The following is a 72,089-nucleotide window of genomic DNA, read 5'->3' as shown; positions in this document are numbered from 1 at the left end:
CGTAGAAGTCGTCAAGTGACTTCATCAAGTCCTCCGTGGTCTTCATCTCCGAAACATTGAAGGCCACCGTTGACGCCAAGCTTAACCGGATTGTTCCCAGTGCCTTTAGATCAAGGACAATCCATGCTTCATCTGCCATTGTTGCGGGCTTCTTCGCAAGACCACCTAGTGGCAAATAGAGGTCCTTCTGGTAGAGATAGTCTTCAATCTGCATCTTCCAATGTTGGTAGTTTTTGCCGTTGAACTTCTCAATCTTGAGCTTCCCTTCCTCCGCCATAACTCCCACTCAATTCAAGGAATCCTTTCCTTGAGATAATTTAGCTACGAGCAAACCTTGCTCTGATACCAGTTGTTAGGAAATAAGACGTAGCTAAATAGATAATTGAGTAGATTACTTAATGGAGAGAGACAGATTTATATACACGAGATTATAGAGTAGAGAGAGAGAGAGAGAGTACACACGATATATGTGGTTCACCCAATGTGGGCTATGTCCACGGGAAAGCAGCCACTCAATGGCTTTAGTGCTTCAAAACAAGAAGTAGTTTACAAAGGGATTGTACCCTTAATGGAGCTCCCGCCTTGCTTCACTCTCACCAGCTCACACTCACCTTGTTGCATCAACTTCACACTATGAAATGTGTGTAGAAATGGCCTCCTTTTATAGGCCAAAAGGGCTGCCCTCTCTTATGAGAGACAGCCATGTGTAGCCGCCCTTGTGCGAATAAGTCCAAATCGGACCCTCCAATCCGCCCATGTGTGGCCGCCCTTGAGAAGACAAGTCCGCTTTTGAATTCGGCCACCGGCCATTGAATTCGGCCATTGGCCACCGGCCATTGACTTCCGACCACCGGCCATCGGCCATTGACTACCGGCCACCGGCCAACCGACCGGTTGTTTTCCGACCACTTTCCGGCCGTCGTCCGGCCATAATATTCTGGCAAAAAAGAATATTCCGGCCCCGAGGCCTTTAAAGTTGCCCCTGATTCTTGTCCGTGAAAATTTTGGTTTCTGGTGAGTGATTTTCCTTCACGCACGATGGCTTCTCCTCATAATGGGGGCCTTACAAATGTGCGCTTTTACCACAGAAAATTACAAGGGTAAATCAGGCTCCATACTTAACAGAAGGATCCACCTTGTTGTGGTTGAATGTGAGGCCCATTACCTCAATGGAGCTATCACTTCCTTCACTCCTTGTTGACTCCTCCTCTGAAGTGGTTGAAGAGTCACCACTAGAAAACTCATCCATAGAGGTTTCTAGATCCATGTCGCATTGCCGACCTGTCTTCATGTCGTAAAGTATTGGCCTCCCTTTTGCATCCTTCATCTAGATTATGCCGGTTTCCCAGTCCTGCTTAGCTCTCATAGCCATAAGCCAAGGCCTCCCTAGAATAATAGGATAGCCCTTTCCTTTGTGTGGCATGACAAAGATGTCCACATCTACCTCGGTGTTGAGTGCCTTTATCCTAACTGCATTTATGACACCAACACATTGAACTTTTAAATTATTTGCCATTTTGGCTCGGCATGGTGCCGGCCGACTCACTTCTAAACCCAAACGGTGCATCATTTTTTCACTCATGACGCATATTTATGTGCCACCATCGATGTAGCTATTGGAGATGTGTTTCCCTTTGCTGTAAGCATCCATCACCAGTAGTATGTCATCCAGATTCCTCCCAGAGATAGCCCCAGCTATCTTTGGCTTTGGTCGTCTCGTGCTAACCATCTTTGTCCATTGTCTCCTCACCCTAGGTGCTAGGTGGAGTAATTGGGGCCAGGTGATTTTTGGGCACTGCACAGAAACATCTTGAACCAAATCATATGGTTTAGAACATTCACCCAAAGAAAAATCTACAATGTCAATGTTACGTCGTGACTTGGACGGCTTTTTGCTAGATTCCCCTTTAGTCTTCATCTTTTCTTCCTTTTGGGAAGATTCACCATGCCTAGCGCGTTTTACCCCTATGGCATCTACTCCTTTAACCTTGGTCTTATCCTCCTCCACTTTCTCCTTTCCTTTACCTTCAAGACTGATGACACTTACTCTTTGATTGCCAACTGGTGGTGGGGGTAAGGGTGGAATGAGAGGTTGTGGTGGTGGTGGTGGTGGTGGTTGTGGTTGAATGGGTGGTTGTAGGATTTGCATGGGTGGTGCTTGTTGTGGTGCCCTCGGTGGTGGTGGTCTTGCTCTCGGTGGTGAAACCTAGTTTTGCTTGGCTCCTCTGTTGAAATTCTACCTCCTTGGGTGTGGACAATAGTACATGCCATGACCATCCTCCCCACAATTGTAGTAGTGGTATTCTTGGTTTTGCCTTCGTTGTCCTCTTCCTTGCTCTTGGTTGCGATTGTGTGCATGCCCTTGTTGTATCAAATGGACTGAGAGATTCTCAAGTTGATTGGTGATTCGATTGAGCAGGTCTTGCTGATCTTCAATTGGTTCTTGTGGTTGAATCCTCTGGGCGGCTATTGTAGGTGGTGCTAGAGGTGGTCGGGTCCTAACGGCTTCCTCTTCATCAATATTCCTGGTTTGTAGGCGCAACTTCTTGTCTTTAAGGCGGGCCACTTCAACTGCTAGCTCATACGTAGCAGGAAACCTTCCCTTCACCTTCTCTTTAAGAGTTGGCCATAACCTAGCCACAAACCGATCCTTCTTTAGGAAATCAGGTGCCCCCTCATCCTCTCTTAGCGATGCAACCCATCGCCCCCATAAATCTACAAACTTTGACTCATATGATGCGTATTCCAGCATACTACCCTGCTTCAACTCTGTCAACAATTGCCATAGCTTCTCTGATGTTGTGCCCTCTCCAAAACGATTGACAAAGGCTACTCTTAATAAGTCCCACCTTTCCTTGGTTGCTTGTGCAAAGGCATTGTACCATGATCTTGCCTCCACCTTCATTAGAAGTGGGAAGGCGCGAAGCATCATCATCTCTCGCAGAGATGACACATGCTATTTCCAAGTTGTCTAGAAAGTCTGCAGCATCCTCACCCACTTTACCAGTAAATGTTGGAAATGCTACACTTAACATTGTGAGAGTGAGAAAATTAACTTGACTTAGATTTTTTTTATTTTATTTTTTTTAGAGATTCAATACATGGGTGCTCGGTGGATGGAAAACATACTATACAAGGATGAAAATAACTACATCAAAAGACACTTCATGATTAATCATAGGGAGGATAAAGGGTAGAGAAGAGGTGTTTATATCTTGCAGTCATTCTCTACCAAACATGGTTGTAATGATCTGCTGATAAAACATCTTGTGGTCCAAGATTACTTTGATTGATTGAATTCGTTGTGGTGCATAAGTTTGGTTCCTTGCAAAAGGTTGATGTGTTGGGTCCATCACATGATAATTCGGAAAGGCTCTCTCCTTTGTGGTGGAAGGTTATAGTCGGAGGTGTAGAGCTCTTGGTAGTCGAGGTCAAATTTATAGTACCACAGGACAAGGTTGTCTTCGTCTTCTAGCTCTAGGACTGCCCCTCTAGCAAGCTCTTGGAAAAGCTTGAACTCTCTCTCTTTGAGCAACTTCACTTTCCTGCAAGATAGAGTGCCATCTTGTGTATACAAAGGTGTGATGAGGTAGGTGGTGAGTCTTACCACTTGTATTAATCCAAGTTGGATGGATACATAGCAAGCTGTAAAGTCGTCATCATAGCCTTGATTCACAAGCAACACCCCTTGAAGGTGGAGGGTCTTGTCTTCCCACCAAGCAAAACCTATGTCAAAGACCTTGTCGATGACAAGCTCCGCCACTTCACTCGGTAGACGACGTAGAATCCATGCTGCTGTTTCTAGTTCCTGGCTCATGAGATGAGAGTGAGGTATAGAAAGACTTTGGAGGATTTACCCTTTTGTTTTGGAGACGGGGTGATTTTCGGCGATGGAAAACCCTTGAATCTTTTGGTGCAAGGGAGAGGGAGGGACCACGCGTTCGTAGTAGCTTCCTCAAGTTGTGAAGGCTTGTTGTGGATGTAGGTGGAATAGGTGCCAAAGATGGGGACGTAGATGTAGAGAAGCCTGGTGCTACTTGATAGCCTATTGATGTGAGAACGCCTGTGCGGATGTCGAGGGAAAAAATGATGGCCTTTTCTTCACTTTGGGTTGCACTCATGTCGAAAGTGCGGTTTTTGGCTACAATGTGATCATGATGCAGCTTGTGCCTTGCTTTTATGCTTGCGGGGATGATGAGAAATGTAAACAATCTGAGTAGGGAAAGAGTGGCTTACCACTTCTTCTATGCTAACAATACAACACCCTGGCAAGAGTGTCTTGATGACTTGTGTCAAACCTGCTTGAAGCTCCTCCTCTTCAGTGGTCCAATTAGAGAATTCAAGAAGCCACTCGTCCATGAAGAGAAGTAAACATGCCAACCCTGTAAACTGAAGGTTTCAAGAGCTCTCCTCCGTGGGGGCACCAAATGAGAGGCGGAAGTGAAAAAATAGACCCGGTGGCCTCTACACCAAGACTATGCACAATGGCCTCATCATGGGGGATACACAATAGGGGCACCACCTAGCAAGATATGCGGCTAGGACGCATACATATACACAATGAAGCATGCCATGGAAAACAATTTCAAAATCCACACCCAAATGTGGAATGGGGTGGTCAGAGAAAAAGGTGAGAGGAGTGGTGAATGAGTGAGAATGGGCTTGCTACTCGTGCATGTTAGTAAGGAAGATAATGAGGTAAGGGAAACTTGCGAGTATGCCCACTTATCATACAAGAGGTGGCGAATCCGCACACCTCAAGATGGAAGTAGCAAGAAGATAGGAATATGAGAGGGAGAGAGAGAGTGTGTGTGTGTGTATGGTGGCGAATCCGCACACCTTTACATAAGCAGAAAAAAAAAGGCAAGGAACAAGCATATACCATACTCACAATGAGATGTATCCAAAGCGACACAAAGTATGGCACCAAGATGGAGTGTGTTGATTGCTTGCAAAAGATGAATACAATAGGTAGCATATGGCAGGAAAATGAGAAGGAGACAAGATCGTAGGAGGCATAATGGAGAGATGGGAGTTGATGGCAAGGAATATTATGAGTGTGTCCACCCTTATTCTTCTTGAAATTGTGCCTTCAACCCTTAATTACAAGTGGTGTGGAGGTGTGGTGCTCATCTTTTGTGCATGGTGATGGTGATGATGATGGTGTTGTGATTATGTGATTAGGGTTCATGCTACAAGCATGTAGCACAAGAGTGTGTATGGATAGGTGTGTGTGTGTGTGTGTGTGTCCTCCCCCCCAAAGTGAGCTCTCATGGCCTCCTTATATAGGGAAGGAGAGGGAGGATTTAGCAATATTTCTATTTGAGGTGAGTGTCCCACTTTGGCGACTAGGAAAATGGGGTGCATGTGACTGTGGCTCCCATCTTGTCTCCTCATTATTTAAAATACCAGAGTCAATAGAGAGAGAAGATGAGAGAATGTGGGTAGGATATAGAGGATAGAAGATATTTACAATAGTCTAGCTTTGGCTAGACATAAGCTTATTAGGGAGAGAAGAGAGAGGTAAGAAAATTATAAGAGAGGTTGTCGAAGGTGGATAATTGTTGATAAGGATGGATCCTCCAAAAATGGTGATAGAATCACTCTAGACTAGCCAAGACCTCATTAAAAGATCCTTGTCTCTTGTAATCATGCTTGAAGACTTGTAGAACCATAGCCATTCTAAAGGGAAGAAAATTGGAGATGGCTTGTGTCACCATTACACAAGAAAACTGGGGTCCACTACAAAAATCATATCTCCGTGTTTATAACTCCTAAAATTCTGAAAAAAAAATTGAGCTAAAAGTTGAGATCACGAGCTACATCTTTCATGTTGAACGCTCCTTCAGATTCGGGGTTCTTCTTTACTTAAAAAATTCAGCCAAATAATGTATTATTTGTGGCTGCAAAAGTCTTTTGGTGGTCCCCTTTGAGTGGACTTCTCTCTTGACTTCAAGTGTAACCTCCTTCATGTGTATGAAAACATGACCTACAGTTTTGAAAAAATTGGCAATCATCTAGATGGAGGTATTATTGAAATTTGAAAGTGGGGTTGAGGTTTGAAAATGAAAACTAGTGAATAAAATATTTGGTAGGGTGGAATAATATACATACATGAAAAATATATTAGAAAATACTAAAATATATAATATAATTTAGAATATATATATTTAATATTTAAGGTCAAAAGAGAGATCAACAAAGAAAGCTTACTTATTTATGCTACATCGTGATTGATTAGCATAAGTCTTATTTATTTAATAAAGGCCAAAACGTTTGTGAAAAAGGAAGAAAAAAATCAAAAGTAACTTATATAATAGGAAATATTTTGGTAAAAGGGCAAAAATATATGGGGGGTTCCCATGCATGGAAAAGCTTGCCTCACTATGTACACTATACACATGTCCCTAGGGGCTCATATATGGATTTTGTCCCCATACTCCTCTGTAACAATATTATGAGGGCATATACTCTAAATTTCGTCAAAAAATTATCACAATAAAACGCAAAAATTCAATGCATCTCACAAAACATTGCCCTCTAATAGTCATAATGTTAGGTCCGCATTCAGAATGCCTCCCCCCTTCCTATTTGGAGTCATCCTTTACGACAGGGTATCGCAAAGGGTATGTGTTGTGCTTGGGCAATTAAAAGTTGTGCCTATGCAAGCCTTGTAATGTAGCCCTATTATGCATACACAGTCAATGCATGGAAAAGATTTATGTCGTGCAAGATGTGGGTATAAGCAATTTGCTTATTGGCATTTGTTGGCGAGGCTTCCTATTCTAAGCAATGTAATGGTCTTTGAAGCTCTTGTATCGTTGCTTGATTGAAGCGACTTGCTCTCTTCTAATTGTATTGTAATCGTAGGAAGAATTGTAAGAATTCAAGCGGAGATGCACTGACAGCAGTTTTGTTGTTCTTCTTTGGGACCCATTTCTTTGTGATTATTGGCTGTTTTGTTGCTGACGCTCGTTTGGGAACCCATACTTGCCCGTGCTTCGTTTGTGTTTGAAGAGACTTCTTTGGGATCCACCTTTTTGTTGTGTGAGTCAACAGTGGTCTTTGCTTCAGCCCTTGTATGCTTGGTTGGGGACGGGATGCAAGCTTTGAAAGTTGATACTGTGGTTGTTTGGGAATCCAAATGAATTCCTGACTTTTTTGTGCTTGAATCAACTTCTTTGGAGCCCAAACCTGAGTTGTGAAAGCTTGGGACTTTGTGATATTCGTACCCGTTCGTGCACGCTTTTCTTGTTTTTGTTTTAGTGTTGGATCTTGTGATTTGTCATTAGAGATCTTTGTCGTCTTGATCGATATCTGTTTTTGGCCCATCTGGCTTTTTGGTATCCAGATTTGTCGAGCTTTTTGGCTTTGACTTGTTGTCCTGTTCTTTTGACCTGTCATGGTTATTGCTGAAGGGGTTGGTGATAGTGATGGCCTGAGTTGATGATAGGGGATGTCGTAAGATTCATCACTATCGCTACTATCCTCAGCAAGGTTGACTTCTTGTACTTTCCCTTGATTTTTTGGCTGGTAGTGGAAAGTTACTGTCTATTTGCTCGTGGGTGGTAGTTTCTTGGAGTACTTTTCTAGCCCATTGATTAGAGCATTGTTAGCTCGTTGCTCTGGTCGTATTCCTCTTAGAGCTGAGTCTTTGCATCCTTATTAGGAGCCATGTATGAGGATGCTTGTGGTGGCTGTGTCTTCACCGAGGACTTTGGAATCAACTTTTGATGCACTTTACTCATGTAGCGATGACATTAATTCCCGGGTCGTTGATCTTTTTGAAGCTCGAAGTGTTCTACAGAGTCATAGAACTCGTCGTCTTCTTCATCTTTTGATTCTCCATATTTCTTTGTTTGCTCCTTATTTCAAGAGCTTGTTGATGTCTGGATCTCTTCGTTTTCCTAGATTACACTCACTGCAAAATAAGGAACAATATCATAGCCATTTTCATCACAAAACTTTGTTGTGGGAGCATCCTCCACGGCGCACACGTCCAGAGTAGCCAAGATGTGTTCCCATCCAAAAGGCTCTAACTCTTCTTCAGGAAATGGTTCTGGGATATAGTCCTTATCCTCTATAACCCGCTCTAGGATACATTCCTCACGTTTCAAGCTACCACATTGTGAAGCTCCACACATCCACAGTTCTTTAGGCTTACCTAACCAAGCTGGAAGTTTTGATCCTGCCTACTGTGGCAGAATCAAACTCCTCTACCGGTGTTCTCGTCACATCCCTATAGCTATGGTCCCTCAAGTTTACCTTTGTTATGGTTTCCATATGTCTCGGGCATATATGGTCATAACCCCAATCTTGGACCATTTTCAATTGTCACATGAATGGTCTTCCCAGAATGATGTCATAGTTGTTCTTCTTGCCAAAGTCAACAACAGCAAAAGTGTGTTCATGTTCAATGCCACAAGAAGTAACAAGTACTTTTTCTAGCAGTCCTAGGGGCTTTTCCTTGTGTTCGTTTGCAAGCTGCAGGGTCATTCATGTGGATATCAAGGCATATTTTCCCCATTTTTTCCAAACCTCTTTGGTTTCAATGGCCACACCAGCTCCACTGTCAAGGATTGCCATGGTTTTTACATTATTGAATTCCATAGGAAGGGTGGTGTTTCCATCTTCTCCCTCGTAATACTCACCTACCTTGTTTAATGGCACTGGCCTAGTATTTAGTTGAGGCATTTCAAGCTCTTTGATGCCTTCCTCGATTTGAGTCATTGGGGTTTTTACACCAAATTTCTCTAGACATTTACCCACATTAGCCCACATGTTTGGTCTTATTCTGAGCAACTTGGCTAACATTATTGTGCAAGTGGCTGGGGTAGATAGAATATCTACTAGCCCCTTTGAATCGATGACCTTGTTGGGAGACAGTCTCTTTGATGGGACTGCAACCACATCTTACTTGGTCTCGTACTCTCCCATGTAGGACGGTAGTGTTCTGAGCGAATGGGGTTGACTATCCATAGATTGTACAGATCCTTTGTCGCCCCAACACGATTGCACGTCTAGATTCATTTGAGATCCAGTCTCAAATTCCTCTATTGGTGGTAGAAACACTTCTCGTTCATCACCAGTCTTGTCTACTAGTCTTCTTAGGTCATCGGCTTCATTGGCCTCTCTGACTTGTTTTCACAATTCGTCAAGACCATCTATCTCTTTACAATCCTCAGGTATAGCTTGGTGAAATCCCTCGGAAGAGTTATCCGTGGTATTCAGTACTATCCTTGGTTCTAATGCTAGATCTTTGAGGTTTGGTCTGTGTTCATGACTAGAATCTGGCTCTTTTAGTTCCTGGTTTGGTGGGATTACTTGTGTAGGCATGACACGGATCACATCCTCAGGTTTTGCAACTGGTGGTTCTAGTAAAGCGTGGGCTGTTTGAATCATTTTCTGGCACATTTAAAATTTTTGCTTTTCTAGTTCCGCATAGGGATATGTCATCCACCTGTGTTCTTGGGTTTGGTTGTTTTTGAGCCTCACATCATAGCCTTTCAAGAGGGCATCTAATGTCTCATTAACCTTCTCTGCCAACACAGATTCTCCTGAACTAGCACTTCTCGGTTTCTCATCCGTGGATGGTTCTTCTAGAGGTTTAACCATCTGTGTAAGAGAAGGTGCGTCCTTTTCCTCATGTTGTTTTATCGTCTCCTCAGCTTCCGTAAGCTTCTCAGCTAGGGGATTTTGCTCTCGTTCCCTGCGTGCTTTCATCCTAGTGTTTCTAGCTTTCCAACTATTTCGTTTGCTCTTGGTTTTTTGACTAGGTGCATATGTCTTTGGTCCATCATCTGTCTTTGGACTCGTGTCACTTTTCGTGTTCTTTGTCTTTGGATTCTTATCAGCTTTCTTTTGAGCTTGTGCTCTCGTAACCACTTGAACTAGTACGACATTTTCATTTTCTGATCTATTAGGTAGCTGAACAATCCCTAATACATTTGTCGTGATTTTCCTGATTTGATTTGGTTTTTTCGGGCAATCGGGGATCAAGTGAGTGATGCCACACTCAAGACAATAGGCATTTGCTTCAGTGATCTCCGAATGAGGACATTGTTTGACCAAGTGGTTGTCACGACTTTTGTGACAATCTGTCTCTGGTTGAGGAGATTCTTTTAGCATTTCCTCTTGGCTATAAGCAAGCTTTGACCTAGCTAAGCCGCTATTTGCAATGAATCGCAATGTCCTTTCATCCATTTCATACCTTCTTTATATCGACTGAAACCCAAGAGGTGGAGGTTGTACCGGCCTCACCACTCCATGTGTTTCTCTCACATTTTGTTGCTCCGAAGGGTAGTACTCACTTTGTTTTCTATACCACATTGTAGCTGGTACTGGCGTTGGTTTATTTGATGCTTCCATCATTGGCATGTATCTCTTGTCTACTGGCATTCTAGCACCTGGCAGCGGAGGTTGTTGTCCTAAGACAAGCTGTGGCCTTAAAACTCCTACTGGTCCTGGCGCATTCCCCGTAATGTATCTAGGTGGAGTAGGTGCTTCTGGAACAGGTTGTACATACCTCTCCCTAGCATTTTCCATGCTATAATAGCACTCTTCCCCCGTATGGTTCGTCCATTTTCTCTCAATTTCACACCACTTCGGCTCTCCCGAATCAGACCTTACAAGAGGAATCAACCCCTTGACCAAGTCGTCGATAAGCTTTTCTTGATCAATAGGTGCCGTTGGCTTGGCAATGGACTCACTTATCTGTGAAACACTGTGCTGAGAGGATGTGTCATCTCCTTGACTCTTTAAGTCCTTTTCTTTGTATGCCTCATAGTTATCCACTAGATAAAGAGCTTCTTTGATCAACTCGTTTAGCGTCATCCTCCTTATCATATGCAGATCCTTCTGAAGGCCCGCATGTCTCATTCCCTGGATAAAGATCAGCATCAGTCGTGCTTGTGTAGGTAATTCCGCTCTCGGACAAAGCTTAACATATCTCTTGAGCCGTAATGATGTTTTGCGTACTGATTCATTCTCTTTCTGTTTGAATCTATGGATTTGCGAGACCGGGTTGTGAGCAATGCCTTTTGGCAAGAATTCTTCAATAAACTCCTCAAACAGCTCATCTAGGGTCTCAAAATCCCATTTTTCCACCGAGTCGAACCATGTAGCTGCATCATCTTCTAGAGTCAATCCAAATCCCGCAAACTGTGTCGCAAAATCTGAAACTTCCTCTGCTCTAATCACTCTTCTAAAAGCCGCTACGTGATCTCTCGGATCTGTATCTCCGGAGTATTTTCTGTTTACCCATTTCTGGACTTGGGATGGTCTAACTCGTCGATTGTCTACAAGTCTAACCAGAGACTCTCCCAATCCTTCTCTCGTTATCGCTCTTGAAGGGAATCCTGGTGGCTCTCTTCTTGGAATTCCTATAGGAATTCTCGTGTTTGGTGGAGGCATTTGTGGTCCTTCATTGACCAAATATCCACCTCTTTCTAGTACAGTCTGTGGATTTGTGCTTTCTACAACTCTGTATTCTCGTCCATACTTGTCGACAACTATAGATCTCCATTGACAGTCGACTCCGTATGTGTAGACATATAAGAGCTTGTAATCCGTTATCTCTTCTAGGTATGGATCTGAGCACCTGTAAAGATTGACCTCATTGTCGTCAATGTATCTATATAGTCCTTCACTCTCATGACCAATCTTCCAAACTCTCTCAACAAGATGGGTCTTTATCAATTGCAAGTTTGGAAGATCCATTGTGGGAGGATATTCCTCTATCGTCGGGATCTCCAAGCTTGTGTAAGCTGCGTTTGAATCTAGGGTAGACATGATTTCTGGGCTTAAGAGCTTTTTCTTGGTTCAAGTAGACTTAGTCCACTGTGTTCCAGTGCTTTGGTTAGCGAAAAGTCGAAACTTTGTCCAAAACCGCAACCATTTCGTCACAATTCTCGCAAATTGTCGCTTTTAGACACCCCTGACTTCCGGATGCATTTTGAGGCCTTAAACGATGTTTTTTTTTCAAAGTTGAACTAAATGGTTGTTGTGGGCATACATTTAGTTCAAGTTTTGCTCTAAGATCTGTAGAGCTGCTCTCAGGCTACGTTTTGATATAAAAACTTTTCCAATCCGATACCGTTTGTGAAAGTTATGGCCAAAACAGTGAAATGCAGTTTAGAATGGTCAAAATGAGTCCAAATTCAATTTTGAAAAAAGATTTGGAATCTCTGTGAGACTGTGAACACTCCTGTATGGTCAAAAGTGCAGTTGGACCCTAAAACTGGCCTAGAGACATCCTACGCGTAGGATGTCTATATGCTCAGAATTTAACAAAATTTGGTGCAGAGACTCCTCTTAAGTCCAGCAACACAATGGTATGCTCAGAATTTCATTTGGACCTAAAAATGGCCTTGAGACATCCTACGCGTAGGATGTATTTTTGCTCAGAATGACTTGAAATTTTCACCGCAACTTCTCCTTGATGTGCTGATCACAGTAGTGTGCTCATAAGTTGGTTTGGAGTCCTAAATCAAGATGGAGACATCCTACGCGTAGGATGTCTAACTGCTCAGATTTTGTCCAAACTTGATCCCAAGATTCTCCTAGTGCTCAGTAACCCAATGATATGCTCAAAATTGAATTTGGATGTCAATAGGTCAAGATTTGGGCTGCCTAAGCTTCTAGTGCACTCCTAGAGTAGGATGTCTGACAATTTTTGTCTTTGCTTGGTGAATAGGCCAAACAAGGTCCAAATTCACTTTTGAAAAAAGTTCTGGAATCCTTGAGACACTTAGAACCTCCCTATATGGCCAAAGTAGAATTTTGACCACTTTATGACCCTGGAGACATCCTACGCGTAGGATGTCTTTTTGCTCTGTAGCTTCCCCTTGATGTGCTAAACTCACAGCTATTTTTACTTTTTGCTTCTGACACCTATAGGTTGGTCAAATGATCAAGAATCTGTTCCAAAAGCCTGATGTCTGTTCTGATGAATTCCTAAGTCAAATCAACTCCAAATTGGACCAAAATTGACTAGGAGGCTTGCCTAAGGCTATACAACACCCTGCTATGTCCACAGTTTGAATTTGGCCTCTAAATCATGTCTTAGACATCCTACGCGTAGGATGTCTAACTGCTCAGAATTGCCCCAAATTTGAACCACAGACTCTCCTTAAGGTGCTGATCACTATGGTAAGCTCAGAATTTTGTTTAGAGTCCAAAATCACACAGAAGACATCCTACGCGTAGGATGTGGTTTTGGCATGTTTGACCCTAGACTTGTCCCACAGCTTCCCCTTGATGTCAGAAACCCAGTGGTATGCTTAGATTTTAATTTGGATGTCAAAAGATCCCAAAACTAGCTGTTCTTGCCTTTTTAGTCAAAATGCTAAAGTCCGCTCAATCTTCCCTTTCACTAACCCAAATGAGATGAAATTTATCACATGCACTCAATACAACATTTAGAACATGCCTTTGAAGTCACCCTATGGTTTGGTCTCAAAAATTATGCCTTGGGCACAATTTGGGTAGGATGTCTGGCACTTCTCGTCTTTTGGCTTTGATCTGTCAAAATTTGGCCAAATTTCCACTTTCTAGGTGAAAATAGGGTAAAACCTACCTTCTAAACACAGTGGTAGCCTCGGATTTTCAAAATTTTCACCAGATCACCCTGTAGACATCCTACGCGTAGGATGTCTACTGCTGATTTTTTGAGACTGAAGCGTCCCTCATGCTTCCTTATGCTCTCAGCAAGTGCAAGTATGCTTCACAATTGCAAAAACATGCAAAAATCACTCAATTAAGCCTTTTCTAAAATTTTACGTTTTCTGACTCCGCCTTTTGGCTTTTGGTCAACAAAAATAGGGAAAAACACCCAAGTCAATATGTTACTAGGGTAAACCCTACCCTCTGAACACACTGGTGCAGTCAGAATTTTCAAATTTGGTCTCCAGAACCCCCTTAAGACATCCTACGCGTAGGATGTCTATGTTTACAGAAATGCAGGTTTTCTTCATAGAACCCTTGCAAATGCTCTTTTTTATGCACAGCATCAGTCAGTCATACAAAAATATCCACAAAAGCTTGTTTAATGCATTTTTACCCTCAAAAGCACACTTTTCCGTGATTTCAAATGCAATCAAGCACTTTAGCAAATAATTCAGTGATGAATAGCTCTAGATCAGAATCGGATCACTTACCTAAAGCTACTCCTACAAATCATATGGGGTTTTGCATCTATGAGTAGAAAAACGCTTCACTGCCACACACGGACTACTAAACGTTTTTATCACCTCACAAATCACTCGACCACCAACAACTACTCTAATCCACATATCCTAACTAAACCTATCTAGTCGCAGACCCTCGGCAAGGCACACGCTTCCTAGCTATCCACTTGATCGTGGAATATCCTCTTCCGGATCCACTTAAGAAAAACGCTTTCTTTAGCCGAAACTAAATCAAGCAACCATCACACGAGTGTTAGTAGGAAAACTACTTAGGTCCTTGTGTCCCCGGCAGCGGCGCCAATGTTGGATGGAGCGACTCACACACCCATGAAGTGCATGCAAACACTACCTAGATCAACATAATGTCAATCGAGGACACAGATGACACGATAGGCACACGGAGTAAATCTCTTTAGCTTGTCAGGCTGAGACCATCCTACACATACAACACTCTGGAAGGCCAACTAAACCACAATCAAGAACCTCACTGCTCTCAACTACACCACCTAGCCATATTCACACATACGGAAGGTAACTCACCTAATCATGCCAGATTCGTACGAAACTTAAGGAACACCATCCCCTCACTAGGATACACCTGTCCCTAAGCTTCTACACTCAAAACCCTCACTCTAAACCCATCTGTGGAAAACGCGTAGGATGACAGAGCAGAATTTTGAAAGTGCCCAAAATTGAAATTTATAAGTACATATGCGTAGCTTATGTCACCACGATTCTATAGACTACTAGCACGCAGAAAACAGACATCGTTTGATACACTTACGGCCACAAATAGCTCGTAGATGCATCGGTGTGTGTGCTTCGTCTCGCGTGGAATGCTTGGCATTGTCGCGTAGCTCTCCTCGAGCCTACAGCAATGGTGCAGTCGGATCTCCAATGTGTTGAGCGAGCCGGGCGTAGCGAGAGGATTGTTAGAAAATAAGACGTAGTTAAATAGATTTTTGAGTAGATTACTTAATGGAGAGAGATAGATTTCACACACAAGAGATTATAGAGTAGAGAGAGAGAGAGAGAGAGAGAGAGAGTACACACGATATACGTGGTTCACCCAACGTGGGCTACGTCTACGGGAAAGCATCCACTCAATGGCTTTAGCACTTCAAAAGAACAAGTAGTTTACAAAGGGATTAAACCCTTGATAGAGCTCCCGCCTTGCTTCACTCTCACCACCTCACACTCACGTTGTTGCATCAACTTCACACTATGAAATGTGTGTAGAAATGGCCTCCTTTTATAGGCCAAAAGGGTTGCCCTCTCTTATGAGAGACAGCCATGTGTAGCCGCCCTTGTGCGAATAAGTCCAAATCGGACCCTCCAATCCGCCCATGTGTGGCCGCCCTTGAGAAGACAAGTCCGCTTTTGAATTCAGCCACCGGCCATTGAATTCAGCCACCGGCCAACCGACCGGTTGTTTTCCGACCACTTTCCGGCCGCCATCCGGCCATAATATTCCGGCGAAAAGGAATATTCTGGTAAAGAAAAAAGTCTCGGGGGCCTCCGCCCCCGAGGCCTCTAAAGTTGCCCCTGATTCTTGTCCGTGAAAATTTTGGTTTCCGGTGAGGGATTTTCCTTCACGCACGATGGCTTCTCCTCATAATGGGGGCCTCACAAATGTGCGTTTTTACCACAGAAAATTACAAGGGTAACTCAAGCTCCATACTTAACAAGGATAAAGCTCACGCTCACTCTCTTTCTCTCTCACACACAGTAGACGACAGCGCTCAGTTTTGATTATGATAAAAGTCTTTTTTACAAAAATGACCTAGGTACCTTATATACTAAGGCTACCTTAGGTTTAACCAAAAATGGGGTTGAAAGGGTCAAATGGCTTTGTATTTACAATCTGGAAGTGCCATTGCACCCCGGCTTCCGAAACTAGAATAACTACTCATTACAAATGACGTTTATAGCCATAATTCGCAGCTTTTCATAACTCGCAAAAGATGAGACTTTGGTACGAAACTTGAGTTATGTTGTGTTGTTGACCCAGCGTTCAACACCCTATGTCCCTAGGGCCTTAGGATCTCTCATTAGAATAGAGGCAACCTATGGCTCTAGAGCTTCTACATTCGCATCCTATGACCATAGAGCCATAGAATGTTTCATTAGAGTAGAGGGAAATGTGTGGCTTTGTAGACTTTACATTGGCATCCTATGGCCCTAGGGCCATGGGGTGAACTAGGTGCCCATGTAGAACCATTTTGTTGGCACCCTATGGACCTAGGGCCATAGGGTTTCTCAATAGCATAGAGGGCCCTCTTTGGAATTAGGTCCATAGAGTGCCAACATAAAGGTTCTATAAGGGCACCTAAGCCACACTATGGATCTAGGGCCATAGAATCTCTCATAAGATTACAGGAAACACTATGGCCCTAGACCATAGGGTGCCAATATAGAAAATCTGAAGGCCATAGGGTGCCAATATAGAAGCTCTGAAGGCCACTTAAGGGCACCTACGTCGGGACCATGCTAATAAAAACTCTCATTATATTAGAGGAACTCTATGGCCCTAGGGCCATAGGGTGCCAATGTGCATTTAGGCCACTACTGTGGGCACTCACATGGGCAGCATGGCCATAGGACCTCTCATTAGATTGGAGGGTACCCTATGGCCCTAGGTCCATAGTGTGCCAAAATAGAAAATCAATTCCAAAAAATACCAATAAATCAAAGTAAATATTAAATATCATAATAACCCAATATCACATTTTTTGCATGCCAGATTGCTCCATTTTATCAACTTTCTAGCTTAAAAATTTGTTATTTATACATATGTACACACATCTAGAGGTTCATTTTTGGTGTTTGTCCTCATATATCTCTAGAATTGTGTTAGATAAAGGCATGAGTACTTGGGTTCACCCAAAAAATTTGCAATCAAACACAAGAAAACCCAAAAACATAGAAAACAATGCCCTTTTTAGCACTCTTTATACTTGTTGCGGGTTCGCATTGACAATGCCTCCCCCCCTCCGAGTTGGAGTCCTTCTGAACAAGGGAATGTATTGTGCATGGGTATCAAGAGTGTGCTAATGCAGGCCATGTAGTGTAGCCCTATATTCATACTTAGTCAATGCATTGAAAAAATTATTGTTGTGCAAGAGGAGGGTATAAGCAACATGCCTATTGTCATTTGATGTTGAGGTTTCCTGGTTTGGAATCACTTGTATTAGAGCGGTGAAACGATAAGCATTCTAATTGTGCCTCTCTTTGTTTAATTGACAATGGATGCTTTTGAATCATTGGTTTGTCTTGCATTGTGTGGTTGCACACTTGTTTGAATCCAAAGACCAAATATGTCGTATGCTTGGTCTTTTGTTTAGGAATCCAAATCTGAGGCCGACTCTTTTGAGCTTTCCATAAGCTCTTGAATACCCAAATATGCTTAAAGTTTTGTTTTGGTTGTCTTGGATTTGGTTCTGGTTGGATCTTAGGTGTTTGTACTGAAGGGAGTGCCTTGCCCTGTCTCTTTGAAATGTAGAGTTTTTCTTGATTACCTTAGACTGCAATCAACTTCTTTGGCACCCATACTTTTGTGATATAATGTGGAGTTGGTCTCCTGGGTTTACCATCTTTCAATTGAGAGGTAGCTTTGAGCATGGTCTACCTAAATTTTGCGACTTCATCCTTCTTGATCCAGACCTACTTATGTGTTGTTACGAGCCTTGACAGCTTCTTTTCTTTGTGGGTTTCCCTGTTATTTTCTTTGGCATCTTCTCTTTGATGGCCGCTACCTTGGGTAGGATATATCCAAGAGTGTTCTATTTTGAATTGCTCTTTGGTATCCATTGTTGGACTGTTGTAATGAAGGGTTGTTTGCCCTTATCTCTTGACTTCACTACCGATTGTTTGTCTGCTTTATGTGCAGCAAATGGAAATAATTGACTTTCCTTAGCATGTTAAATGTTGACTTTATCATAGCTCCAATCAATTTTTACATTGTACGTTCTCTGCCATGGTTGATCGAGCAATAACGGATGATGTTCTAGCTTATCTTCTACCATATAAAACTTATGCGGATAGACACAGTGGTTAATTTGCACAAGTATCAATTGCCATCACATTGCCTTGATTGAACACATAGCTTTGAATGTCCTATTGTGTGGGTTGAAGCTTGTCCTCAAGTGCAAACTGCTTGTATAAGCTGTAGGAAATAAGATTTCCTTGAGCTCTTGAAATCTAGAAACTTATTTTCTTCCACTTGATTACTTTCAACCTTGACTTTGATTTTGGGATCCACCGTATCCTCTTCATCAAATTCTGTTACTTTGATTGCATTCATCCGTAGTGGTGGTCCATGTTTTTACCATTGTCATAGAATCTCTCTCTTTTCCATTTGTTCCTTTGCTTTCGCTTGAGCTTCTTCAATTTTTTAATATTTTTTTGAGTTATTTTCTTCTTCTCATCTATAATATGAATCATGTCCTGGGTTATTGGCAAATGATACTTTTTAAGCCTACATCGACTAATCCGATTGATCATTTCTTCACCATCTAATGTAACAATCTTGACAGCCCCACTTGGTGATAAAAATTTAATCACATAGGGTCCCATCCCTCGCTTTTTGAGTTTCTTGGAATATTGTTTTGATGTATAAATCAGGACATAGTTTCCTATTTTAAATTCTTTCAAGTGTACAAGCTTATCAGAAAACTCATTTTGCCTTCTTTTCTAAGCGTAGATAGAAGCTACGGCTTTCAAGCATAGCTCATCTGGATTTTCAAGGTCATCAAGTCTCAAAGACATTTCATGGCCTGTCCATTCTAGTTTCTTATCTCCCTTAGAGTTGGGATTAAAAACTCCATGGGAAAAATAGCATTAAGACCAAAAACCATGCTATATGATGTTGTTCCAATAGATGTCTTATAAGCTATCATATAAGCCCACAATGTAGGGTGCAACTTTTGATCCCAATCTCTAATTGAATTAAATATTATTTTAGTCAATACATGGCATAAGGTTTTATTTGTAGCTTCAAGGGATTATTTAAATACTTCTTGTTCGCACATGATATATGCAATTTTTCCACAGTGGACTCCCCGACAACGTTGCATGTTCTACTGGTGGTTTAGATTCGTATGTAGCATAGTTAGTAACATACTCATGAACATCAGCTTGCATATTTGGCCAATAAAATCCTAATTGTTTCAAGTGCTAATATGTTTTTATTTGCGAGCAATGAAATTCCAAGTCCTGAACATGTGATTCTAAAAGATAGTAGTCGTACTCTTCCGGACTTATGCATAAATGTAAAATGTTTTTTATGCCTAAATGATACAAACGTCCACCAATTAATTGAAAATTCTTTGATTGCCAAATCATTTGTCATTTAAATTTTTGCTCAGCCTTATCAAATGCTCCTCCATAGGATAGTAAATTGACTATCTCCTAAGACCACTTAGGTACCATTTCAATATTGAAAAGATATGCATCAGGGATATCATCGTCTACCCTTTCTAGAGCTTCTCCATTTGGAAATCTAGAAAGATGATCTGCTCAAAGATGTGTCTTCCCCTTTTTAACCAATACTATAAAATCAAACTCCGGTAATATAATAAACCATCGTACAATTATTCCGGTATTGCATGGTTTGTTTACAAGGTATAAGAGAGCTTGATGATCATTGAAGAACACAAACTTTTTTGCAAGGAGATAATGCCAAAATTTCTTAATAGCCTATATCATCCCTAGCCCTTCTCTCTCAGTGGTAATGTAGTTCTTTTCAACATTTTTAAGCTGTCTACTTGCATAACAGACTGGGAAATCCATATTTCCTTCTCCTTCCTAAGCCATGATGCACTCTATAACAAATGTTGAAGCGTCAATATGAACATGAAAGATCTTTTCCCAATCTAGTGCTTTTATTACTTGAGCAGATATGAGTGCTCTCTTAAAATTTTTAAAAGAATCCTCACCCTCATCTATCCATACAAAGACTACTATAAGTCTTTACAGGGGTTGAGGAATGATTGCATGCATGTGTATAAACCTCCTATAATAACCACAGTGTCCCATAAAGCATTGTACCTGCTTGCATTGTTTGGTCTAGGCATTTCTACAATCACTTTTATCTTATCTAAATCCATAGATATGTTCTCTGAGACTATATATGTCCCAGGATTCTCTCTTATCTAGCCATGAATACACACTTTTCTAGGTTAAGGAAGATCCTATACATCTTGCACTTCTCGAATACTTTTTTGAGGTGTTTCCTATGTTCATCTCTAAAGAGAGAGTGTAACATAGATCATCCATATAAATCTCCAAGAATATTATCAAGTATTCTATTAAATCATGTGTCATTTATCTTTGGAATGTTGTCGAGGCATTAGTCAATCCAAACGTCATAAATCTATATGCATATATACCCTGCTCTGTGGCAAATGTTGTCTTATATTGATCTTCAAGCACGATCTAATTGTAGCCAGAGAATCCATCTAAGAAGGAATATGCCCACTTGCCTGCCACTTGTTCTAGAACATGGTCAGTGATAGGTAGGGGATAATTGTCCATTATTGTGGCTAAATTAACCTTCTTTAAATTGACACACACTTGGAGCTTCTCATTCTTCTTAGGCACTACCACAATTGGAAATACCCAATCGGTGTGTTCTATCTCGTAGATGAACTCGTCTTCTTTCAATTTATCAATTTCTTCCTTGATGCACTTAGCAAAAGTATCATTATACGTGTATGGTCTCTATTGGCTAGGCTTTGCATTAGATTTTACTGGGATTGTGTGCTAGCATATTATCGGATTTTAAGTCTTTATATGACCAAGCAAACATGTCCTTGTACTCCATGAGAAGACTTATGATCTTCTCTTCTTCTTTCGGACTCAATCAGTTGCTATATAGGCCGGCTAAGGCTCTTCTCTTGGTTTTGCCAAGTCTATCTTCTTTGCATCCTTTGGCCAGTCATATGACTCCTTGTCCTTTTGCTCTCATATGGGTTGCTTCATCACTAGATTTATGTCTCGAATAGTGAATTTTTTGTAGTGGGAAGGCACACTCACCTTGTCGTCATTTTTCTTATCCTCTCCTTCACCACTCTTTATTTCCGTTTTCCACACTTCACTCATAGTTTTCTTAAGCTCTCTGTATTTCTTCTTTCTCTCAACTCTAATCCACTTAATGTTCTCCAAACTTGTCCAGTCCTAGTTCATTTGTTTTCTTGGGTTTTGTTTCAATTTTAGATTTTCAAGTTTGTTTTCTCAGGTTTCTTATGTTGTCTTGTGTCTTTGGATCTCAAGATCTAGAGAATCTTGTAGAAATCTTGTCTCTAACACAATCTTTAGCTTTTACAAACATCAGCAATTGTGATTTACCTCTTATTCTAGGTATCCAATTCTCTCTAGCTGTGTGCTCAGCTCTCTTTTCCTTAGAGAGTTGTTGACGTCTATGTTTCTTATTTGAAAAGTCATAGAACCTAACATCTGCTATTGTTTCCTCTTGCTCACTTGGGTTGTTAGATAATTCATTATCTGCATCATCATCTTGCTTAAGATGCTTTGGGGAGTCATAAAACAACTCTTCTTCGTCTACTTCCACCGGTTTATCTTTTTTGGGTTCTTTTGAGACTGGCTCCTAATCTTCCTCATTCACTACATTAATCATATAGTATAGAACCACGTCATAACCATCTTTGTCACAAAACTTTATTGTGGGATCATCCAAAATAGCACACACATCTAGGGTTTCTAGAATATGTGTCCATTCTAAAGGCTCTAGAGTTTCTTCAGGGAAGGGTTCAGGAATGTATTCCTTATCTTCAATTGCCCTTTCTAGAATACACTCTTCTCATTTTAAGCTTCCACAATGAGATGCTCCACACATTCATAGCTCCTTTGGCTTACCTAATTAAGCTAGAATCTCATATCCTGCTAATGTAGCTGAATCAAACTCCTCAACTGGGGTTTGGTTCACATCTTTATAACTATGGTATTTAAGGTTTATGCACATTTGTGCTTGAGGTATATATGATCATAATCCCAATCTCGGACCATCTTCAATCGTTGCATGAATGGTCGTCCAAGTATTATGTTGTAGTTGTTCTTCTTGGCAAAATCTATTGTAGCAAAGGTATGCTCATACTTAATGCCACAAGAAGTAACAACTCCCTTCTCTAGAAGCCCTAGGGGTTTCTCCATATAACCATTTTCTAATTTCAATTTCATCCTTATGGCTCTCAAGATAGGTTTTCACTTCCATACTTCTTTGGCTGCAATGGCCACACCCGCTCCGCTCTCAAGGATTTCAATGGTTGTAACACCTTGAAACTCAACAAGAAGCGTAGTATTTTCATCATCCCCTTCACAATACTGTCATACCTTGTTTAAGGGTATTGGTCACGTGTTTAACTGAGCCTTTACACCATCTCTCTGATCCCTTCTTGTATCTGTGAAGTAGGATCTTTTACACCAAACTTTTCTAAGAATTTTTTGTATGTTTCCCACGCGTTTGGTCGTATTCAAAGAAGCTCAACTAGCATAATGGTGCAAGTCACAGGTGTAGACAATATGTCTATCAATCCTTTAGAGTCCATCACCTTTTTTGAGGAGAGTCTTTGTGACGGGATTGCTTATACATCAAACTTTGCTTCATACTCTCCCATGTAAGAGGGTAGGGTTCTCAGAGATCAGGGTTGGCTATCTAAAGATCTTACAAATCCTCTATCCCCCCAATATGAGTGAACATCCAGATCTACTTGAGATCCTACCCCAAATTCCTCAATAGGAGAAATAAATACATCCCTCCCTTTACTAGTCTAGTTTACACATTTGCTTAGCTCACTGGCTTCATTGGCTTCTCTGACTTGTTTCCATAGTTCATCAAGACCCTAGTATTTCCTTGCAACCCTCTAGTATAGCTAAGTGAAATCCCTCGGAAGAGTTATCCGTGGTATTCAGTACTATTCTTGGTTCTAATCTTGGGTCTTTGAGCTCGGATCCGTGCTCATGACTAGGATCTGGATTTATTTGCTCCTAATTTGATGGGATTATTGGTGTTGGTGGAACGAGGACAACATCGTCAGGTTTTCCAACTGGTGGTTCCAACAAATCTTGGACTGTTTGAATCATTTTTGGATACATTTCAAGCCTTTGCTTTTCAAGTTCCTCGTAGGGATATGTCATCCACCTTTGCTCTTGGGTTTGATTGTTTTTTATCCATGTTTCATAAGCTCTAAGGAGGGCGTCTATTGGCTTGTTGACTTTTTCTACCAGTATCGATCCTCTCAAACTAGCACTCTTGGTTTTTTCAACTATATCTGGCACTGGTGCTACCTCAAGGGTCTCCTTTTCCTTGTTGGCTTCTCCTTCTAGTTCTACCAGTATCGATCCTCTCCTTCTGGAACTGGTGCTACCTTAGGGGTCTCCTTTTCCTTGTTGGCTTGTTGACTTTTCCTACCAATATCGATCCTCTCAAACTAGCACTCTTGGTTTTTTCAACTACATCTGGCACTGGTGCTACCTCAGGGGTCTCCTTTTCCTTGTTGGCTTCTCCTTCTAGTTTTCTCAATTTTTCCTTGGTTTATTTCAGCTTGTCTGCTAAGGAAGTTTGTTCTTGTTCTTCTTCCTAGATTTCATGCATGCTTTCCTAGCCTTCTAAGTGTTTCATTGACTTTTTTGTTCAAGACTAGACGCATCTGTTCTAGATTCCTCAATTATTGATTCTTCCATTTCTTTTTGAACTTGCGCTCTTGTGACAACCTGTATAGGTATCGCCATTTCATTTTCAAAACCACTACTTGACAAGATTGCCCTCAATATGTTCAATGTTGTTTTCATCGTTTTATTTGGGTTTTCCAATCATTAATCAAATGAGTGATTCCACAATCTGGACAGTATACATTCACTCTAATGATCTCCGTATGATGATAGTCTTTCATAAGGTGGCCATCATCACACTTGTAGCACGGTCCTAATAGTTGTCAAGGCGCTCCTGAAGCCGCTCCTGTTGATAAGCAGGCCTTTGTCCTGTTAAGCCACCATTGGCTATGAACAATAGTTTTCTCTCATCTAAGTTGTATCTTCCTTCTCCTGCCATGAGCTGCTATTGGTAGTCCAACATTCCTAATCATGCTTCAAGGTTCTGACGCTTTCGGCTCTTCCGGTGGATAATATGATGAACTAGCCATATTATCCACTATACTCTTTGTAATATGTAGGCATAGGCACTAAGGCTTGTTCCTCCAGTTCTTCTACAGTGGGAGCATACGTAATGTCTACTGGTCTTGCTCCCGGGAGAGGTGGTTGTTGCCCCAAAACTGGTAGTGGTCGTTCAACCCCTACTAGATCTGGCAAATTTCATGTTGTATATCTAGGCATTGGTGGCACTTGAGGAGGTGCTACTTGGTCTGGTGGGGCATATTGTCACTCTCTCACATATCCCTTGTTGTAGTAACACTCTTCCGTTGCATGATTCATCCATTTTTGTTTGATGGCACACCACCAGGTTTCTTAGCCTGTGGCTTAGCAAATGGGCTTATCATTTTGAGGATTTCTTCAATAAGTTTCTCTTGACTTATAGCTGCCTCGCTATTTTGTGTTGATTTTGTGGACTTCGTTCCACTATGTTCCAAATGATGAATCATCATCTATGTCTTTATAGTCACCTTCTTTGTAGCACAATTGTCTACTAGGTATAGGGCTTCTTTGGTCATCTCATTTAAAGTTGAGCTCTTTTTCATATGCATATCCTTTCGAAGGCCCATATTCCTCAGTCCTTGGATAAAAATGAGCATTAGCCTTGATTGGGTTGGAAATTATTTTATTGGATAAAACTTCAAGTAACCTTTCAACCTTAAAGCCATTTTTCTAACCAATTCTCCCTCTTTTTTCTTGGACTTCTGGATTTTCAAGACCGTATTGTGAGCTATACCTCTTTGAGAGAATTCCATAAATTCATCGAATACCTCTTGTATGGTCTCAAAATTTCTTCTCTCGGCTAAATCAAACCATGTGGCGGCATCCTCCTCTAAGATGAGTCCAAATCCTGCGAACTACATGGGAAAGTCTAGGATTTTCTCAGCTCTAATGATGCGCACAAATGCTGCCACATGATCCCTTGGATCCCTATTTCCAAAATATTTCTTGTAAACCCATTTTTGGACTTGAGATGGTCTGATCCTACGGTGATCCATCAAACTAAGCATAGGATTCCCCATTCCTCCTCTATGATCTCTTTCTGGTCTAGGATATGGTACGTGTTCTTCACCTAGGGGTGCTCATAATCCATAAGTCCTGGTTGGTCTAGCAAGTGATCGTTCCTCTACTCGTTCTTATTCTCGTTCTCAATATGGTGCTTTTGTCCTGGTCAAATTTGACGTTCTTGTTCTACTCTCATCTTGGTATTGTTGATGGAGTGGTGGTATTGGTGGTGCTTCTAGCCCTAACATGACTTGATATCCACCCCCTTTTGTGTTCAATTTTGGTGTTGCAAATTGCTCAAGCCATGCTTGAAATGATAGTGGAGAGGTTTGTGAGTTCTGTGGGTTGGGCATTGGCTATCTATTTGATTGCAATGTGGTGTCGTAATCATCTGCGACGGGATTTGTAGATTTTCTAGGGGTTTCTATGGGCTTTTTCTTCTCTTCAGAAGCCTATGCCAACAACTCTGGCGTTATCATTCTCCCTATATCCTCTAGGTGAATTGGCTCATATTCTCATCCGTACTTATTGAACAAAATGATATGGGTTCCAATTGCAGAATCATACGAAAACAAGTACAGGATTTTGTCTTTACTTAATTCATTCACATGGGGTTCTATGCAACAGTAGTAAGAGATGACTCTCCCATCCCCATCCTTGTAAATCTAAATTGTAGCCACTCTCACTACTCTCTTATCATGAATGTAGGAGGCTCCAGGAAGATTAAGTTTAGGAGGCAATTCTTGGATCTCCATAGCCATCTTCCCTTTTGCTACGTTGTCTCCGCATTTCTAGTTCTTTCTCTTGGCCATAGCGCTCTCTCTCTCTCTCTCTTCTTTGTAGATCGCTTGAGCTTCAATGTGATTAAGTTCTGTTAGTCGAGCTGAGGTAGTGTACAGCTCTTGGCTATGGACAGCAAAGGTGATGACGCGGTTGGGCGGTGGTGCTTTTGCTGACGGCGTCAGGAGGCATTGCCTTGTTGTTGTTGTGGCTCGGAGTATTGTCGTATGGGCATGCCACCTCTTATCAGCCATGGCTCTGTCCGCCGTGCTGCTTGCGATGCTATCCCTCTATCGCACAACTGCTCGCGATGCTAGGAGTTCCTTGTATATTCATGCTGACATATTAAAAATGCCTTCATTAATAAATTTCCAAGCTAACTTGGGGCTCGTTCCCCTCATGATCACGAGAGACACAATGAGAATGAGAAAATGCCAATTTTTGCATCTCCTTCTTCTGCTGTCATAAAACCCTAACATAACTTGATTGGGGTTAGGGACATACTGGTGTTCCTAACTTAGGGCTCATTCCCCTCATGATCGCGAGAGACACAATGAGAATGAGAAAATGCCAATTTTTCCATCTCCTTCTGCCGTCATAAAACCCTAACATAACTTGATTGGGGTTAGGGACATACAGGTATTCCTAATGGCTTCAAAAAAATTAAAAGGTACACTTATGCACTTAATATGTTTTGAAAGAATTTTTATTTTGAGATTGGGGAGACCTAATGGTAGGTTTCACAATTTATTCATTCATTAGGAAAATTCCATCACACCATATCGTTTGTGACCCTCAATTTAATGGAAGGTATCCCTTGCCCCAAAAAGTGAGCTTGGATGCAAGATACAAACTCACGCTCACGAGACTTTCATTTTGACGGAGTTGTTGTAAGCCATCCCGACAAGTACCCTTTGTGATTCAAACTGCCCTGGATAATTTATTTTAAAAAACTACATGATGTAGCCTGTCCTGCTCCTTTTGCTAGCATATGTAAGGCTGTCACTCTTTTCGCGCTTGTGTTTTCTTGGCTGTCCTCGTCACCTGCAACCATTTCCCGAATCCCTTCCAATGAAAGCGTCTCATGCGATTCCACTTATTAAGCCTTTTTTTTAAATGTGTAATTGCTTGCTTGCTACTACTACTGGCTCATACGTTAGTTTATTCATTAGTTTCTGAGATGCTTCAACAAGAGCCTCACCTCCTAGGTAGGATCCTGACTCGAGATGCCTACCCTTCAAAAGGGAACTTGCGATTCGATCACACAATCGCCCGCACTTAGGCTCTCTTGCAGACACCGTAACCAGGCGAGACAACCTGCGCAGCTGTAAACAGCAGCGCTCGTCTTTATTTAAAAAACCCCAATTGTTCGTCTGATGATGGCCCTCGCCCTCTTGGACGTCGCCCACGCCCTTCTACAGTCTGCACCCTCGCCCTCCTACAATCTACCTTGCCTCACATCCCCTATTGAGACTTCTTGTTTGTCACCGTTGCAGTTCTCCATGGTCATCGGCTTCTGTAAGCTCGTTTTCTTTTCACCAAGGGTATCTTTCGATTATTTGATGATTTTCCCATTTTCTGCAATGGGGTACCCCCTACTTCTAGGTCATTATGATTCTCCTTCTTAAGTTATTAAACTACACTAAGGCTTCTTCTTCTATTATTCAGTGAAAATGGTCTTTGAAATTGACCCTGCTAAGCTTTCTTAAACACAAAGAGTACTACTTCTTTTACTATACATACCCTCAATGTAATTAAGTATTCTTCATCGTACACAATCTATTTGCCTCCTACTACTATGTTAACAAGTTATATGGATATTTTTTGAGTGCTAATTAAGATATTAGTAATATTTAAGCTTTGGTCTCTACATCATATTCAAACTTGTTTCACTAATTAAAAGTTTCTGAAGGATTAACATTAAGATATCCAAAGACTTGCAAGAAATGGTTAACTTTGAGGAATAAAATTGGAAAAAAAATAAAATCAAATAATCCAAACAAAAGAATTATTTAAGTGCACTTAGCCTAATGCATAATCGCACAACTCTTCGCTCAGATTTCTATTTATTTATTTTTATCTCTTTCATTGATTGTCACCCATAGTGTAGCCTTATGCTCTGATATTATTGCTACAGACAGAGACGTGGAGTGGCTGCAAAGTATACAAAATAGTATCGTACAAGCAATAAAATCAATTGATCAACATACATGGTGAGTCACACAAGCACAAAATCCACTAGAAGACCGATTTGAGAGAGAGAGAGAGAGAGAGAGAGAGAGAGAGAGAGAGAGAGAGAGCACAACAGTATGTACAGGTGCACCTCCAAGAGCAGAGTGCTACACTGACACAGTGAGAGAGGAGAGGAAAGAAGAATAACACAAAAATTGGGTGAAATCTCCTTTCGTACAAGAATGAGCATTTTCCTCTTGCACGTATTTATTTATAAATTTCTTGAATGCTCAAAATGAATACTGACAGTCCCCCTAAACATAATAATAACCATAGGTCATAAAGAGCATTTAAATTATGAAATGTCCATACATGTGATATCCTTTCGCATAGTACCTAGTTCTCTTATGCTTTTGCCATGTGTAGGTGCAATAAATAAATACTTATCAATTTCCATTACAGTTACACATACAGATTGAGCTAGTAGCACATATGATCGCAAGTCTACCAACAAATTCATGTTTTCACTTGGGAGTATTGTTGTCGCATGGAGCAGCAAGAAGTGGCAGCATATGAAGTAGCATAGTTGGGATTGCTACTTCAAGACTTTAAGAAAAACGTTGATGATGCCTCTAGGATACCGAATGCCTACATGTTGTTGGCTCAAAGTAAAAGTCTTAGTGAGAAGTTTGGTATACCCTTTGTGAGGACTCTATGTGCAAGAAGGATGATGGCTGAAAATGAGCACTTGCCATTGTGCATTTATGGCAAAGATTGTACAAGATGTAGAGAGCCTACTTATTTTGAGGATACATTGGAGATCCCAAGTAGGATCAAGCTATGGATGAGAAGATGGTTTCCCTTGATGCTAAAGATTCATGGGAGTTAGTGCCATTGCCAAAGGGAAAGCATGTGATTGGATGTAAATGGTTCTAAAAGCTAAAACAATGCAGATGGCACAATGAGCAAGTACAAAGCTAGATTGATAGCCAAAAGTTATGTACAGACTTATGGCATTGATTATGAGGAGACTTTCAGCCTCGTAACTAAGATGGCTATTGTTTGTCCCATTATTACAATGACTACAGCAAAAAGTTTGATGTTGCATCAAATGGATATAAGAATACATTTTTGCACGGTGACTTGCAAAAAGAGATGTATATAAAGTAGCAACAGAGATACAAGGATGTGAAACATCCGAAGTATATATGCAAGCTGAGAAAAAAATTATGTTATGAAGTAGGTACCAAGACCTTGGCATGTGACGCTTGCAACCTATTTGCTCACTATTGGTTTTCATAAGATTGATGTGAATCACTCCTTGTATGTACGAGAGAATGAGGCAAGTATTGTGATCATATACATCTAAGTGAATGATTTGATTATCGGTGGCAATCATGAGGTTGAAGTTAGGCATGTAAAGAGCCTCTTGAAATAAGAGTTTGACATGAAGTATTTGAGACAACTGCACTACTTGGACATTGAAATGATATGCACAGAAAAGAGCATATGGTTGTCACAAAGATAATATGCATTAGATATGATGTCAAAGTAAAATATGGCTTATTGTAAGCCTATTGTTGTGCCCTTAGATCAAAATTTGAAGGTGCAAGCTAATGTGGGTGACGTGTTTGAGAATACCAGCTTTATCTACTTGAAAATCTTACGATCATATTTGAGTTACATGGTTGGGCTTGAAGTTGGTGTATACCACACGATGCAATGAGGTACAAATTGCACTATGTGAGTGTTACTTGAATTATGCGTTCTTTTATAAGGTTAGCATAGAGGTGCAACTCTATGGCTACATGGATGCAAATTGGGCTAGTAGTCTATTCGATCCACAATCTACTAACGGGTTTATGTTCTCACTTGGAAGTGTTGATATCACATATAACAACAAGAAGTTGATTCAAAGGCCAATTGTCATTTACTTCGAGAACTTTAGCATCAAATAATTAGCATGAAACCAATGTTTCATACGAAGACGAAACTCCTTAGAGCACAGAAGCTAAGGTGATTTTGAACCATGCTTGGAGTTCAAGAGATGGTGTTTTGCTTGAGGAGTCAAGCTCAACACATGATACATTCGAATGACTTCACTTACATTAGCAGACACGAGAATAATTGCCATAGTACAACTAGAATTCATCAATATGATTTACCAACTGAAAATAAGTGCCACTTACCTTGCCAACTCCCTTACTAGCAATCACACATTGACTATTGTACATAGTACTTATTTTGTTCTATTTCCCACTTATGTTCTCAAAGCTTATCATCATTTTGAGTTGTGAAGGAGAAGCACCTTTGTGCTTGTGTGCTATCATGGTGATGTCTTTCTGTGCTTGCAAGAGCTCTAGCTCTCCCTTCTTTATCTCTTTATATTTTTTTCGCTGTCTTATTCGTTTCCTTGTTCTTACTCTTTTCTTTATCTATTTGTTAAATGCATTTTCTTCTTTTTTTTTTGTATGCAAAGAACAAACACCCACTCCCACAAACCAAACTTCTTCCCAAGCTTTGCCGCAATTGAGATAGACTAAGCGGTACTTAAACCTTACCAACAATTTGAACTACCACCACCTCAATGCATGTAATACTTTGTTGTTGTGAGCATTGTTCCTACTCTACAGTCTTGTGACCTCAACCGATCGCCATGCAAGGGACCATTCCCTACACCTCATTAATTTCAAATCCCCAAGGACTCCATCCCACTGCACAATTTTTCAATGTTTGACTTGATTGACTAAGGACTAGCAATTGAGCTCACTATGAGGCAACTTGGCTTCTTCAATAACTTGAAAGCAACCCTCATGCCTCCAGCCTAGCCGTCCCTTATACTCCTTTCCAGAAACATCAAGCACCAGGAGCCCGTATATTAAAACATTTAGTATGGGGTTCTTTTCGACTCAATCTTTTCTTTCTTTTTTTTGCAATCTAATGCCCTGAACCATAGGGGGCACCCCTCACCTTTGACCACTAGGCCGATTCCCCTCGACTCTCATTTCAAATCTTGTATTATATCTAGAGTGCCCGCTTTTCCTGGTAACCAAACATCTGTCCGTTGTGTACATAGTCTTCTCCTGCTCAAGTGAAACAATTTTTTTTTTTTTTTTACATGAAATACACTCGATTTTAACAAAAATGGAAAGCTACAATCGATGGCTCACTTAGTATTCATATGTTAAAAGGTGCAAAGTAATATTTCTTACATCCCACCAGGAAATGATACATGCATGCAAAATTCTTGCTCACCTGCTTCTCATTTGTCAAATGCATCTAGACCGGGGAAAGGCAAGGTAAAAATCGACCACCGATCACTGATGGTTGCCTTTGAAGAAGACACAAATACAAAAGCTCTTTGTGAGCCTAAAAAGCTCTTCAAGCCTGTTCCCATAAAAACATACTAAAGCTCTTTCCCTGCCCACATGACAAAGAAGAGAAAGCAATCTGGCCCAAGTCTATTGTTCAAACCCGGGACAACTCTTGCTTTCCTGCTCTTCACCACTCACTGTGGTAAAGCTCCAATACAAATCACCATACAGTCACCAAAATTCAAACCTTATAAACCAGCAATTCTTACTAATACCACACTTCCGCAGCTTGGAGTCCTTTGACTAGAAAAGTCTGGGTACCTACCAAAATCAAAGCTCAAATGTTATCCATATTCAGAACAAGTTTTAAGGTGCCTCTTCTGGAATTTGTACAATACCTCAATCCTATCACGTCTCGATTGTTGAGCAGTTCTATCCTCATCACTTTTCCAATCACACATGTGAGCAGAATTAGATGAGGGGTTGTATTTGAAATCATCGCCAAGAAGTTCTTGCACTATTTGTGAAGTTTCTGAGATATCATCCAAAGTCTCTTGAGAGTACTGCATAGATACCTGTGGCATTAAACTTTTGCAGCATGATTACAAAAGTATGCACTCTTGCCCTGATTAGAGTCAAAAATCTGAGGACAATCAAGGCAAGGAAGCAAAAAGGATGATGCCAAGAAGGGGGAATGTGGTGCAGAGCCCATAAGAATGGCAAACCCGCAGTCACCGATGAAGCATATAATTTGATTCTCTTTGCATGATCAGAAATTATTCAATAAACAAGGCAAAGGCTCACATTCGCATTTTACAACATAAAGTTGGAAAGGAAATATGATACCCTTAAATGAAGTGACCCATTTGCAAACGAAAAATGCTCTCTTTCTGTTTTAGTTGAAAGAAATCATGAGGCCTTGAAGGGACCCATTCTAAAACCAGGAAAAAATGCATTTCAAAAATTTGTACGCCTTTCTTCGTTCTCTCCATGACATGTTTGGACATCCCAAAATGTAGCTGCTATGCGATAGTGGACACCTCACCAAAAGCCTGCAGCCAAACTCCTTGCATTTCACATGCATCAAACATCCAATGTGAGTCCCCCTCCGTCCCTCCCTCCCTCCCCCCCACCTGGAAGGGCTCCATCCACTTGCCATTTGCCCTTTACCTTACCGTCCTGCTGACCTCCACGCTCATTCTCCTGCTACGCTCAATCAACCATGCAATGCACCCCTAGCAGTCAGCCATCTCCTACTACCCTGCACTAAATGGCTAGCTGGGCACAAACCCATGCTAGCAGCGTTTCCTTGCCCCCCATGAAACCAATTGGCAATTCAAGAGACAAGCAGTAGATGACTAAAAAGATTTGAACACAACTGTAACTGAGAAACGTTGCAAACAAGAACGCCTGCAAGAGACAAGAGAGAGGCAGAGTTCCCCTTTGAGATGCATTGATCCCCAACATAGGGCCCCCTTGCGGTGTTTCTTTATAACATTGATGTCAAGCAAACACAGTACAACTACTCTCTGCCCGGAGAGACCACTCTCAACTGGCAGCTGGCCTCACTTATATGATATATGAAGTGAAGAGAAGAGAGATCAATAGTGCTCCATAGTGTCGCGTGAGAAGAGCTCTATTTTCTTCAAGTCACTCCTTTTCGGGAATGGCCCTGCTTTCTTGTGAAATCCGGAACGATAACAGAGGACTCGCAAGGAGAGAAACAAGGTGGAGGGTCAAGTTGGCATTCTGAAACAATTGAATGAAAAACCCATATGAGGCTCTTCAATGAAAGGACCCTTTACAATTGTAAACTAAAAATCAAAGCGGATCTCAATCATTGAATGCTTCACATGCAAAAGCCTAGTGTATGACTAAGGCCAGGCTCAGATGAGCCAAATGCCCAACTTACGTTATGCTTGGCTGCATCCGCCCATATGTTCACACAAGGCGGGAACTCATCTCAGCCAGCAATGATACCTCAGCATGAACGTGGTCGCCTGTGGGCTCGCTGGCACTGCCCGCGTTTTGCGCTGAAAAGTGGCCCAGTAGGTCGAGAGAAACACGAATTTTTTTTGCCCAATCCACATGTTCCATGGAGAACAGACGCACCTTCCCCTGTCTCATCCACCAGCCCGTCGCAACCAGCCTAATTCCCTTCTTCACTTCACTATGGCTTGTTCTAGAAAACCAAAAAGGAGCATGAGCGAGAGAGACTTTAGTCAAGCCTTTTTCGTTGGTGTTTTCTTTGCCTTTTAAGGTCACAGTGGTGGCAGCACTGGCAGGGGTTGTGTGTGGGCTCTTCGATGCTCCATCCCAAAGAAAAAGATGAATGATTTAGCGTGAACGCAAACGAGGTAGGCTTGGTTGATGTTGACTGTTGAAATGAAAGGCTATTAAATGAAGAGATCACGAGTGATCACGAGTGTGCATGACACGGTAGCTTGGAAGATTCAAAGTGTAACAGGGAAGATTCAAAGTGTAACAGGCAAACACCATCTGCCAACGGAAAAGAACAGACAGAACATACTTTAAGCACTTCAAAACAACTAAACTAAGAGAGAGAGAGAGAGAGAGAGAGAGACACAAGATGCGGAGTGGCAAAGTTCCACCCCAAGAGAGCACTGGGACCCAACGATGGCACCTCTTTCGGTGTTTCTTTATATTGCTTCAACAGGTTACAACACCGATGGCTCTGCCCTGTATCTGCTCGTGCAAGAAAAATGCCAGAGAGAGAGCCCACCGCATGAATTTAAAGGCCCACGGCCATTCTTAAAGCAGTTTACATGAAAAGCAACAAATCCCAAAATCATATGGTCCAAAAGCATTTCACTGAAAGCAGCCAACGTATTTCACGGAAATCCGTACACTGCCACGTCAGCAGCCTGTCAGCACAAAATCCAGAAGTCCGTACAATGCCATGTCACATTGTCAGTGCAAAATCCACATTGTCCATACAACAACCACGTCATGAGTTTTTACACCATAGTCTTCTGTGTGTGTGTGTGTGTGTGTGTGTGTGTGTGTGTGTGGGTCTTGCTTTATTTTTAATATTTGGGCCCCATCAGACAGGATCCCATAAGTTGGAAGGATTTTTAATAATTGGGAACTCTTTTAATGTTTGGCCCACTTGGCGAGGAACTGTAAATTGGTGAGAACTTCTTCTTTTGCTGCTTCTTCTAGGGTTTAGGCCCCTCAGCTGAGATCTGCAAGTCAGCTAGGGTTAGGTTCGGGGAGCCCTAACCTGGTTGAATCTCCAATGGCCTGACACGTCAACAATTTGTGACATTCCTCCTCCTTGAAAGAAGAGTAATCGTCCGCAATTACAGTATATCTACAAAACAACTCTAGTTAGCTCAAAAATATACAAGGGTCGTTCCGAGGGACAATCAATTTTCTCATTCCATATCGGAGCTCTTGATATTGTGGTGTAGCAAAATTAGCCATCACACCTAGACCACAATGATCTATAACAGGTGCCTTGATGCACTAAAATTACATACCCAAGCAATCTCACCCAAATCACATTGGGTCTCCAAGGTTATCAGCTCAAGGAGAGACGCCTGATGATAGTTGTCTAGGAATTTCAAGTTGTAATCTACTAGGGTTTCTATAGCAAGCATTTGAAGATACCCCACTCTGCTAGAGGCTGCACTCCGAAGGAGAATGTCAAATGTCATGTAACTTCGGCCGAAAATTTCCTTGAAAGCTTGCCAAGTCCTTGGAGTGCACAGCTTGGTAGCTATAGACATCCACCACCGCATGGCACTGCCTCTGAGAAAAGCGGTGGCTCGAAAGATCTTTGATTCTTTTGAGTAATTCCCCATGGCATAGATGTTGTCAAATTGTTGCAAAAACAGTAAAGCTTTCCTTGGATCTCTCTCCCTCAAAAAGCAAAAAAAAAAATCTTGTGAAATCTGGAAGCGCCATCTTGCTCTTTCTGTTCTTTGGAAGGACAAGTATGCTTTAAGAAGATCACACAATCCAATACGGACAGAACAAACTTTAAGCACTTCAAAACTAGTGGGGAGAGAGAGAGAGAGAGAGAGAGAGAGAGAGAGAGAGAGAGAGAGCGATGCACGAGACACGGAGTGGTGCCAAGAGAGCATTGGCCTCAGATGGCGCCCCTTTCGGAATTTCTTTATATTGCTTCAACAAGTTACAACACCGGTAGCTCTGCTCTGAATTTGCTCCCGCAAGAAAAATGCCAGAAAGAGAGCCCACCCCACAACCATTCGAAAGTAGTTAAAATGAAAAGCTACAAATCCCAAAAGCATTTGGTCCAAAAGCATTGCATTGAAAGCAACCAGCATATTTCGCGGAAATCTGTACACTGCCACGTCAACAGCCTGTCAGTATGAAATCCGGAAGTCCGTACAGTGCCACAACAGCATGTCAAAGCAAAATCCATACTGTCCATACAGCTGCCTTGTCATCACTTTTTACGCCGTAGTCTTTTTTTCTTTTTTTTGAGTGTGTGTGTGTGTGGGTCCTACTTTATTTTTAATAATGTTTGGCCCACTCGGCGAGGAACTGTAAGTTGGTGAGAACTTCATCTTCTTCTTCTTCTTCTTCTTCTAGGGTTTAGGCCCCTTGGTTGGGATAAGCAAGCCGGCTAGGGTTAGGCTCGTGGAGCCCTAACCCGGTCAAATCTTCAGTGCTTGACACATCAGCAGTTTGTGACTAGTCAATGTTTTGTTTTGAAAAGATTCGTTGAAAAGATTTGATTTGCCTTTTTTTCTTCACTCGAACTTGCTTCAAATGCCATGCTTGGCGAAACAACACTCCTCCAAAGGTGTAAACCAACATGCCTATGGTATCCTTCATAGGGATAGCGGTTTTGTGAGAATGGCTTCTGTTAATGAGCTTGCCTTCCCTTTTCCTCGAGCCAAGAGCACAGATTTTCTTGCTTTGTTCATGGTTAAGATATTTGTCAACTAAGAGGAAACGGCTTTGTCAATCATGGAAAAGGAGTGCAAAGACGTATAAAATCCTCGAAATGCTCAAAGAAAGCTGAAAGTTTACCAAGAGCTTATGGACTAGATTGCTAAAATGTGGAGCCATACTTTACCTTTATGCAAGTGAATTCTCCATCCTTCTCCAAAATGTTGGACCACATGAATTTACTGAACTAAGTAGTAGAGAGGGTCCCAAAATATCAAACATAATCAGAAGATCCTCCCACACTTCTCGAGCTTTGTTTGTAAGAGCGGAATTGAGCAACCACCAAAGTTGACAATCCATGAACCATGATAGGTAAAGCACCAGATTTTAGAGAGGATCAATATGGCATAGTTACAAGGTGAAGGTGGCGATGCATGATGACACACCACACATTGGCACTCTCCAAGAGAAGTTCATGAGGAGGAGCCAAGTACTTTTTTCTTTTAAGTAAGATTTTGGGATTGAAGGCGCAGGTACTTGTAAGGATTAAGAGATAGAAGTTGGAGAAATTAAAAAGGGTTATTGTCAATGAGGAATTAAAGTTGAAGGTGCTAGGAAGAGGCTTTTGAGATAAGAGACTTGTAGGGATTGAGGGAACAGATCAAAATTGGACTAGTGAATACAGTAGATACCGTTGTTGAAGCCATTGAGTAGACAATGTGAAAGATATCGGCTTGATGAAATTCCGAAGAAAGTTGTTCATACATGGAAGAGATTCTCCGAGTTGGCCAGAAAATGATAGCAGTAGCCGATTCAATAGGGGTGATGAAAAAGGGAGGATAGTTAGCCTCTGGAGGGTGGATTGGCAATCAAATACCTCTAGAAAAAGGTTGTGGGGGACAGATGAAAACCGATTGTTTTCAAGACCAGAATTCACAGCACAAATTTATAAGAAAGAGTTTTTGGCAGTGATCCATGCTCTTCCTCAGTGGCGACATTACCTACTTGGAGCCGATTTCATGGTCTTCACTGATCATCAAAGTTTACGCTACTTCTTGTCACAAAAGCAACTTTCAGAAAAGCAAATGCGGTGGGCTAACATTTGTCAAAGTTTTACTTCCAGATTGTCCATGTTCAGGGACAGAAGAACTTGGTGGCAGATGCTTTGTCTCGGAAGGCGCTCGTTTTGGCTATTTCCGCGATTCACATAGAAGCTTCGAGGACATGGTTGATCACTACGCCACAGATCCGAATTTTTTGGATGTATTCACTCGAATATAGAATGGGGAGGTAGTAGCGGGATATTCCATAGGCGATGGCTACTTGATGAAGAAAATGATGTTGTGCGTTACACAGCGTTGAGGGAAAAGGTTCTAACTGAATGCCATTGTCCATCTTTTACGGGTCACCGCCACATCAACACCACCTTGAAGGTGTGGAGCGTTACTTCTTTTGGCCGAGACTCAAGAACGATGTGGACAACTTTGTATGCAGTTGCTTGGTATGCCAAAAGGTCAAGTTTGACAAGAATAAAGCACAAGGATTGTTATAGCCTTTACCCATTCCCACGCGCCCCTGGAAAAGTATTGCTATGGATTTCATTTTTGATCTCCCGAAGACACAGAGTGGGCATGATGGCATTTGGATAGATTTAGCAAGCAAGCTCACTTCATTCCAGTGAATAAAACAATCAAGCCGGATCATTTAGCGAGATTGTTTATTGCACAGATTTTCAGACTACATGGCATGCCTGAGACAATAGTCTCCGACAGAGATCCCCGTTTCACGAGTTTGTTTTGGAGAACTATTTGGGAGAATATTGGCACACGGTTGCAATTCTCATCATCATTCTAGATGGGCAATCTGAGATTGCAAATTCAATTGTACTGGATCTATTGAAGTCTTACATTTCTGATCAGAAGACTCAATGGGAAAAAAAAATGCCCTTGGTGGAATTTGCCTACAATAACACGATCCACTCTTCGACGAGGAAGGTGCCATTTGAGATCATAGAAGATGCTCCACCCTTCCTTAGCACGAAAGATAAGATTTTTGCAGCTGACCAATACACGAGGGACTTGGACACTGCATTTGCCAAGGTCCATGAGGCTTTAGCGAAATCTCAGGAACGACACAAGAAGGCAACAAATCGACATTGTCGCGATCTGAAATTAAAGGAAGACGATTGGGTGCTCTTATGTTTTGAGAAGGCACACCTAAGAAAGAAAAAAGGGAAGGAGCAGCTTTTTCCAAAACTTAGCATGAGGTACTATGGCCCTTTCTAGATAAAAGATAAGATAAATGATGTCTCCTTTAGATTGAAGTTGCCCGATACTTGGAAGATTCACAATGCATTTCATGTGAGTCTATTGAAGCCTTTTAAAGGCGATGTGCCCGATGATGGGGAATATTGGCACACAAAGACAGAAAGATAAAAGGTAAGGTGATTAGGCGGTTCTTGGTTACGTTCAAGAACTATCCCAGATTGGATGCAAAGTGGATGGAGGAGAAGCACCTAGCGGATACTCCTCAAATTTTGGAACTTTACCTTGAAGCATTCGGTTTAGCAGAGTCTACTCCGATAGAACCCCGATTTCAACATGGGTGAATCTAGTGCAGCGGGTTTGCACAAGAGGGGAGTCACTCCGCTCCTTTGTCAACGGATTACCTCGATTTTGAATAGAGTCACTGATGTCCCCATTTGGGTTTCAGGGATACTGATGGGCTGACAGTGTTTTGTTGTATGACTTTATGAACTGGAATTCCCGAAAATAAAAATGATTGATTTGTACGTGACTTGTTTGAGTGCAGGAACTAAAAGACGAAAGACTGCATCATTTCGGTCTCATAAATCTCTATAGAAATGATTGCAATAAGGATTAGTTAATCAGACATCCATGAGGTCCCAAATGGATCTAGATGCGATTACTAAATATGTTGCCGATTAATCATCTCGGGTTGTGTCTTCTTTTGTGAATTGTTTTAAAGTGGATCTCTGCTGTGTCGAGGTAGAATCTAGACATTGGGTGTCCAAGTTAGTTACACAACTAGTTCACAAAAGCTCTAACACAACATGAGTATTATGTACACCTTCGGGTACATGGATAACAAATGAAGATGCAGACCGTGTTGTCAAGGTGAGTCAACAACCAATTGAAGTTTTTTTCTACCATACAGAATGACATGAGCCAACTTCCTTTTCAAGAAGTGGAGTGGCATTTGAGATACCTCTCTTGAGCACCTTTTTGCGCGCTATGATATTCCAACACGAGAATCTCTGTGAAATGTGTTCGATCACTCTGAGTTTCTCTACTAGGAAGGGGTTTTCTAAAGGTCATTGATCATCGAGTACGCTACGAGGATTGACCACTAAAGTAGCAAGTTATGGTTATAGCATTCGCTTCTCCATAAGCAGGTCAAGTATCATTGGCATATTGTTAGTATGCGCATGAACTCTTATGTTCATGAGTTCCAAGACGGAAAGAACTGCCTTAACCACATACGGGAGAACATCCCTGAGATCCAAAGTGGATTCACTCTATTGTGAACCGAGTTTGAACATATGTTCACAGAATGCTATAGCTAGAGCCTTATCTACCTAAGATTTTGCAAGCCGTCATTGATGCTTTTAAGGTGAAGAGTTTTGATAACCTTCACAAGAAAGAGACGTTGATGGACGTCAAGAAGACACTGCCGGTGTTAACAAAAAGCAAAAGGAAAACGCGGAAAGAGGTGCCGCAGTGCACAAAGGATCTTCGGATCGGAACAGTCGGCCTACCCTGAGCAAGGGCCCCAATAAGAACTTTCTCTAGTGAGATGGCAGACTGATCTAGACATTTCCTATGCAGAGGATACGAGAGGTTTAATATCTTCACGACTAACAAAGCACGATTACGCACAAGCACAGATACCTAGATGGAGTTCTAAGAAGATTATCCTTCTCGAGATTGAGAAGGCAGATTTTTTTTTTCGACACACCAGAGGACCCACGGGGGAAGATGCTTATTCTTGTCGAGGCTGATAAGGCAAACTTACATTAACAAAAGGAAACTTCCAATCTGTTGGAAAAACGTGAATGACGAGTTGCCACGTGACTCATAAGATTGATGATTGGTGAAAGATATCCTTGAGGTATTAGAGGAAGGACATGAATTTCTCCCGATGAAGTTGAGTACCCCATCTACTTTTGGACCAGTAAGTTAAGTATTGAATTATTGAAATTTTTTTAATTGAATTTTTAAGTTCTCTTTTGAGAAAGGACCGGTTCAACTCACCATTGAGCAAGATTAAAGAAAAAAATCCCAGTTTCTCCTCAGGCAATTTAACTGGACCTCTACAATTGAGGACAACTATTTATAAGCGAGAGGGATGTTGCTAAATTAGCTTTATCTGACAGAAACATAATTCTAAATGAATTATTAGATTTGATAATTGGGAGAATTTTCTCGCTTGAGACTCCAGGTTTTTCTGACTAGAGACATTTGTATACTAGTGCGTCATTCTGAGTAATGACAAGAGCATAGTGAACGGGAATATCTCTAGGGCCACCAAGTACGGGTACTTTTGATCCGTCACATCGGATGGGTGACAGGGAGCATCGGGAAGAAATATTCCACCATCCAAGAATGGACATCCCTGATGCACCATAGGATGGGTGACATATAGCATCGCGAAGGAGATTGTATCGTAAGTTCGGTGGAAAAGGACTAGGTGATTAGTTATATGTAATGCATAATTGTTGTCTCTCTCCTTGTGGGTTGTCAAAAATCCACTAGCACAAAGGGTCCTCAAAACCAAGAAAAATGTAATCAGTCTCTGAATATTGTTATTCTATCACAAAAATCTCGAAGTGCACTAGTATACATCTACAATTTACAGCTTTAAATTTGAAGCCAATCAAAAACTGGTATCATACTGCTACTAGCTGTGCAAAGTTCTGAGACTGCTCTTCTTTGTCTATATTGTTCCTCTCATTTGAGTAGCTTGGTGTCTTCTTCAATCGCAAATCATTCATTTCTGCAAAGAAGCACTATGGAATCACATTTTTCTTGCAAACATATAATCATGAACAAACTCAAGTAAAAACTGAAGGCCATTAACTCAAATTGTTTCCTTATATGGAAGCAGGATATAGAGGTAAGAGACCTTTGCGCAAAAAAGTGTATCTCTCATGTGCCTCTGCAAGAGCCTGCTCCAACTTCTTCATTTTTTTAATACTCCAAACATCAGAGCTAAATTGTAAAGAACATGCATTGTGAGTTCTCTCTTTCTCTAGATCTGCCTCAAGGGCTGTGTTCATTTGCTTAAGCTTCTTTATGGTTTTGGCATCCTCTTGCAATTGATATTTTGCAGCCTCGAGCTTAGCAGCCGCATACTCAGAACTAGAACTTCCCTCTTTCTTTACAACTAAACCCGGTCTGGCTTTGATCTCCACATCTATGTCAGGGGAGAGCTGAGTCAAAGTTTTTCCGTTAGTATTAATTGCTGACTTGCTACCTCTCATATCCCTCTCTTTTTGCAAGTCGCCTTCTAGAGCATAGATTTTCAGCTTGAGGACAGAGATTGCAGCTTCTCTCAACTGCGCTCCTGCCTCTGCCTCAATCTTCTCCGTTACATATTCTATATTTTTCTCCTTCAATTCTTGTACCTCATGCTGCAGTCGGGACACATCTTCTCGCAATTCAGTGACGGTAGTATCAGCTTCATTCAGTCTTGAGTCAGCTAATTCTGCCCTTCGACATGCAAAGTCAAGGTCCTTTTCAAGCTTCTGCAGTCTTTCGTTCAGCGCATGGTTGATCTGGCTTTCAGAGTGGTGATTTTCTCTTACATCTGCTTGTTTTTTAACTGACCTACAGCAAGTAGCTATCTGAGCCTACACTAGTAGATGTCGCTGACTTTCTTATAACTCATTAAATCTACCATGGCTTTTCAAGATGCCCAACCATAGCTTTTCAAGATGCACAATTCTAGAAAATTTAATTCCTAAAAGCAATCAAGCAAATACATACCATATCATACGCCAGATGTGCATAACTTGATTAAATGCCCCTACCACTTTTCGGGCCTTCTAGTTGCTTCAGTCCTTGCAGCTCCTGCATCAGGTGTTCTTTTTCTGATGAAAGCTGGAAAAAAACATTGAAAGATGTTCAATTTGTCCAAACCCCAAACCTTCTGAAATGGCAGAAACTTCTTGCTTGCAATACCTTGATCATCCTATGATAAAGTTGATGTCATGCAGAAGAGATTTTAGACATTACACACCATCAAACAGACACCTGATTGTTTGAGTTACGAAATTCAAGGAGATTCTTTTCAAAATTCATCATGTTCTGCTTGACCCATTCCAGCTCGCTCACAGCACGACTTCGTGTCTCAACAATCTCTTCGGTCTTCCTGTGAAGGTCTTGATGGTACTCATGGAGCTTTGCAACCAGAACACATATCTTCTCTTCCAAGTAATGAGTATACCCTTTACAGAAGTCATATTCACCAGCAAGGTGCCCAGCTTGAGCCTTGCAATCGTCTCTCTCTTTTTGAAGTCGCTCCATTTCTTGGTGCTTGCCTTCAAGTAACACAGCAGCCTCATTTTGGGTTTCTCGAAGGCGAGATTGGGCCTGTTGAAGATCCTTCTCTGCCTTCACAAGCTTACGACGGCAAAGGACCTGTGTAGCCTTCACTTGGCATTCCAAGAGCTCACGCTCCTTCTCCATGGAAGAGAAGAAGTCTCGCAACTGTTCAATTTCTCTGCGCAGTGACTCCTTCTTGGACTCATAAAGGCGTTGCCGCTTCTGATCCAGGTCCTCCAGGCCCTCCTCGATTGCACCCAATGCCATCTCATGAGGCCTGTTGGGTGGTCTGATGCTGCTTCCCTTGACTACTTCGACAAAAAGACCAGTGTATCTACAGCTGGGAAGTCACTTCCTGCAGCATGAAAATACCTTTATGAGTTGAGGACTTCAAAGGCCTGTGTTCGTAGCAGATTGGTATGCAGAGACATGCTCCGCCTGTTGAAATGGGCAAGACTGATGTTGAAGGAGGTCCAAAAGGCGCTGCTTTGAGAGCTGCGTTCAGGGCCTTGTGAAGTTGTAACCAAAGTATGCTGCACTCTGCTGGTCCGCTGCAGAAGAGAAGCGGGAGAGGACAGGAGAGGAAGGGGAACGACAACCGGTGCGCACTCGACGAACCGGCAAAAGCGAATAACGATCTCCATTCGCAAATTTGATTTTTATTTTTATTTTTACTTGGTGAGCCAAAGGTCCTCTTTCCAGTTCCAGGATGCACAAGCCACCACGTGGCATTAGATCTAAATTAAATAAAAACTAAAAAAAGCTGCGCTCCCGTCAAAAGCTCTTTACAAAAAATGTTGCGCTGCGATGAAAAGCTCTACCAGCTGAATCGAATAAAGCTCGAGGTCGTTGCTTTTCTCAATTGTGCTCAGAAGCAGATCAACAGACATCGTTGGTTTGCCATAAGCAGTTCGAAGCTCGCTATTGCTGCTTTGCTGAATTGCGCTGACAAGCAGTTCGCAGGTTCCCCAGACGCAACAGGTTTGACTCTATGTACTCTTTGAGAGAGAGAGAGAGAGAGAGAGAGAGAGAGAGAGAGAGAGAGAGAGAGAGTTGGAGCCTTGTCAATCACCTAGTAGCTTTTGAGTGCCTCCGTTGCACCATTAAATAAAACAGAAAAGTGGTAGGTCATTATATCACGAGCTCAATGCCACATACCTTCAAGATAGAAGCGTAGGTGATTGCAGATGCCCTCTCTTTGCATCTATTGAGGGCCAAAACAACCATCTAGGACAACTGCCCCTTCCATCTATGGTGGGCAAAAGGCTCAAGTCGCTTCTCCACAGCAACTCGCTTCTTGTACAGAGCGCGGCACCTGTGCGAGCGCTCATGGACTTTTTGGTAAACACGAGAGAAGTTTTTTGCGTGGTTATAGCGGGTTCGCAGGTTTCTGGACTGCAGATGAAAAGTGGTTGGTGCCATAGCTATGCATGGCAGTTGTAGGACGCTATCAATGAGAGCATGTTGCAGGGTGGAGGAGCATGGCACTGCAAGACGAACAACTGTCGATCAACGCATGATGTAGAGTGGCTGTCAGAGCATGGTGCGGGATGGCCATCGGAGATTTGAGAAGTGTGTGAGAGAGAGAGTGGCTGTCGAGCATGGTGCAAGGTGACCATCAGAGAGAGAGAGAGAGAGAGAGAGAGAGAGAGAGAGAGAGAGAGAGAGAGACGCCTCGTATTTGCTGCAGGAAGGATGGCTGCACACTAAAGCAGGGAGATAATGTTGATAGGATAGGAGCTTGAGAACCGTGCGTTCTGCAAGGAAGTTATCTCGCTAGGCAGAGGAGCTTGATTGGATTCTAAATGCACAGTGCCGTTTATATAGAGATAGCGTAAAAAAAGCACTGGTTTACGTCGTTGACTCCCTGGAGAATGTGGGCCATAGCTATAAGCGCTTCAAATGTGAGCGAGGTGACCATGCTACTTGTGTGACAGCGATCGTACTTGAAGTGCCTCCTGCCCTCACACACACCATTGCGTTCTAGTGTTTTCCCTTTTTCCAATCAAACAAGCATCCCGCAAAACTTTAGGACTAATTGAGGAGCACGAGGCTTAGCTTTTGCAGCATCATCGGCTTTACAAGCCAACTCGTCGCCCTCTTGAGTGAACTCCCTTTGCATCCTTTCTGAGAACCCACAAAGGCTTCATTGCAAGAAACCACAGTTCTGAGCTTCACTCTTAACTTTCTCAAACTTGGCCTCGTTGTTGGCTCTGTTTTTGAGAACCCAACAACAAAACAATATTTTCTCTGCTTAATGTCTCTCATTAGACCGTCCACAACTGGGGGAATGTAGTAGTGCAGTGCAAGATTCATGGAGTGACCAACAACGAATGTTCGGGCTCCAGATGACAGTGGTGGTGCTGAGCCATCATCAAACTGACCATGTACTTGCGCCCCACAGCAAGAGATGAACTTTGATGGAGGAGCATAGGCTCCTCATCTGCAATCATCTCCATCACCAAGCTACGCACCTACAGAGACGGAACCTTCGAGCAGATGTAGGTGAAGATCTTCCATTGAAGTTCCTAAGTATTGTTGCTTCGACACGCTGATGCTTTCAATGATGGGAAACCACAGGCGAGTCTCAGTTTCATCCCCGATGACACAATGAAATAGACCTCGTAGGCTGCATAGCCTCCACCTATTGAGCGTACTGAAGGATTAGCGGTGCAGCGCTGCTGCACATGATGGATCGCAGGGCAGAGGCCGGATACGAGAGAGCTCTATGGTTGGTTGTCGAGGGTAGGTCGTGAGAGAAACACTCGACCGGATCAAAGAGGATTTCATAGGCGTGGGTTATTTGCTGGAAGATCGTGATGGCATCCTCAACGTCATGGTTGTGATGTTGTTGTTCATTAGGATTCCATCTGAAGACAAGCTTGAGATATAGAAATTTATGGATGATTGGCGAGTATGCTAGCCCGACAGATTGATGGGCTGACAAAAACAAGTGAAACATTGAAAGTGCTCTTCAATGATAGCGGTTTTCCATCATTGTTTTTTTTTTTTGCGTGTCTCTTTGGTAATGTTCTTATCAGACTTAGCTATTGAGCATGCAATAAAATTATATCTATTTCTCTATAAGCTTAATCAATATGCTACATGCCCTATATTTATCCTGATGCGTATTTTGTGTCTGGCAGGGAGATCATATACTCAAAACACTGGATGTTTCGATTGCACAAGCGTAACTCCAACTGGACTACACTGCAAGGTTCGTTATCTCCATCCAACTCCCCATGACTATGCGTTTTCTTGGCGCAACACATAAACGCTACGGGGCTGGGCACGGCTTCCATTTCTTATAATTTTTGGAGAGACCACAATGCCAACTCTCCACCATACTTTTGTATGGCACTTCTGCATGACGTGCACTGTATACTTAGCATCTTCAATTTTTAGCGCTTCATTGCAAAATAAAATGTTTAACTATTCACATTCCTTTTCCGTAGCTTGAGTCAAAGATTGGCGTGTAGCTTGGACAGTCCAAAAACATCTGTACAACATTTCAGGTCAGTAAAACACTTCATCTCAATTTGTAGTCCATTGATGCTTTATTAATTTGCTTGTTTTAGAATTTTGTACATTGCTTCCTTCAGTTTGCTTTACTTGCATGATGCTTTCAGAACTATGCACTCGATGTCAATCAACATCTGTATATGCTAATTAGATTTAAACAGTAGACATAGTAGTACAAGTTCCCTTGGATATAATGTTCTGCGAGCTCATCCCCCTCACTGCAAGAAATACATGTTCTTGAAACAAAAAAAAAATCTAGATTCTCCTTGCCATTGTTATACACGTCTCATTGAAAGTTGATGTTTTCTCTGCTAACACAACATCCCGTTCCTCTCTTTCCTCTATTATTGTGCCCATAACCCATTTGAAAAATTCACATTAAGTATATTGGTTCATTATTAAAATCCTCATATCAATCTCTATTACTTCATTTTCAAAACAACTTTGTATCCTCCCATCATTAAAAAACATAATAACTGTTTTTTCCTCTTTTCTCAGTTATTGTGCGTATAGTCCATTTGCAAAATTCACATCAAGTAGATTGGTTTCATTATTAAAATACTCATATCAATCTCTATTATTTCATTTTTAAAACAATTTTGTATTCTCCCATTAGAAAAATAATAATAACAGCTCTAGAATCACTCCTAGAATCTCTATTGATTTACGCACTAAACTCTGTCTCCTGTAAAAGAAAACGACAGTATCTTTCAAATGTATAGATGCCTTCACGGAGTGCTGCCATTGCCAAATTAGTCATGCTTTTGTTCCATTCAATGCGTGATGTTCAATGTCAACTTGGAAATGCTCAGCTATATTCTATAGATGTTACATAGCGAGGCCCACCAAGCAAGACTAGTTGGCTTTGTAAAAGAAACCCTTAGTGTTGGACTCGGTTAGTGTTGGGCCTTTCATTTCACCTCCTGTCTTTACTTTTCTTGCATTTTATTGTTTTAGAATGCTAAAGTGAAGTTTCACCTTACATAATTTTAGTAATTTTTTATTTTATTTTTTAGCAAAACTCACAATTGTGAGTGGATTATATTGAGCAATCCAAAAAACTACAAGGTTTTGTCATGCTTATGTTAAGCCATGACAACATCCAGGGATCATAATTACATAGGTTATCAAGGGAGCCACCCCTATGAACCCGCCTCCACAACAAAGTCCATATTCTTGTCATTCTGAGATCTTTTATTTATCGATGGCCAAGATTTTCCCCCATCCTAGGCATTCCGTCTGCTGACAAAAAGCACAAGTAGTCCTAAACCAATCCTCCAAGTGATGCTTGTGCCCGAGTGCCCATATTAGCACTTTGCTTTCTTGTATAATTTAGTAAATTTTGCACACACACACACACACACACACACACACACACACACACATGTTTTTTGGCCAAAGGTTCATTGTGCAAGGTTGTTGCAACAATGAGGCCGTTGGATTCTTTGGCTGGATGAATGCCACATGGCAAGGGTCTTTGTAAAATAACTTTGTTGTCCTTTTTGTTTCCTTACATCACCTTCTTTAAGAGACAAGTGTCCCTGAGGGATTCAAAAGTCTTATGAATAGAAAGCTAAAACTTTGGACTAGAAAGCTATTCTCCAAGGCATCATTTACTTTATTGCATGTTTGAAAATGACTTTAGAGATCAAAACATTAAACCAAATATTCATAGGAGTTTGATCTTATGATGCAATCTTCGAGAAATTCCTTTTTGTCTAAGTGGCAAGTTTCCTCCTTATATAAATACAAAATGGAAATACTATTAAAAATTTTTTAATTTGTAAAATATTGAAACTATTTTCTAGTATATGTTATCGGGTTTTTTCTCCTTTGCCATCCTTTGCAACCGGCTAATCTCGATTTTCAATCGGCTTAAGCCTAAGCTCAAACACACCTTTCTCAAACACTGAGGTATTGATAAACGATTCTCTCATTTGAGGATTTAAAAAAAAATCACTTCTGTTTTGATTTTTAATGTGTCTTTTTATTTTACTTCCTTTTTGTTTTATTTTGTTTCAAAATACTAATGTACAATGTGCACCATTCACCTTATTATTGGGGCCCCTTCATAATATATAAGCCATTTGCGAGTAGCAGGTACCGACTAGAAGAACATAAAAAAATGACTTGATTGAGACTTATCTTAAATGTTATTTAAAATTTATAATATTAAATGGATCTTTTTATTTCACCTATATATGGACATTACAATTTTATATTAAAACAATACAACTGCAACACTGATTAATACCTACTTTCGATATATCTTTCCTCCCCCCTTACCTACTACAGGCCATCGTGAGTCCTCACCTTGTTTTGCATTCTATTGTTTTGGAATGCTAAAGTGAAGTTTCATCTTACATAATTCTAATAAATTCTACACACACACACATATATTAATTAGTTTTTTTTATTTCACCTTTCATTTCACAACTTCACATGGCTTTACATTTCTTGCATTTTATAGCTTGATTCCAATTAGTGTTAATGTTCGAGAAAGTCTCTTTTATTAAGCAGCTGCTTATCGAGTTTCCTCCTCACAAAGAAGAAGACCAAAAATACTAGCAGAAATTTTGAGATCTGCAAAATTTTTGGACGACTTTCTCACATATTCATATGCTTTTCTTTCGTTTACCATGGTTTACAGCTAGCTAGTCTCGATTTTCAATCGACTCAAGACTAAGATGATGCAATCCTTTCCCAAACACTGATACTAGTTTAATTCAACCTAACAATTTTATCACTTTCTTATTGTTTTTGAAAGCCATCGTGACCCTTTCACTTGTTTTTTTGAGTATGTCGTACACATTTTAAACTAGAGTGTTTCGTTAGCCGCATTTGTATTGAATTGAGGCGAGTCCAAGGGTAAAGAGAAAACAAGAACCTAGAAGAGGAACGCTTGTTGGGGGGGGGGGGGGGGGGGGGGGGGCGAGGTTGGTCAGAGAGAGACATAGCTTATGCTTTGTTTTTCACAAATCCTACTACCTTAAGTTGACATGGTTATGTGTTTACAATGTCGTGATCTTATGTCTTATTTTTTACGATTGTTCAATTTAAGAACATGAAAGAAGAATGTCAATGAGTCAAAAATGGAACTATAAATATGGATGGAATGACTCAAATTATTGAAACAATTTAAAAATTGAAGACAAATCTAAACGTGTTCTGTAGTGTTCTGTAATCTGTTTAGTTTGTATATCAATGCAATAAAGATGTGGCCAATGAGGCAGTCTAATTGTAGTGTGAGGCCGATTGTAGAAACATTGGGTATCGTATATATGGTTAGTAGTCTTGCATGTGTGCTCATCAGGGTGTCAAGGAAGTAGCACGAAACAAATTGTTGTGTCAATTTAAAGTGGATTGGGATCACATTAGAGTAATTTAGTTCTATAGTCTCGAGTAGTTCGAGCGCATCTGCAATCTGTACGAACAACATACAAATGTGTTTTGTGGAGCAAGTGGCCAATGCGGCAATGTCGATTGTGATGAGTCGTGATAATGGATTCCAAGTAATGCCGTGGGGTCGGCAGTTGAACTGGCCACAGAATGAACTCGTTCCATTTGTGCATGTAGTATCTGAGTACACGCTCTTGCAGATCTGGGTGAAGCCAATATTGAAACTAAATCAAAGCACTTAAAAAGTTGTTAAATCACAAGTCACTTCAATGGAGCCATAAAAACAATGTTGTAGCTATTGATCAAACATGTGAGATGAGGAGGTCAAAAGGCATAATAAAATAAAGATGACAAAAGGTCACAACTATATTTTTCCTTGGTATTTCAAAAAAATAGTATTTTTTCAGCTTTGGAGGATATCTGAAACAAACATTATAACCTAATGTAGTTGTTGTTTAATATAGAATTGCTCTAAATTTCTAGCTTTATGCTGATTGTTATAGATTGCTAAAGTAATAATTTCAAAATTGTCTTTAAAAGAACAAAAAGCGTGGACGTCTGGTTGCATTTTTTCTCTCTTCTGGGAGGATTCCGTTCATGTTGGCAAATACTTTTGTGTATATTGTTTGTAACTTTGACATATCTCTTATCATTTTGTTTGCATCGTATGCTATAGACTATGTATTCTTCATGCGTTGCTGCTTCTTTTGGGAACAAGGAACAATGTTTGTCTCTAGTTCTTGATGTGTGTCTTGATCTATAGATCAGGTCAGCATATAAGTCATGATGGCAAGGAAGAATGAATGAAATTTGTTGATATTTCTCGTTCGTACTTGCCTTAGTCAATTGCAGCTGGCTCGTATGGTGAGGATGGTTCTTCGTATTTAGTCGCCTTGTGTTCATTGTAGTGCCATGCTAGTTTTTGGATTGTGATGGGTGGAGGCTGGCTCATATGGCGAGGATGATTCTCCGTATTTAGTCACCTTGTGTTCACTGTAGTGCTATGCTACTTTTTGGATTGTGATGGGTGGATTGGTTCCATCGTGCGTGTGTTTTGTTGAAGCCATGAATTTTTGCAGAATATCATCACAATTTTTGCACTAGCTTTTGTTACTTCGTCCAAATCAATGTTGTACCCAAATCGTAGCTGCTCCATTGCATACAGTGTGATTTCTCTATAGTCTTCGCGTCAAGGAGTTTTTGTGCTTCAACATTGCACAACATATTCTCATCCTCGTCATACTGGATCGCAAGTTCTTCAAGTATTTGTTTCATGAGGCCTATGGTATATATAGAAAAAATGGTTAGCATAACAGACACAATGTATTCAATTATTAGCATGTAGCAATACATGTTGTCATCATGTCCATGTTTGGTGTATCCATTGTTTGGCCTAGTGCCTTATATCTTGCGTCGTACTTATTCATAAAATTGTGATGCTCTTGAAAACTCTAGAATCCCTCAATGTACATATCTGGTTTCCACAGATAGAATTAGCCAATCTCATCTGTTTAGTTGTGAGTTAAAATCTCTTAGGTTGTAACATGGGTTGAGTTTCCTTCGCATTCTTTGTGTATTGCTTAAAGAGCTATACAATAGGTCGAGTGATTGAAAGTAATCTAAATACAATACATAGATGTAAGATTAAATAAGTTTGCAAAATGTACCGTGTTGTGATCCATTTCTGAATTTGATAACTTGCACATAGGAATATTTGTTTTGGTAATTTGTTAAGGTTTCTTTGAAGCATTACATATCACAATCATATAAATAAGAATAACTGAATTGAGCTAATGAAGAAGAATGAATGTGTACGAGGTGGAGCGGAGTAAGTGGAATCCGTACACAGATATCTTTATAATTGAATGTAAGAAACATGATGATCAGTTGACAGAGTAAATGATAACTGCTCAGAATGAACATTTTCTTTCATATACAAAAGTGTTAATAGGAAATTCTATTAATCTTTTAGAAAGATGAACTATTATCGATGAGAAAGAACAGATGCTCTATGATTGGATGGTTAAAAATCTAAAAGGTGTGAACATCTTTGGGGTAGGAAGTTGGAGCAAATGTACTAGTCGCGTTTGCTCAATGATACGTGACAACATAACGTACAGGAGACCTGGAGCGAAGACTTCTTTTACAATGAGTAGGATATTTGTGTTGATTGTGGCCCCCTTGGAGTTCTGTTCAGTCATAGCATAGGCGAGAGTTATAGGGGATGTCGACTTATGGTACCAACATCCATTGAATGTCTGTCTGCTATGTTTTGACCGTCGTAGGCTCAGTTCTTGTTGTGATATGTCTAGCATCACTCTAATTGCATTGACGGTACCATTTTGATCTTGTTGGATATCATCCACCTGACATAGTGATCCATTAGCCACTCCCATCATTTACTTTATATTCTCTGTTATCATAGCCTTTGCTCCTTTGACTATTTTGTCAATTGCGTGGAATTTGGGATCTTCGATCCACATTTGGAGCTCGAGCACATTGTGTGCATTTGTGTTGAGACTGACTTGAATGATGCGGGTACGTCCTAGAAATCATTCCAAGAGAAGGTTATTATAACATTGAACATCACTCCTATGTGTGCAAATGATTGTCGTGTTATTATCTAAGTGTTGCTCTATTTCATTTGGCTTTATAATGCGATCACCGAGCGTATTCTCAATCTCTTCCTTTGTGGGGAGCCTGACCGTTATCGTATTGAGAAACTCCATGAAGGAGATATCTTTTGCATGTTGTATTGAGCAATACATATTGTACATGGTAGCATATGACCAGTAAGTGGAGCTTATGATGTGACACGGGTAGCATTGATCAGTTTGATGCCTACATATAGAAGGCAATTGTGCTAAATCGCCAAATAACAATATCCTATTATCTTTGAATATGTGCCATTGCTAACTTTTACGATTTGTTGGATTATAAGGTCAAAATTCTACCTTGTTAACATTGAACTCTCGTCTATAATGATCACGTATGCTTCTTTAATGCTGACATATCTGTCATTGGTCTCGGCGATTGATAGCGGATATTGTTGTGTGCATACTCGTATCTTGGTAGTTAACTGTTGTTGTGATGCTACTCAACCTTGTAGCGACAGTAGCGGTTGAAGCTGTGAGAATCATAGCCTTCCTTTGCTTTATGAGCCATCTTGTGATGTACCTTATGAGGAAGCTTTTGCCACTTCCATGAGTACATGTGATCACATATAGGCCACCATTTGATGTTGTGACCTTATTGTTAGTGTCACATTTTGGACATTCAGAAGTTCGTTCAAGAGTGCAAGGACACGAAATGACGTGTCTTGTTGCTCATAGTTTGTTTGCACATTTGGATATTGAAATGATTTAGACTTTGCTAAAGACATCTTCTGCAGGATCATGTTCTTGAACTGATGAGTATGATCTGTTGTGAGCATATTTTGTTGCGTGTACTCTATGATGTACATCTCAAGGTCCTCGTTTGTCAATATCAAATGCCTTAGTTGGCACTCAATGTAGTATGACCTAGACGTGTTCTCGGGTGAAAGTAGTTGGGATTCTTTTATAAACGCGATACGCTTTAGCAAGAGATTGTAGGATGGCTCCATGTGGTGGCTAGGGTGATAGTTTGTGAATCGGACTAGTTGATGTTGCCGCTTGAGGGTTTGACCAAATGTGCTCTCCTCTGAAAGCGCTATTTCATTCTCATTTTTCATTGCAACTATATAGTTCTTGTGGAAGTCATAGAATGTAATCTCCTCCAGAGAATGCGGTCGTGAAGAGTACACATCAATAGGGTGCAGTACGACGTTGTTGTTGTGAGAGATGATTTGTTGTCTTAGTGTTGGGGGTGAGGAGTCAATATAGTGGACACTGCTACTCTTGTTGTGAGAGATGATGTGTTGTCTTAGTGCTGGGGGTGAGGAGTCAATATAGTGGGCACTGCTGCTCCTTGAAACAATTGGTATTTGCAAACAATTTAATGCCACCTTTGTTACTGAGATTGGCTTTGACAATAGGGAGGCTCAAATCATCTTCAACTTCACATTGTCAAGGCCATACAGGCCTAAGCGCTCTGCATCTTTTGAGCGAATATTGAGGTGACCCATTGGTTTTGTTTGAGTGCATACTTCAAGAGGTAGTAGGATATGATGATTTGGTGACCTGTTGTATGTTCATATGTGCACCCCATAGCAAGATCAATGTAGGGTGGTAAGGTACAACATGTCTGTATTCATATATTAGCCTAAAGTAGTGCCCCCAGTGGTTGTGCTCGTTGAAGACTGGGTTTGGGTTGAGTTGCATATTAAATGAGAACTTGTGCTTGTAGACTCCATCGCTTTGACCATGGTAACAGCTCGGGCGGCACTTATGTAGTTGCTTCTTGAGTACAAGGTCTTGGAGCCGATGTATTTTTGGTGAATTCAAGGATTTTATTCTTGTGGGAATGTATGATGCTATTTCACTAGATACTTGATGTCTATCTTTTGCATGTACCCAGATGAGCATGCAATGATCCTCTATTCTAGACCTCATATCTAACCGAGTGGTGTTGCACACGGCCCACTACACCTCATATGAGGTCTATTCTAGACCTCATATCTAACCGGGTGGTGTTGCACACGGCCCACTACACCTTTTGTGATTATGTACTTCCACAGATGCATTTGGACCTTAGAGTAGAATGTGAGAGTGCATTCGACCAGGTAGTTTGTCCAAGTAAAGGAGGTATTTAATTGTTGTGCAATTAGCTCAATTTTGTTGATTTTAGGCCATCTTGTTTTTGTGACCTTATCACCAGCAGTAAAAGTCAAGAAGAAATCAAGCATTCCCCATTCATCGACCATTGTTATTAGGTCTTTTAGGTTCTTGCGGTGCCATGAGTAAGAGCATGTCATCGTAGAAGGGGTACTGTATCAAAGCACATGCCTGATAGTGTCTTCGTCCATTGTTGTACGATTAGTCCTCTTGTATTTCTCAATGTCCTTCTGCAACAAGCTTGTGTGTGTATTGTTTGCTAACATAAGTGATTGCTTTAACTGGTACATGATGAGTAAGTATGGCTTGTATAGAGTATACAAAAAGAATAAAGTCAATGCGCATCTTCACATATGCACTAAAGTTTATTTTGTCATTGTATTGGCCTTTGCCAAAAGGGAACAAAAATGGAAACGTCGTTGTCTCTATTGTGATGTCCTTTGTGGAGGTTGATGATGCAAGCATGCCATCTGGCCTGAAAGTGGATGTTCTTTGAAGCAATCATTTACAACTACGGAGTTGCAAAGAAGCAAATTTGAATGTATTGTTAGTAGTGTATGCTCTTGGTCTAGTTGGTTCAACAATGTTTTCAATAATTCCAAACATCGAACTTGTACCGAGTTGTGCCGTTAGTGCAAATGGTGCATTATCTTGTTGTTGTTTAACGATCTTGTCCACACTGCCCTGACTTAGGATGCAAAGTCCAAGCTTCTTATTAGGTCGTTCACCCATTGATAAGTACTTCTGCAATACGAAGTTATTCTCAAGATTGAATGCAAGTATGTCTGCCAGTTGTGATGTCGCTAATTCTTGCTTTGTGAAGCTTGTTCTATGCTCTGTACTCCATGAAAGTAGTGGACTATCCAATATTGAATGCTTGTCTAGCATACCACGTGCAATTGCTATCATTTTTGAGATGGCGTTGATGGATATATCAATCACACTCAATAGCTATACATGAAGCTGTTTTCCATTCAGTATTATTCTCATGTATTCTAGAAGTAAGGGCACACAATAACTTTGACGTGTATTGAAGCTATCACAAGCGGATTATTGCACACATTGCATCTGTATATGGGCACTCTTTAAGCTAGATAGAAAGAGACTGCTAGCAAACATTGCTACCGATGTCTCAGATGGATCTTGAGTACAATCAATGGATGTGCTTCTGTGGATGAAAAATGTAGCACAAACATGGCATATGCTTAAAGGCTTGAATATTCCTACAACATCTAAACTCCATTGGTAGGCTATGCCTGAGATATTAACCCATGATTGTGTAGATGGAAGACATCTGAGCTTATTCCTCATTGAAGTGTGATCTCTGATCACCTTTGCTCTATTAAGATATATCCGACACTTTTTACATTGATCTGTTGGACGCTTAGTTTAGACTCAATCCGTAAACGTCTCGCTTCACTACAATGAGAATATTGTGACATTCAGATACTAGTCATGTGCAAGTAGCAAATGACGGAAGCACACGAGACAACTATGTACGTGGTGCTTGATCTCGTTCCTATGAGTGTTGTAATTGGGTAGAGGTGGGAGGTGGATGCTTGTTCTGGTGTGCCTTGCAAAAAAACATATACAAAAGGTTAGATAAGTACTAGAAAGATTTGAAGAAGCTAAACGGAACCTCATTTTTTTTATGTGTTCTTCCATTCTTTAGTTATAGGGAAAAAAAAAGTAAGCATCCAAGTGTCCTTTGCACATATCTTCCATTTTTTATTATACAAGGGAATGTGCCATTTCCATGGTAGCGTGCAAATTTTAGTGTGTTCATTTCATACGTTCTCAGCGACGATCAAGAGTAGAATGTGGTAGTTGTTACTCACTTCTCGCTCAAATATCTCGTGTTGGTAAATGTCCAAGAGTTGGGTTCAGGCTTCTTTATATGTTGAATGCAATGAAACATAATAACATTAGAAAGGTACGAAAATTAAGTTCAGTGCATGAAACATTTTTCTAACTGTGAACATTCTATAATCAAAATAAAAATCGGAACAATTCGTGAGTATTTATACTAATCCAAGTACAATACTATTTCATCACAAAGGTTGTGTTTCAGGTCACACTCTTTGGGGATTGAGCAGATTTTGCATCGGAGGAATGCACACACAGCTGGTTATTTAGGTTTTGGCAAGCAGGCTCTTTGCATTCGAGCTGCAGGTAGTTGTTTCCATTTGCTGTGAGTTTTTGTGCCCGCATCCTGGCTGTGGTTCTGGTCTCTATTCAGACAAGTATCATTGCTCTACAATTGCTCTCTCACCCTCTTTCGCATCGAGCATTATAACTCGTAGTGGGCTGTGTGATTTCTCCTCTAGTTGGAGATTTTTGTTGATGTATAGCTGCCCAACATGGCTGAATTTTGTGAGAGCATGCAAGTTTCATTTTGAGCAGTTGTACTCTCCAACAAAAATTGTGTGAGTGCCTTCTCAGGGCTACGTATGTGAAGCCGTCTGGTCTTTGTAGATCCGGGTGTTTTTTGTGTCCATATCAGCATCTTGCGCAAAGCCACATGCCTTCAAGGTGCATGCGTAAGTGACTGCATCTGGAGAGTGGCCCTCGCTGCACATCTACTAAAAATACACTAGAGTTGTTTCCTTTGGGGCAAATCATGCAATCAATTCATTTCAAGAGCTCACACTCCGGAAAGGAAGTTGGAAACATCCTAGAGCTCTTTGGCCCTGCTCTTGTCGCATTAGAGGAATGCACACACAACTGGTTATTACAAGTTTTGACAAGTAGGATCTTTGCATTCGAGCTAGAGGCCATTGTTTCCATTTGCTGTGAGTTTTTTTGCCCACATTCAGTGCATCCAGGATGTGGTTCTAGTCTATATTCAAACGAATGTCATCGCTCTATAGTTTTGGTTATTTGCAAGGGTTTGAGAGCCAAGTTGAGGGAGTCAAGGACTCCTCTCTCACCCTCTTTTTCATTGAGCATTTATTGCCCACAGTGGGTTGTGGGATTTCTCCTCTAGTCTGAGGTTTTTGCTGATGTATAGCTGCCCAGCAGGGCTGAATATTGCGAGTGCATGAACTTTGAGTAGTCATACTCTTGATTTGTTGTGATTTTTTGTGCTCGCATCTAGCACATCCAGGCTGTGGTTCTAGTTTCTATTTGAATCAATGTCATCACTCTACAGTTCTGGTTATTCACAAGGGTTCAAGATCCAGGTTCAGGGAGCCAAGGAGTGCTCTCTCATGATCTTTTGCATTGAGAATAGTGTAGAGCTTGTTTACCCCGCCGATGTTTGGCACATCCCGCTACAACCAACTAGAGCTTGCTGGCCCTATCGTTGTTGGTCATATCTTGCAATCAATGCCCTAGAAGAGGTGACATTATACACATCAAGGCAATGCCACATGCTTTCAAGACAAAAGTATATGTGATTGCATTCGAATGGATCTCGTCGCTTTGCATATGCTAAACATAGCCGAGGGATTTTGCCCATCTGAGCATCTTCCAAATTACCATATGCCTTCAAGATGCAAGCATAGGTGATTGCATCTACATAGATGCACTTGCTTCATATAGAGAGATGTGATCGCTTCATATCAGCTGAAAATAGACTAGGACTTCCTTGCCCCGCTGATGTTTGGCATATCCCACAATCAATGCGTTTAAAGAGGTAGCATTCCATACAAGAAGCTCCTCGACTGCTTTTCGTGCCTTCTGAATTGAACACCATATTTTGCATACACATCGTCCCAGGCAAAGCCAAGCACAACTTCTTTCCTGTTTTGATCATCTTCAATGGAAAGCAAGAGCGCCAACAATCCACTAACAAAGCTTAGGAAGAAGCAATGTTTGCTTATGGGTTGTGGTTCTGGTCTCTATTCGAACAAGTATCATCGCTCTATAAGTTCAATTATTTGCAGCGGTTCGAGAGCCAGGTTGAGGAAGCCAAGGAATGCTCTCTCACGATCTTTTGCATTGAGCATTTATCGCTCATAGTGGCCTATGGGATTTCTCCTCTAGTCGGAGGTTTTTGTTGATGTATAGATGCCTAGTAGAGCTAGATATTGTGAGTGCAATTTTATTCTGGTTGCAGAGCACGACGTCTTTTTTTTCAACAGCCTTTGACTAACAATATTAGCCCGAGTTATTTGTGTCCATGTCAGCATCTTGCACAAAGCATAGTTGATTTCATCCGGGTGGATCCCATCGCTTTGCATCTACTGAAAACAACCAAGGGCTTTTGCCCATCTCAGATCTTCCAAATTGCCATATGCCTTCAAGATGAAAGCATAGGTGATTGCATCTACAGAGATTCACTCACTTCATATAGAGAGATGTGATCGCTTTGTATCAGCTGCAAATAGACTAGGGCCTCCTTGCCGCGCTGATGTTCAGAATATCCCGCAATTAGTGCGTTTGAAGAGGCGGCATTCCGTACAAGAAGCTCCTCGACTGCTTTTTGTGCCTTCTGAAGGACATCATATTTGGCATACACATCGTCCCGGGAAAAGCCAAGCAAAACCTCTTTCCTGTTGCAATCATCTTCAATGGAAATCAAGAGCGCCAACAATCCACTGATGAAGCTCAGGAAGAAGCAATATTTGCTACACAAATACATACACAAACTTGTAAGACCATGATGAGGAATCAATTGAAAGCAAGAGCACCAACAATCCATTGACGAAGCTTAGGAAGAAGCAATATTTGCTACACAAATACATACACAAACTTGAAAGACCATGATGAGGAGTAAAAAAAAACAAGCTCTTCTTTCCTATCCAAACTAGAAACAGGTGCTCAAAAGAAGGATTTGCACCAAATTAACAGTGAGTAGACATCGCATACATATTGACCAAGATAGTGTCCACCCACCAAGTGGATAGAGAGCCTCATTTTGCATTTGTTTAAAATAACCGAGGGATTTTTCCCATCTCTGCATGTCCCGAATTGCGACATGCCTTCAAGATGCAAGCATAGGTGATTGCATCTAGAGAGATTGCTCAGGAAGAAGGATTTTACCAAGGCATCAGTGAGTTGACATCAAGAAGTCACATATTTAGGATCATACTTGTGAGTGTCTATGTTGGTTGATATGTATGCAAATTGTGGTGCCAAGAAACATCCATAGAGAGGCATAAAATACACTAACAACTCCAAGGAAGAAGCAATACTCGCAACAAAAACCAAGCAGAGGTGATCACATGGAGAGAGGGCCTTGCTTTGCATCTGCTAAAAACAGCCTACAACTTTTTCCTATGGGGCAAACCTTGCAATCAGTGCATTCCAAGAGTCCACAATGCAGATAGGAAGCTCCTCAAGCACTAGCATAGAGCCACATGCCTTCAAGATGTAAGAAAAGCCTTCAAGACAAAAGGATAGGTGACTGAATTTGGAAAGATATAATTGCTCTTAGCCGCCGGCCAAATGGGAGTTAGGTCAGTGGTTTCCAGTGTTGTTGAAAATGCAGGTTTCTCTCCAAACCTATTTACGTATGTTGGAGGATTGAAAGCTTGCCACAATATTGAATCAATAAAGAGAGGTAAACCGCTCCATGCTAATATTATCTCTCATCTAGGTGATGAGAGGTCATCTAAATAGACGCTTTACATATATAGTGATTATTTCACCGAATGGAAAAAAACAAAGAGAGATAGAGAGAGAGGGAGGTTGCGAACCTTGATGCTGATTGCTAGTTGGAAATCCCCACGATGCTGGAGCAGATTGCACACAAGTTTGATGAGGCTGGAGTAGTTTGCACACGAGTTTGATGAGGCCAGCTGGAGCATAATGCATGCAATCTTGATGATGCTCTTATTTGCTGCTGACTGCCATTATGCAAAGCAATCCGTTGAGCAGATTATATGCAAGACAAAGCAGATTAACATGCAGATATTCTTTATAAAGTTGCTACGTGAGTTTTGCTGCATGCTTTCTCCTGTTAAAAAGTGTCACCACGTGGACAAACGTGGAGCCATAATTTTAAATCTGCGTCTTTGGTTTATGTCCTTGTCTGTGTTTACATTCCGAGTAATTGTGTCTTTCCACTACATTTTGAGTAACTAGGTCTTTGGTTTATGTTCTTGTCTGGGTTTACATTCTAAATAATTGTGTCTTTATACTACATTCTGAGTAAGTAGGTCTTTGGTTTATGTCCTTGCCTGGGTTTACATTTTGAGCAACTATGTCTTTATACTACTTTTCCTTTTGTAGTTGACTTGGGTAAACACAACATGTATGGGAATGACAAGTCGCAAACGACATGCTTGTCACGTGATGAACAATTACTTTGCTAGAAATGTAAGTGACCCATCAACTATTGAAGTGATTGAGAAAGCCGCCCTCCTATTCAAGGTGTTGAGTATGTCATGCCACGAGATCTGGTATCATGTCAGCTTGCAATACTCTTATTGTGATTGTGCAGAGTGGCCAAGCATGTGCAAGCACCTATAGGACATGTGAGTAGTAGTGAGACTCGACTTCTTTCCTCATATTTTCCATATTCTCTCAATTATTGACACGGGTAGGGAAATGGCAATGGAGAACACACAAGTGGACATTGGCTCCATACTTGAAGCTTCCAATGACATGGCCATGCAATGCACCCTTTTGTCGCATATCCTTAACCAATGCATTGAAGATTTGAAGAGTGTGTTAGATGGGATCGAGGAACATATCCCATCTTGTGATGAGGTACAACTACAATCATTAATAGGACAGCTACAATCATCTTATTCATGTCTTTCAGATGGAAGGGATCCCAAGGACATCAAATGTCCAAAGTTGGGAAGCATTTCACAAATTCAAGGACATGTGATAGCCACCCGACTCGGCCATGGACAACAGAGAGTTACAAATGATGAGGCAATCACAACTGTGCCTACTCAACCCTCGAGAGAAATGGGCATGCTTAGTAAGAAGCATCAAAGGGGCCAAAAGCAAGTGCACTTTGCAAGAAGAAACCAAGCGTATTGCCATCATTATTGCACCAAGACCTTGTTGGTTGATCAAAGTATAGAGTCATGCCAAACATGTCAAGCATTATTGCCACTCACTTCATGACAAGGAGCATGAGATACACGTGATGCTTTGTTAAGTCGGAGTAGTTTTGTATGAGGACTCCAACTCTCACAAATGCCTCATTGCATCATCATCGTGTGGCTCAAACAAGGACAAAGAGTGTGCTTTCACATTGCCCCAGGCCACTAGATAGAGCATTGAGAATGTGTGGGCATCAAGGCACCGCATTGTACTTTTGTGAAAAATGTAAACTTTCTCGGGTTTAACTCTGTGCTTCTATCTAAAGATCAAGACTTTTGTATTGATGTTTTTTGTTCCAGTAGACAATGTAAATTTTTTGAAACCAAAAGATGTAATGTTGCCCGACCCGGGTTTACATATACCTGTGTTTCTGCCTTAACTTCCCTTTTGTAAAGACATTTGTACACACACACACACACACACACACACACACACACACACACATAGAGAGAGAGAGAGAGAGAGAGAGAGAGATTTTACGCGAATGAGACTTTGTGTCCTAATTGCACATTGTAGGTAGTGATTTTTTTGTAGTTTCATGCCTGGGTTTTCATATTGTGTATTGAAATGTGAACTAATTTGCACTTGCCCAGGTGTATGTCCAAGTTTATACTTGCTTGGGTTCACCATATTCAGTGTTGCAGGAAGGCTAGGAAGTGAGGATTGGTCATCAATGTGTAGGGAGTCTCTCAAGATGAAAGAGCACAACAAGGTGCTATACTATCAACCCTTCAACCTTGATGCAACCCTATCAACCCTTCAACCTTGATGCATGATTTTTGTGTTGATGTGTTTTTTTCCATCAGACGCTATACTATCAACCCTTCAACCTTGATGCATGATTTTTGTGTTGATGTGTTTTTTTCTATCAAATACTATAAATTTTTTGAAGCTGAAAGATGTAAAGTTTTTCAAGTTTACAAGCATCTTGTGTTTCTACCTTTTGTGAAGACATTTGTACATATGCCTAGAGAGAGAGAGAGAGAGAGAGAGAGAGAGAGAGAGAGAGAGAGAGAGAGAGAGAGAGAGAGAGAGAGAGACTATTGAGTTAAACAAGCATCTATAGAATTGTAGAATTGAGAGCATGCCTAAGAGAGTCAGGATCAATGTAACGTAGAGGAAGATGCAAAGGACATGTATTCTTATGTAAGAGTAGTTGATGAAGATGTAGAGGAACTGTATTCTTATGCAACGATATCTAATGTACCACCCACTAGATATCGAGGCCTTGGCACCAACATCATAGAAGAGGATTAGGTTGTGCATTGACTGTTGGGTTGCATATTTGATCAGTGCAAACCCCTAGTAAAGTTGAGTGATGCTTAAAGGAACCTAAATTTTAAAGTTTTGGTTAATATAGTCCTATGTTCAATGTTTTGGGTTAATGCAAATGTTGTTGAAAGTCCAAAGCTAACCCATTTTATGGCGTGAAAAAAGAATAAATAAATAAAGAGAAAGAGAGAGGGGGGAGAGAGACTTTGTATGCCAATTTGTGTATATGTGTGTGCATGCGTGCAAGAGAGAGAGAGAGAGAGAGAGAGAGAGAGAGAGAGAGAGAGAGAGAGAGAGAGAGAGATGAAATGAAATGAAATGTTATATTAACATTTTCAAAAGGCTAAAATGATCTATAAGACCAAAGCATTACAAGCGTCAAATTTGATACAATGTTTGAGTACAAAAAAAAGAGTAAAGAATTGAAATGGGAGGGGGGGGGGGGGGGGTTGAGAGCTAATATAATGAGTGAGTTGATACAACGAGTGACATAAATCAACAGAGGTTGGTGGATCAAACTCAGAGCATATTTCACATTCGTCGTTATCGAGACTTATCAATATCCTCCATGGTGAGTACTTTGACTGGGCATCTTGCATGTTGAGCTAGAGTGATCCGAACCCTCTACACTGCAACCTCCATCGATGCTATGAGGCCCACTATTTTTGGACTTCAATTAGAAATGAAGTTACTTATATTATTTTGAGAGTAAACACGCAAGGCGAAGCACTCTCAAAATCACATATCCATGGGCTACTTTCTTTTGGAGTTCAAGTAAAAAGGATGTTGGGGTATAGGCGCCTGTGCCTTGCCCGGCCGCCCAGAGTCTGGGCACCCACTGACTTGTATACCTTATACATAGCATAAGTGTATAGGGAGTTGCTCACTCTTTTGAGTCTCCCCACCCATATCTCTGTGTCATGTGTCTCCTTCTCTCTCTCACTCTCCGTCTGTGGTGCTCTCCGATCCCCTTCAATTGGTATCAGAGTGACAGGTTTGAGAGAGTAGATGGACGGCTTCGCGATGAACTCGTTGGCTATGGCGGAGAGGTCACAAATCTGAGCAAATAAATAGAGGAGGCTTGTGGACAGCTATACAAAGGCTTGCAAGAGAGCTCTCAGGAGCTTCCTAGTGCTCACAGATCAGTCCACAGTTCCTCTACAGATCAGCCCACTGTGTACAACATTTTTCCTCTTCTCGGCAAGCTTTGCAACGGCTACATCGGCGACAGATTGGAGATTGGAGCTTCCATAGACATGGAAGCATTGTGAGATTGATACATTCAGCTCACGCATCGAGGTGGGAAGTGAGTTTGAGCCTTTCTATGAGCTCAAAGAAGCACATAAGAAAGTCGTTTAGTTTTTGGCAGTTTGGCAGCAGTCTACTGTTTTGCTCATAACTTGAGCTACAAAGCTCCGATTCCAAAATGTTTTGGTTCAAAACGGAGCTGGCTTCAAGCTCTACGACCTTGTAGAAGAAATTGATTTCTGATTTGAAGTGCAGGTGGGTCTGAAATTAAAAACACAGAGACTGTTTTCAGGACAGTTTTGGGCTCTGTTGTTTTCTTTGCTGCAGACAGCTTACCCGTGCACACTGCAGGTAGCAGGCACATTTGCAGATGTTACAAGATCGGGTTTGACTCCTAGGTACAGGTTGAGTCTAGTACTCCCACAGGTGTTGCCAGTTGCAGTTGAGTGGTTCTTTTGCAGTGTTGTGGCTTGCATACATGGTCTTTGAGCAGGTAATGCTCTATGTATGCTTATGTGGTGAGCAATAGATCTTTGTGAGCAAGTGCAGAGGTTGGTTGTGGATGATATGTATGGTCATCTGTGGTACTCTTTGTGAGCATTTGCTGGACACAGGTTTGCAAAGCTTATGCATGTATGTTGAGTGTAGTTTGGTGCGCATTGATTGCTCATTGTATTGAGCTTGCAGGACAATGGTTATTTTGTGTTGATGGCCATTGTGCGTCGAAACTCTGGCGAAATTTTTCCAGGAGTTTTATGCGCATCATTTATGATATCTAGGTAGAGATTGCGGGTTGCACTCAACATTTGCGTGCGGTGTTCTCTGCAGGTGGGAGATTTGTGCGTGTGTATGCATTGATACCGCACAGTGTGGGGTTGGTGATTAGCTCACAGATTGCAGTGTGATACTAGAGTAGGCGAGGCTTGTATTGACATTGCAGGAGCTCTATTTTGGAGTGTGTCTCACAGGTTTTACATTGTGTTTCTAGCCATATTTTTAGACAGTTTCTAGGTGTTGTTGGTGAGGTGGTTTTGCTATCTAGCTTGCTACTTGTGCTCATGGCAGAGATAGGTGATCGATTAGATTGTGACCTCTCACAGATGCGCATGTTTGATGGGTCAGACTTTGCGGCATGGAGAGATTGTATGCTTGATGCATTGACACAGCGATGGTTGCATCGACCATTGAGTGGTGATGCAAGTAGACCTTCAAACATGTCTGACGATCAAGCAGGAGCTAGAGGAGATGGCACTATCCACGCTCTCTTTGCACCTTGCGGAATCTGTATATGCTCTTGTTATGTATGAGACGATTACGAGAGCATGTTGGCAGAGATTGCATGAGATGTATGACAAATCTAAGTCAATTGAGACTCTTGTGAGACAACGACATTCACATATGCGCCGACGGGTTACGTGTTGGCATTGTGGTCGTTCAGGGCACATTAGACGACGATGCTTTCATCGTATGAGACAACACAGGAGACATGCTAGTCTCAAGGATGCAGTAGATGTTATAGGCTCCGTTGACTTGACAGTTGCAGGATCAGATACAGTGTCTGAATACCCTAGTGACAGTGAGGTCACATTTGCTTCCTGTATTACTCCTGATTTTTTGACGTCTGAGGATAGTGCACTTCTTTTGTAGTGGGTGCTAGACAGGGACGCTACTTTTCATGTCACTCTGTATCGTGACTGGTTCAGTAGCTATTCTAGCAGAGTGCATGGTAGTGTGCAATTGGCAGATGGGTCATTGCATGAGATTGCTGGTTTAGGAGATGTGAGACTGTCATTACCGAGCGGTGCATCGTACGTGCTCAGAGATGTGCGTCATGTGCCAGATTTGACGATGAGTTTGATCTCCGTTGGTCAGCTCAGGGATAGTGGATGTCGGGTATCGCTGCTTGAGCGATCTTTTGCGTTGCATTTGGGTTCGCTAGTGATTGCGAGAGGTGCTAAATTTGGCACATGGTACCCCTTGTACGTAGTACTGGGTGCGAGATGGTCGAGTCTCAATCTTGTTACAACCATGCAGAGAGTGAGAGACCCGGATAGTCTCTTTTGCTCATGGGTTGCAAGGTGCTTTGCATGGAGTGCAGAGTAGTGAGCTCGTTGTGCACACAGTTGGGGCATGACTTGAGCAGTCACACAGAGAGGTGACAAAGTTAGACATGCATGCTTTGCTAGTGACTGAGCAAAGCAGAGAGTCAGTTGTGCGAGATACTTCTATGAAGGATAGACAGGTAGAGTGGTCTTGCTCTAGTGAGTCATGACAGGAGGACGTTGTGCAAGAGTCTATGCATATGGAGTTAGAGCATGAGAGCTCTAGTGAGTCACAACAGATTGAGTGGTCATGTTTGCAGTGGATGATTGCAGAGGAGGCTGAGATGTCAGCGATTATGTAATCATTCCTTTCTATGCTCGACAGTGAGCATAGGGATATAGTTGTGCAGGATATGTCTTCCAGTAGACACCTAGAGCAGCTGGTTTGCTGTGAGGTTGCACGACAGGTTGATGCGTCATTTGCGGACAGTCAGGAGATGCATGTGGCTGACACGCCTTGTCAGTCAGAGATGCCTATTGCCAGGGATATATATGTTGATGCATGCTCCGTACTTCTTGCTATTAACCACTCTTATCCTTCTATGAGCATTTGATTTGCGATATTAGCATCAATAATTAGGATTGATTAAGTTGAGTCTTAATCTGTAATTAGTGAGTGTGCCCTATTGTTTTCTTGTGTGTGGATAGGTTTTATGAAACTCTAGCACCATTCACCTCATGTGTGTAGCTATTGATGAAGTGCCGTGATTGGCATGTGGTGATTGGAGTGGCCAACACCAATGTAATTAGTGCATGCTTATCATTAGTGTGCTTGGGGTTTCTAGTCTATGGTAAGTCGGACTTCGGTGGACTTGATGTGTGTAGGAGGTGATTGATTAGTGATTAGAGTATGTTTAGAGTCAGTCTTGCCATGACTAATCTCTACTTGCATTTCTATTCATTCAATGCTTGTGCTTCCATGCCCTAGCTGGGTTTTCGATCCACGGATTTGATAATTTTGTGTGGGTTACGATTAGGTCGTTGCTACAACGCCTCCCAACATTTGGCGCCATTGTCGGGGATCGATAACCTAAGCTAGTGAGTATAGGATGTTTAGAATAGAGTAATTTTCCTACTAATTTCTCGGTTTTTGAGTGTGTGTACCTCAATTTTGATGTGATTTGATGATGTTTCTGCAAGTAATTGATGCTAATTGCTGAGTTATGAATACCCCAAACCCCCAATTCCACCCCCAATTTCACTAATTTCGTACTAACCCTTGCTAATTTCGCTTCATTTTCATGCTAATTGTACTAATTCCATTCTAATTTGTACTAATTTTGGACTAATTTTGCTAACCTATTCGGTAACATTGAAGTGTAATGTATGTTAAATCCCCTTCTAAGAGGTGGAATCATCACTCTAATCAAGTTAATTGTGCTAATTGATGCCTAATTTGATGATTTGAGTGTTTGATTTTTGGCCTACAACTGTCAATTTTGGAGCCGATTTGATGGTGCACTGTGAGTTGCATGTCTAACCTCACCATCCTGTCTTATTGCAGTATTAGCGAGAACCACGATTAATTTGTCAAACCATGGGATGAAGCTGACTCGACTAGTGCATAGAGGCTACAAGAGGTTGTCAATCTCTCGGAAAACAACTAACAACTTGCATCTAACTCAAGCTACACTCAAGTGACTGAAATCACCAAAAGCCAATCGCTCATCGGCAAACAAATCACATCCGTTTACAACATCAAATGATATCCAAACGTAATGAAACTTCTAGGACATGTTTATAAGAACTAAGTACACATGCTTATGGTCTCAAACCCCACTTTAGGTCAAGTTTCAAAATCGCGATTATTAACATCAGTGGATTTTTGACCTAGTTGTTTTCGACCCAGAATGCATCTAAATGCTTAGCAATGATGCCCCAATACCCCGCCTATGCTTAGTTTTCGATTTAAAAGTGTAAAATTCTAGTTATGATGAAATTAGACCGCGGGTCGGCGATGCCAAAAGCTACGAAATACTATGAATGGCTTACGTCAATGCGTAGAGCTCTTACCTGCGGTTGCAATGCAACAAACGCAATCGCAATGTGACAACCGAAGAGGGAGTAGGAAGCACGCGAAGGAGAGAAGTGATCGCCGTTAGCTCATGCTGTGTATTTCTTATCCAAAAACGTTTAAAAAACTTACAAGAATTGGCTTTTATACCTTAGCCAAGGTTTTTGGGTGGTCAAAACTAATAATCTGGAGTTCTACCAAAGCTCGGTGATGATTGGCTAATACCATCTCATGCGAAACCAGGACAATTAACGGCCATGAAGATCATCTATATCTTCAAGGTCAAAGATAAGGGATCAACAGACCTACTAACCTATCTATTTAGGGATTGTTATAACAATAACTTTGTTATGATGACTCCTGAGGAGGTAGAACAAATCAAATACCAAGGGTATTCCATACGGGATTGGATATTGGGGCAAGGACCAGAAACAATTCCAAGGGATGAACACCATGAGAAATCATCTGAGAGTAATATGAAGAAACCAGAAACAATCTCATCACGTAGAAAACCGGGTGACACTAAGGCCAGTCCAGGGCTACATGAGTCACTATTTCCAACAGACTGGTTTGAAGGACTTGGAACATGACCAACTCCAAGAAGACCGGGAGTTGAACTAAATAGACGCGTCAGACCAACTGATTTTTAGAAATGGGTCAAAAAATACAATGGATCAGGGGATCCATACGACCACTTAGCAAGCTTTAAGCAAGTGCTAAGAGCAGAGCGTATATTCGACTTCCATACTCAATTCGAGGGGTTTGGAATGACATTGGAAGGAAAAGCATTGACATGGTTACAAAACATTCCACCAAGGTCAATCATGGACTTAAACACATTAGCTCAAGGATTTGTAGCTGCTTGTTCCAAAACGGGGATCAAACATAATACGGTAGCTCAAATCTACAGCTTTAAACAGAAACATGGTGAGTGTGTTAAGGATTGTGCAACTCGAATGAAACAATACATTACCAGATGCCCAGAGATGGAGATACCTGCAAAAGAACGAAACGACTTCTATCTTTGTTTTTGGAGGGATTGCTAAACAAAAAACCTCATGCTATATATATATAGTAAAAAGCATGCAACCCTAAGCGTGTGTGTCAGATGCTATTGACCTAGGAGACAGTTGTGAGATTTTCAACGAGAAAGATATCCCTAAGGATAACCAAAGCGAGAAGACAACATCCACTAAATTAGCACAAGTGGGAATGGTTGCTGCGGCACCACTCTCAGCCATAGAAGATATGCTAAAAAGGATGAACAACATGCAAAAAGCACCTATGAGAGGACCAGGACAAGGGATACCTCCACAGGGACAACCAATTAGGCCACAAAAATGGTGTGCAATCGAGGGTAAATGCCATGAGACCCATGAGTGCTACTTCAGGCCAAAGTATGATAGGAATGTTCAGTACGTGTCCATGAGGCCACAAGGACAACCCATGTACAGATATCAGCCTAATATGGCCCAAGCTTAAAGACCACCAATGGGTATGGAAAGACCTCAATTTGTGTTGGGACAACAACCTCTGCATCCAGGACATAATGCAGTGCCTGTAAAGTACATGCACTCTAAAGGAGTCATAGATGAACAAGCATTAGTGCGTGTTACACCCTATGCAGAGCCTAGTCCATCTACAATAATGGTAGAAGGAGATTGCTATAATCCACATCCACCACCAATGGAAGAAACCGTGACTTATGCTTCACCGAAGCTCGCACCAATGTATTATGTAGCTAATGAAGGTGTCAGACCTCTCATGGTAAGACCCATGATGAAACCAAGAATAGGGAACTATCATAACTGTGGTGCTGATGATCATTGGAAAAATGAATGCCCAGAGCCTGACAAAAACCTCAAACCAATTGAAGCCTATTGCATACAATGTTGCAAAAAGGGAGGACACTTTCCGGAAGATTGTCCTAAAAATCCTTTGAACAAGGGTAAAACCGTGGTAAATGTAGTCCAAGTGATGCCGCAGCTCATCAGAGAGTGAACCGATTGTTCCAATCAAGTAATCACTAGAGCCCAGGCAAGGAAAAAGAAACACAACTCCTCTGATGATTCGGAGAACACGAAAGTTTCTTCTCAAAGAATCAAAAGGAGCAGAAGTAAAAGATATGAGATAAGAAAACAAAAACAACGGATTGAAATCGAGGAGAAAGCAAAGAAGCTAGTCCAGGACAGGTTGAAAGAAACTAGCAGTGAATTCAAGGAAACAACCATGAAATCTGGAGGATCCATTCTGGTTGATAAAATCTTTGAGCCTATTAATGCCACCTTGGAAGCCTACCAAGCAGGACTTAAAGCAGGCCAAAACATAGAAAACAAATGGAAAAATTATCCATCTCCAGACATGGAAGCAGCTAAGCTGGAAGCTCATCAAAATTTGGTAAGAATCACGCAAGAAATGCTGGAAAAACAAAAACCCAAGCTTGAAAGTATTGCAAAACCTGAAGAGCTTGTAGTAAAAGAAACGAAAGCAAAATCCGATGTGGTGGGACAACCCCACCTTGAAACAAACGAACCAGAGTTCATAGTGCCTGACAGCGAAGATGCCTTAGACGGAATTCCATTCGTAGAGGAAGATTGGCCATGACACTTATGGAAAAAGGTAAGGGAGATCAATGATGGGAGCCTAACTCTAAAGTCAACTCCTATAGAGGAAGTCTGGTTGGATAACCTACCTTCTGATATGAATATGGATGTACAATCCTTGAATGGGGATTGCGGATCGGAAGCTTTAGGATGTCAAAACCATTCTCATTAAAAACATTACCCTCTTACTTGGGAGATAACGAAGATGAATCCATCCTGTGCAAGACCACTCAAGTAAAATGAGCTGAACAGACCCTAGAAGTAGACAACATTCATTCAATCATGTCTACACCCATCCAATGCACTCTTACCTTGGGAGAACTGTTAAAACTCAGACCATACTTATGGAATGATTTATAGAAAACCCTAGAGAAGGTGGGGATAACGGGGTTAATCTCGAAGAATTTGGGAAAATTAAAAAATGAAATGGAAAACAAAGAGATTCGATTAGTTCCCATGAACAAAGTCGGAGAATATTATGAAGGGGAAGAAGGAAACACAACCCTCCCAATGAAATATAATGACATTGAAACCATGGCAATACTGGATAGTGGAGCTGGCATAGCCATAGCCACTAAAGCAGTATGGGAATCCTGGGGACAGCCAGGCATTATACAAACTCAAATGAAATTGCAGTTAGCTGACGGACACATTGAGAGACCATTAGGGCTGCTTGAAAAAGTGATAGTCAATTCCTGTGGAATTGAATATCAACACACTTTTGCCATAGTAGACTTTGGAAAAAAACTCAACTATGAAATCATATTGGGAAGACCTTTTATGCGACAGGTACAGCTTATCCAAGATTGGGGAAACAACTATTTGTACTTGAAGCAAGTGGGATCTATAACAAGAGTAAATCTAAAAGATCACACTTATAGAGATGTCTTGAAAACACCCATCCAAGAGTTTGATTCAGTCTCTTCGGCTCAAATTAAACTCCCATCCTGGTCAAACAAAGACACTCCTATTTGGAGGTGTGGAGCTTCAAAAAATGGAAGTTTAAGACGAGAAGAATGTATCCTAAAAAGGGACTGCACAGACGAAGCCTACGTACCTGAACCCTTTCCAGAGCATTTGTTTGAGCCATTCGAGTGGA

At 41.3% G+C, this 72,089-nt stretch overlaps 1 protein-coding gene and 1 long non-coding RNA gene across 3 annotated transcripts; both read right to left on the bottom strand.

Annotated features, from left to right (window-relative positions):
- Nucleotides 1-31,454: 31,454 nt before the first annotated feature.
- LOC147449551 (uncharacterized) lies at nucleotides 31,455-42,627 on the bottom strand. 2 transcript variants are annotated; one of them, XR_015189441.1, is made up of 3 exons: nucleotides 42,514-42,627; nucleotides 32,020-32,184; nucleotides 31,455-31,942 (listed from the first exon to the last, which is right to left on the bottom strand). It is a non-coding gene; the product is annotated as an uncharacterized LOC147449551 (long non-coding RNA). The 2 variants fall into 2 exon arrangements; XR_015189440.1 differs by lacking the exon at nucleotides 42,514-42,627 and having other exon boundaries at nucleotides 32,020-32,711.
- Nucleotides 32,760-43,695, bottom strand: LOC147449550 (uncharacterized). The gene is made up of 4 exons (XM_086521975.1): nucleotides 42,781-43,695; nucleotides 42,558-42,627; nucleotides 41,651-42,349; nucleotides 32,760-41,521 (listed from the first exon to the last, which is right to left on the bottom strand). The coding sequence occupies exons 1-4, from the start codon at nucleotides 43,336-43,338 to the stop codon at nucleotides 41,415-41,417; spliced, it is 1,434 nt and encodes a 477-aa protein (XP_086378101.1). The 5' UTR covers nucleotides 43,339-43,695; the 3' UTR covers nucleotides 32,760-41,414.
- Nucleotides 43,696-72,089: the final 28,394 nt, after the last annotated feature.

This window comes from Adiantum capillus-veneris, chromosome 10 (genome assembly GCF_014529385.1).
Source record: "Adiantum capillus-veneris isolate H3 chromosome 10, ASM1452938v2, whole genome shotgun sequence".
Classification (NCBI taxonomy): domain Eukaryota; kingdom Viridiplantae; phylum Streptophyta; class Polypodiopsida; order Polypodiales; family Pteridaceae; genus Adiantum; species Adiantum capillus-veneris.
The sequence above is the reverse complement of the archived record's forward strand: the minus strand, read 5'-3'. Positions and strand labels throughout refer to the sequence as shown.

Excerpts from the sequence above, each read along its gene's own strand:
- LOC147449550 (XM_086521975.1), bottom strand. The coding sequence starts at position 43,338 with ATGGCATTGGGTGCAATCGAGGAGGGCCTGGAGGACCTGGATCAGAAG. Across the intron at positions 42,628-42,780 it reads TTCGTAACTCAAACAATCAG|CTTTCATCAGAAAAAGAACA; the intron begins GTGTCTGTTTGA and ends GTTTTTTTCCAG. Across the intron at positions 41,522-41,650 it reads ATACACTTTTTTGCGCAAAG|AAATGAATGATTTGCGATTG; the intron begins GTCTCTTACCTC and ends GCTTCTTTGCAG.